This window comes from Delphinus delphis, chromosome 1, assembly GCF_949987515.2.
Source record: "Delphinus delphis chromosome 1, mDelDel1.2, whole genome shotgun sequence".
NCBI lineage: Eukaryota > Metazoa > Chordata > Mammalia > Artiodactyla > Delphinidae > Delphinus > Delphinus delphis.
Window position 1 is genome coordinate 96,591,778 of NC_082683.1, and position 71,744 is coordinate 96,663,521.

At 48.9% G+C, this 71,744-nt stretch overlaps 1 protein-coding gene across 1 annotated transcript; it reads right to left on the reverse strand.

The window, feature by feature from the left end:
* Nucleotides 1-34,457: 34,457 nt before the first annotated feature.
* On the reverse strand, nt 34,458-37,181 carry KCNA2 (potassium voltage-gated channel subfamily A member 2). Its single transcript, XM_060006781.1, has one exon. The coding sequence runs from the start codon at nt 37,179-37,181 to the stop codon at nt 35,682-35,684; it is 1,500 nt and encodes a 499-aa protein (XP_059862764.1). The 3' UTR covers nt 34,458-35,681.
* Between the last annotated feature and the right edge of the window lie 34,563 nt (nt 37,182-71,744).

Consider the following 71,744-nt stretch of genomic DNA (forward strand, 5'->3'; position numbering starts at 1 on the left):
CTCAAAGAAGGTGCACGTCAGCAGAGGTAGAGGAGGGGGAGGAAGCATCAGAACTCATCTCTGATGAGCTCATCTCTGAAGGAGCTGAGAGATGTCCAGATGCAGGGAGGACTAGGCACGGAGAGGTTGGGAGGGGAGGGGTTGGATGGACAGAGCTGGTGGGAGGGCCACTGGAGGGCCCAGCCTGCCACCGGTCCCGGCGGAAAGTGCCTCTCCTGGGCCGATGAGATGAGCCTTGGGGAGCGCTCTTCCTCTGTCCTTCTGCATTATGTTCTTTCAAGGAAATGTGATTTAGCTGCCTCTTTCTTTCCATGCCCTTGACTCCTCTGGAAAGAAATAACCTGAAAGAAACTGCTCTGTTGGCCAGAGCAAATGGTGGTTTTGGTGTTTCTCCTGAAAGCACTGGTCTCAGCTTGACTTTTCCAGAGCTGACCTGTCAGTCTGATTTTCCAACAGCATTGAGACTGCTCAGTTCCTGGGCCTGGGCCCTCAGGGATGGAGGCTATGAGAGGTTGTCCCCTCCCAGCCCAGTCACTGATTTCAGGGCAGCAGATGGGCCACAGGGCGATGTGCGAAGGGGAGTGCTGCCCTGGAAGTCAGGAGGCCTGGGTTTCCATCCAGCTCAGCCCCTGCACCCTGAGCGCTTTTGGGTGTGCTTTGACAAGCCCTCAGTTTCTTTATGTCAGAAATGAGGTGGTTGGGCTTCCCTGGTGGCACAGTGCTTAAGAATCCACCTGCCAAGGCAGGGGACACGGGTTCAAGCCCTGGTCCGGGAGGATCCCACATGCTGTGGAGCAACTAAGCCCGTGTGCCACAACTACTGAGCCTGCACACCAAAACTACTGAAGCCCGTGCACCTAGAGCCTGTGCTCCGCAACAGGAGAGGCCACCGCAATGAGAAGCCCACGCACCACAACAAAGGGTAGCCCCCGCTCGCCACAACTAGAGAAAACCCGCGTGCAGCAATGAAGACCCAATGCAGCCAAAAATAAATAAATAATTTTTTTTTAAAATTGAGGGGGTTGGAGTAGATGACGTTCATGGGCTATGTTGGCTCTGGTGTCCCTTGATTCATTTGGAGATAGTCTAGCTTATAGGACAAGCGTGTGGATTCTGGAGCCAGTGCTAGATCACCTGGGCTTGCGTCCTGCTCCGTCACCAGCTGTCTATCTGCTGACTTGTTTGGAGCAAGCCACTCAACCTCTTCTGCCTCTCTTTCCCCACCTATGCGATGGGGACTGTCCCTACCTCACTACACCTCACTACATTGTTAAGATGATTAAGTGGGTGAATTTGGTGAAACACATGGAACAGTAAGAGCTTTCTAAGAGCTTTCTAAGCTTTCTAAGAGCTTCATATTACTGTGAAGTTTGAGGGAAGAGAGAAGCATGTCCCAGCTCGGCCTCCTCCGTCCGGCAAGGTGCACAGCTCGTGGCACATACGCAGCCCGCATTCACGGTTGTTTCTTCCTGTCTGAGCACAGCTGAGATTCCGTGGAGTGTCGTCGCATCACCCGGGAGCATCAGGATTGATCAGGGGCTCTGCACAGCCAACGCTCTTCCCAGAAAATAATGCCACCAATATCTTGTATCTTTTCAAAAAGCCTGCTTCCTACAGCATTTTGTTGAATACTCTCTCAACCCTGGAAGGCACTTGGCTGTGATCACCCCAAGCTCACGGGTAAGAGCAGAGGCTCACAGGGGTGCATAGCTAGGAATGGCAGTGCCGGGACTCAGCTTGCCCTGTCTGCCTCTGAGACAGATCTGGGGCCGAGGCCTTCTGTCCTCTGGGGGATCCAGGCTTGAGATCAATCACCCTGTGGAGCACAAAAAAGCTGAGGCTGGGAGGGGGACTGACTGTGTGCCCTGCCAGTGGGCTTGGGTGCCCTTAAAAACTGATTCTTACTGATCATATAGAGAAGATATATTGACTTACCATGTTCTTAAAATGCACATCCTTATTGTTGAACATTAAGGTTATTTTCAATTTTAAGATATCGTGATAAACCTATTAACCTAGTAGGAAATAATTATTTCAGAACTTGAGAAGCAGTTTCATGTATTAATGCTGATGGTTCCTTGAATTGGTCTAGCTTTTTTTTTTTTTCTTTTTGTTCAGGTTTTAGAGACAGTCAAACCTAAGTTTCACTATACCACTTACTAGCTGTGTGGGCAACTTATTTAAATCAACATTTTTTCTGACTATACCCATTAAAAAAAATAACACCCAACAAATAAATTTAAAATTACAGAAATATTTAACATGAAAAGTAAAAAGTTCACTACCTAAAATTTCTATCAGCCCAGGATAACCACTGTTGAAGCCTTGATATATATTCTTTCATTATTTTTTAATGAATATTATAATAAAAGTATATATTTTTCAAATCGTTATATACCATCTTTTTTTTTTTTCTTTTGCGGTACGCGGGCCTCTCACTGCTGTGGCCTCTCCCATTGCGGAGCACAGGCTCCGGACATGCAGGCTCAGCAGCCATGGCTCGGGCTCAGCCGCTCCACAGCATGTGGGATCCTCCCGGACCGGGGCATGAACCCGTGTCCCCTGCATCGGCAGGCCGACTCTCAACCACTGCGCCACCAGGGAAGCCCTGGTCCAGTTTTTTAAGAGAACAATCCAGTAATATTTAAGAGCTATAAAATTCTTTCTACCCTTTGACCTGATAATTCCGCTTCTGAGAAAGTACTCCAAGGAAATAGCCTCAAAGAGAAAAAAGAAAGTAATTTGTACTTACTTGCTCTTAGAAATGCTATTTATAAAAATTGGAAGCAACCCAAATGCCTAGCCGTTGGAGTTGGCTTAAAACCCATGGTATATTTACATTCTAGAATATGATAGAGCTATTTAAACTGACAAATATGGGAACTATGTCAAGACCTGGACAAGTATGTACATCCAAAATATTAAGTGGAAAAAGGATAAGTAGTATGTATTTTTTTTATGGCGACTATGCAAAACATAGGCCAATATTTGTTCCATGAATTGACAGAGATTAGATGCAAGTTGGCATAGATTTTAATATTCATCAAATGGTTTAAGCTTACAGTAAAAATAAAATGGGCTCTTCTATACTCATAGATGAATAGGACCAGCTACATAATTTGCAGGGCTCGTTGCTAAATGAAAATGTGGGCGCTTGTTCAAAAATTAAGAATTTCAAAATGGTGACAACAGAGCTTTAAAACACACGGGGTCCTGTGTGACTGCACTGCGTTGGTCCCTAGGTCTTCCTTGCTGCTTTCTTGTGTTTCATTCACTCACCCATCCACTCCTTTATCAAGCACTCATTCCTCAGCCATTGTGTCCTGGGTGTGGTGCTGAGTGATAGAGACACAGAGAGCAAAGACACAGACGCTTAGGTCTTCTCACAAAGACAAAGGAAATATCTGCGGATAGGACACTTTGGTTAAAACTAGGATAGGTTTGGACTAATGGTTTAGACAGCACAGAGGGGCAGGGCAGGCCTGGGGCTCTTCTGGAGGAGCAGAATGACACCTGAGTCTGGAGGAGGGAGTGCCTTGATGAAGAGGATGAAGGGTAACACGGTACCTAGCAAACAGCGTACTCTACAGAACCCAGGTGAGGACGGTGTGTTTGGGAACAGCAGGCGACAGCTTTGGGGAGCAATACCACATGATTTGTTAACATGAAGACAAGTTAACAAAAGCCCCCAAGTCTTTGCCTGAAGAAATGCTACCAAGCTAGCTATTTCCCATTCTGTGTTTCTTGAACCGAGTGTGTTACTTTGCGACTCATTGTCCCAAGCCTACAGAATCTTTCAAGATGGACTCTGACGGCTCTCCTGCCTTCATGCCATCTCAGGCCAGATCGGCCTGCTATCCATTTCCTTATCCCAGTGGTCAGTGGGAATGCTGATCAGGACAGAGCCGGAAACTGGGCCCCGAGCAGCCTCCACGCCCGCCCTCCACTGGAGCCTTCTGTAAGATGTCCATAGGGCATAGTGAGAGGCTCTGCTGAATGTCTACCTGACACCAGGACGTAGTGGTTTTCTGGCCCACCACAAAGGAATCTTGAGAGTTGGGTCGTGTTGTTTTTAGAAATCCCACTTGGTTTCTAGTCCGTTCTGCTTGCTATTCTAAAAGCTCACAGACAGACTAGCTGAGGACACTCATTCCTCAACCCCCAGAAGTTTCTGCTATGACCTATTCATGAGAACTGGAGATTGTCCATAGTGAGCTTAGAAACAGAAAAACACAGCTTCTTTCCTTTCTTCCCCCATCCTCCACCCACATGCTTGCTGGGCATCTAATCCCTAGCTCCAGCTTCAGCACTACCAGAGGCCTGGCCCCTAGGCTGGGGAGCCCAGTGTTTCCCAGGATTCAGTCAGGTCCTTGACCACTGATTTTCGCACAGGGAGCTGCTGCAAATGCCCAGGGAAGCTGGAACCAGACACTGGCCACGGGGCTGTTCAATTCACCTTCTCCTAGAACTTTCAAATACCTAGAACCTTTACTACCCAGCTGAGTTTGTGCTTGCTACTCAGGTTTAAAAATAAATCATCTTTTGTAGTTACATGTAAATAATTGGTAGTAAAAGAAAATATTTGAGTGAGGAAAAAAATTACCCAGTTCATATTACCCCAAAAGAGTCATCATGAACAACTTCTGGTAACCATTTTAGTCATGTCTCTTTGTATGTGTATATCTAGAGGAGTAGATGAAAGGCACTTAGAAATAGGGGAAATAATTTTACCAAGATGGAATCATACTGTTCATTGCATTTTTACTAAAAATGTATTAAAGTTAACTGGAATTTTTTTTTTTTTTTTTTTTTTTTTTTTTTTCAGTACACGGGCCTCTCACTGTTGTGGCCTCTCCCGTTGCGGAGCACAGGCTCCAGACGCGCAGACTCAGCAGCCATGGCTCAGCGGCCATGGCTCACGAGCCCAGCCACTCCGCAGCATGTGGGATCTTCCTGGACTGGGACATGAACCCGTGTCCCCTGCATCAGCAGGCAGACTCTCAACCACTGAGCCACCAGGGAAGCCCTAACTGGAATTTTTAATAGGACAATAAGAAACTCAAGGAATTGACACAGAATTTCTGAATGTCAGACACGTTTTTTTCACCACAAGAAGTATTAGTTTTTAAAATAACCTTCAAAATGAAGAGAAAATATCATAAATGTTAAGAGAGAAGAATAAGTTTTAAGCAAAACTTCAATTTGAGACACTATCTGGTGACTCTGTTATAAAAGATGAAGAAATTAGCACATTACTTTTCTCCTCTCTCCTCTCCCACAGCATGTCATGGTTTAAAAGCATTGCTTTCGTATTGTCTAAAGTAATAACATTTACTTTCTGTTCTATAACTGTAATTTTTACTCAGTCTTAACCTATGAACTGTGGGCTACTATGGAATGCTTGCGGCTAGTTGTTGGGTTTTTATCCACAGATTTTCTCTCTGAATTATTTTGATTCACTATTTGGTTGGCTAAACTTATTGTCAAATGGTTTTTCTGAAGAGAGCTCCTTATATTACATGCATGATGTGTGTCTACTGGTTGTTGTTGGTTTTTTTTGACCCAATGATGAACACCTATTTATTGTATGAAATACAAGCCTGAAATGTTAAGTAGATATTATAGATTCCAAGGAAATTACGTTTTGGATTCCCAAAATGTCCTGCCAGTTGCCTATTGGTTTTATACTTGAAGTTATGCATTTCTTTTCTCAGAATGTTATAGGCGTTATTTCCCTGTCTTTAAGGTTGAGCTTGGCTCAGGAAAATTCTGGGGCAGTTCCTCTTGGAGAGCTAATAGGTTGTACAAAGTTAACATGACCAAAGCTGAACTCCCCCAAACTATTCCTCCACCAGGGTTTCCCAGTATGATCAATAGAACCACTGTTCAGCATCACCCAGTTGCCCTTGGAGTCATCCTTTCTCTTTTTTTTTTTTTTTTTTTTTTTTTTGCGGTACGCGGGCCTCTCACTGTTGTGGCCTCTCCCGTTGCGGAGCACAGGCTCCGGATGCGCAGGCGCAGCAGCCATGGCTCACGGACCTAGCCCCTCCGCAGCATGTGGGATCTTCCCGGACTGGGGCACGAACCCGTGTCCCCTGCATCGGCAGGCGGACTCTCAACCACTGTGCCACCAGGGAAGCCCCATCCGTTCTCTTGTACTTCATTTTAAGTCCTTCAGCAAAAAAGGTGACTGTACCTTCAAAATATATCCATATGCTGACCGCTTATTTCTTCCACTGATTCCATCCCGCTATAAGTCACCACAAATCTCCCTTGATCTATTGCAATTACCTCCTAACTGACTTCTTGCATCTATCCTACCTTGTCCTATCCAATCCCATCCCATCCTGTTCTGTCTTGTCCTGTCCCATCTTATCCTGTCCTACCCTATCTCACATTATCCTATCCTACAGATAATTCACACAGTACCCAGTACCCAGTTATCCTTTTAAAATTAAATCATGTCACCCCTCCCCCCCTTTCTCAGCCCTCTAATGGTCTCCCAACATGTTTAGAATATATCCTATAAGACCTTACAAGATCCTGCCCAGATGGCCTCTCTGATGTCATTCTTACCCGTTACTCATTCATTCACTGTGTTCCAGCCACAATCTTCTTGCTATTCCTTGAATCATCATGTGTATCCCCACACTGGGATCTTTGCACTCGCTATTTTTCCTTTCTGTAATGCTTTACCCTCAGATATCCTTATGGCTTCTTCTTCATTTCCCTTAGATCTTTGTTCAAAAGTATCCGTATTAGAAATAATTCCCCTGATCACCTATATAAAATAAAATCCTTTACCATTCTTTTTTTCCCCACATCCTGCCTTATTATTCTTCATAACACATATCACTAACTGACATTATATGTTTTTATTGACTGACATTGTTTTTATTGTCTCCTCTTGCTAGGATGTAAGCTCCATGAGATCAGGGACTCTGTTTTAGTTATCACTTCATCTCTAGCATCTGTAACAGTGCCTGGAACATTGTAGGTGCTCAATACATGTTGATTAAATTAATGAATTAACAAATCAGTATTGTTCCCATTATAACAAGTAACTTTTTTTCTTCCTGATGTTGCTGTGATTCTCTCTTTATCTTTGAATTTCAATAATTTTAGCAGAATCTTTTGGTATAGACTGTTCCTTATAGATTTTTACTTCTTGGAACACTATGTACCCTTTTTGATATGCAGCCTTCTCAAAAAAGTTTTCTTTTACTGTATCTTTGAATCCTTCACCTATTCAACTAGATCTGTTCCCTTCTCCACAAACAGCAATGTTGTTCACATTGGGTCTTCCTTGTCATTTGTATTTTAATGTTTTGTTCAATAATTTTATATCTTTATTCTTTTTCTCATTTTTTTTTGTAATTTCTTCTATCCTGTCTGCCATGTTGTTGACAGCATTTTAGTTATGTCTTCTAGTTTTGATTCTTCTAATGTGGCTTTTATACCTGTGATATTTTGATTTTTTTCTTTCATTTCTTTCCTGAACTCTGTCAACTTACTTTTTTCTTTTATTACTCATAATCTCTTCTTTGTTTTAAAAAGCATTTTATTAGATTTAGTTTTAAAATATTACATACAGTAAAATTCATTCTTTGTGGTGTATAGTTCTATGGATTTTGGCAAATGCATCGAGTAGTACATCTACCACCATAATCAAGATACAGAATAGTTCCATCACCCCACATAATTCCCTTGTGTTGTCCTTTTGTAGTAACTCCTCCCCCCTTGGAAACCACTGATCTATTCTCTAACCTCATAGTTTTGCCTTTTCCAGAAAAATCATATAAATAAAAGCTTATATTTTATAGCCTTTGGGTCTGGCTTCTTTCATTGAGCAAAATGCTTTTGAGGTCCATCCACGTCATTGTGTGTGTATAGTGCGTTACATTTTATTACTGAATAGTACTCTATTGTTTGGATGTACTGGTTTGTTTATTCCATAACTGGCTGAAGGACATTTGAGTTGTTCCCAAAAATTATGAATAAATCTACTAGAAACATTCACATAGTAGTTCTTATGTGAACATAAGTTTTCATTTCTCGTAGGTACATATCTAGGAGTAGGGTTAGTAGGTTATATATTAAGTATATGTCTGGCTTTATAAGAAACTACTAAACTGATTTCCAAAGAGGCTGTAGCAATTTTCAGCCAGTCATGTATGAGAGTCCAGTTATTCCACATTTTTGCGAGCACTTGCTATTGTTAGGATTTTTTATTTTAGCCATTCTAATAGGTATGTAGTGGTATCTACACGTGGTAAAACCATGCATATTGTGGTTTTAATTTGCATTTCTTTAATGACTAGTGATGTTGAGCATCTTTTCATGTGCTTATTTTCCGTCCACACACCTTTTTTGGTGAAATATCTATTCAAATCTTTTGTGCATTTTGGGAGGGGATTGCGTTTTCTTACTGTTGAGTTTTAAGAGTTCTTTATATATACTGGATGCAAGTTAAAGAACAAAGTCAAATATGTAATTTGCAAATACTTTTTTTATTGGGGTATAGTTGTTTTACAATGTTGTGTTAATATCTACTATATAGAGAAGTGGAGTTTTCTGTGCTATACAGCACGTTCTCGCTGGTTATCTATTTTATACATATTAATGTATATATGTCAATACCAATCTCTCAATTCATCCCACCCCCCCTTTCCCCCCTTGGTGTTCATAGGTTTGTTCTCTACGTCTGTGTCTCTATTTCTGCTTTGCAAGTAAGTTCATCTGTACCATTTTTCTAGATTCCACATATATGTGTTAATATACGATATTCGTTTTTCTCTTTCTGACTTACTTCACTCTGTACTACAGTCTCTAGGTCCATCCATGTCTCTACAAATGACCCAATTTTGTTCCTTTTTATGGCTGAGTGATATTCCATTGTATATATGTACCACATCTTCTTTATCCATTCATCTGTCAATAGGCATTTAGGTTGCTTGCATGACCTGGCTATTGTAAATAGTGCTTCAGTGAACATAGGGGTGCATGTGTCTTTTTGAATTATGGTTTTCTCTAGGTATATACCCAGTCGTGGGATTGCTGGATCATATGGTAGCTCTATTTTCAGTTTTCTAAGGAACCTCCATACTGTTCTCCATAGTGGCTGTATCAATTTACATTCCCACCAACAGTACAAGAGGGTTCTCTTTTCTCCACACCCTCTCCAGAATTTATTGTTTGTAGATTTTTTGATGATGGCCATTCTGACCGGTGTGAGGTGATACCTCATTGTAGTTTTGATTTGCATTTCTCTAATGATTAGTGATGTTGAGCATCTTTTCATGTGCCTCTTGGCCATCTGTATGTCTTCTTTGGAGAAATGTCTATTTAGGTCTTCTGCCCAGCAAATACTTTCTTCACTGTGTGGTTTGTCTTTTCATTCTGTTAATAGTCTGCCTCACAGAGCAAAAGTCTCTTTTGATAAAGTTTAATTTGTCATTTAAAAAATAGATTATGGTTTTGGTACAATCTCTGAGAACTTTTTGCCTAACCCAAGATCATAAAGATTTTTCTTCCCAGCTTTTTCCTAGAAGTTTTATAATTTTATGTTTTACCTTCAGGGCTATGATACATGTTGAATTATTTTTGCATATGGTGTGAGTGTGCATGAGTGTTCTGTGGTCATTTGCCTGGAACTGGGATATCAGGCCCTTTCCAGGGAGATGGGGCTTTTCCTGGGGGTCTGAAGACAGACAGAAAGAAGAAACCAGGTTTTCCATGCCAAGCGTTCTGAGGAGTGAGAGTGACCATAAACCTCTCACTTTTGGGTATGATATTTTGGACTGGGACATTGTCTCCAGAAAGCCTAGGGGAAGAGAGTGCTTAAAATGGGCAGGAGAAGAGGACTCAAGGAGGTGTTCATCTGGGAAAGCTGCTGTGGGTAAGGGATCTGATGGGGAGGAAGACCTGGGCTTTTAGAGGGATAACATTTTAAAAACAATCCCCCAAATTGTAGTGTCTATCTTGTATTGAATAGTTACTCCGTGCCAGGAAATTTATATACAGACTTTCTAATTTTTACAGCCACCTGGCAAGGAGGGAGTTATTCTCATAATACAGATGAGGGAACCAAAGTTCAGAGAAGTTAAGCTGTCTGATCAGGGCCACACAGCTACTGAGTGAGAGGACTGGATTTCAAGTCCACACTGGACACTGAAGCTGTTGCTCTATCTACTCCAAAAAGCTATCTCCTGTGACTCAGGGCTTAGGGCACACTGGAGAGAGGTAGATGAAGGGCAAGGAGGGAGGAAGCCTGAAGGCTGGTCAAGGGTAGATTCCCATGAAGCCAAAGAAAAATTGACTCTTGGACTGTGGTTGAAAGAATCCATGAAGATGTTCTCCCTATGATGTTTTTCTGAAACAGAGTTTATAACTTGTCACCCATGGAGGAAGTGGAGGCTGAGGACTGGACAAAATGACCCTGGTGGTCACTGAGGAAACTCACTGACATGGCCCTGATGGCATCTGTGCCTGCTGTCTTGGATGCTTCCTCCAAGCTTGGCTTGGCATTTTTAGGCCAGTCCCAGCCTGGGAAGCGTCTGGATGACCAGGTGACAAAAAAACAAGTTCCTGCCTGCCAGATGGGTACCTATGCCTCCCCTTGGCATCCTAGGTGGGGCACAGCCAGTAGAGACCGTGACCCATCATTGGCTGTCACTGTGAGGGGCACCTAGGGGGCCTGGCAGGGATCAGGAGGTGTCTACCCTGGGGTAGACAGAGTGGGGCCTAGGGTCTGGGAGAGGTGGTCCTGGAAAAGGACAGCAATTCTCGACCATTCTCTTGTTCTGTGTAAAGGTTTTCTTCCCTCTGCCAAACATGGGGACTTTTTGGCCTAGGTCACTGAGCTATTCCTGGAAGGTGGGCAGTATGCCAGTGTTCCAGGCGGGCCCTGTTCTCACTCTGTAAACAAACACAGTGGAGCCACTGCCCAGCACCCCCAGGGACCAGCAGCCCAGTGTGCTCCCAAGCCATGCTCCCAGAGAGCTGAGGGCCAGAGAGGCAGAGACCTGGAGTCCACCCATAGTCAACTCTTGGTGGCCCCAGCTGGAGGTTCCACCACCCTTGTTAGCCCCTCACTGATGGCAATGGTCAAGGCAACCCCAGATGCAGCCTTGAGACCTGGTCTCTGGCTCTTGAACCTGGACGTGAGGATCTGTGTGAGCTTGGCCAGCCCAGGCCTGACAGGAGGGTCAGGTGGACAGTCCAAGAGGAATTGGAGCCATCTCGAAGAGAGTGGGTCTCTCTTTAGCCCCTAAAGACAAAAGCCAAGAGAGGATGAGAGTTGAGGCAACACATTCTGGAAGAGTCTGAGTAGCATGAACACGACTTTCCCCTCCTAATCTAGAATACCGGGATGAGAAGCAGCCGTGCTGAGGTGAGGGCCAATCCCAGCTCACCCTTACTGGTCAGGCAGTGCTCTGAACCTCAGTTTCCTCAGCTGTAAAGGGTCAAGTTTTTGGGGAGGAGTAATTGACATAGGTGAAGTGCTTAGCATAGCTTCTGGCACATGGTAAGGAGTGCTCATCAATTAGGAGCAATCATCATTCTCTTCTTTTTTATTTCTTTTTTCCTTTTTTTTTTTTTGCTAGTAATTACAATTTTTATTTTGGACATGAATTTGCTTCACCTTTCTGATTATTTTTTTGAATAAAGCCTTTTCTATATTCATTACTACTCATGGGCAGAAACTTGCCAACAGAGGAAACAGTAAAAAGCAGGTATAGAGCATAAAATATATTAAAACCCCAGATACCATTTGCAGCATGAAATCAGTTCCAATGAATGTGCCTGAATGCGCCTAAGGAACTCATTCCTTGGGCGGTGCAGGACATGCATCAGGATGGCTGTCTATCTAGAGGTGTCAGGATGGCAAACTAAACTAGAGGCTGTAGAGCGTAGTGGTTAACAACTTGTCTCGTGGTCAACACCAGTCTTAAGGACTGACTCTCTGGTCCAAATCATTACTAGCTGTGTGACCTTGGGCAAGCCCTGGAAAATCTGTGTGACTCAGTTTTCACATCCGTAAATGGGGAGGACCAATGACCCACCTCATAGTGCTGAATGAATTAAAAGAGTTATGTGTAAAGAAAGCACATAGAGTACCAAGTGGTAAGTGTTGGCTGCCATTTTCCCTTGAATATTTGTCTAGCTCTTTTTTTTTTTTTTTTTTTTTTTTTGCGGTACACGGGCCTCTCACTGCTGTGGCCTCTCCCGCTGCGGAGCACAGGCTCCGGACGCGCAGGCTCAGCAGCCATGGCTCACTGGCCCAGCCGCTCCGCGGCACGTGGGATCTTCCTGGACCAGGGCACGAACCCGTGTCCCCTGCATCGGCAGGCGGACTCTCAACCACTGCGCCACCAGGGAAGCCCCTTGTCTAGCTCATTTTGAGGATGCAGCAGTCCGTAGCTAAAGACCGGATCTCTCATATGCTGGGACTTCTGGCATTGCTGCATCATCCTCTTCTTCATCATTATCATCATCACCATCACCACTATCACCATCATATCATTATCAGATACTCTTATTAGTGCATTTGGAGTCACAGAACTTAAATTTGATACAACCTCCAACATTTGGTTATTATGCGACCTTGATGAAGTTACCAGACCAGGACGAGCCTGTTTCCTAATCTCTAAAATAGTGATAATAATAATAATAATAATACTTTTCAGAAAATTATTGGGGTAACTAAACAACTTAATATAAGAGCATCTGGCACAAGGTAGGCTCCAAAACATTCAATTGGAATGGAGACACCCTCGTAAGGCTTAAGAAGGTCAGTTTTGGACCCTCCCCTCAAAGAAGTACAATTTTCTGTGGCAGGAGTCCCCTCATGGGATTTATTACCTTAGGAGATGATGCAGATTAGTAACTGAGACAGGAGTATTTCAGATGCAAGTGAGGAAATCCAACCCAATCAGCTTAAAAAAACAGGGAAGCCTAGGGGGTTCAGTTGGACTTCAGGCATGGATCCAGGCATTTCAACAATGGCATCAGTATACTGTCTCTCCATCTCGGGCCCTCTTTCCCATTTTGTGACTTTTTTCTCAGGCAGGCTTGCTCCTCCTGGTGGCAAAGCTAGCCACTGTCATCATCCCACAGCTTGCTTCAGAGAAAATAGCAATAATGCCTCTTCCTGAGCAAGTATCACATTCCTCAAAAGGACTGTTTGGGTCACATGACCACCCATGGACCACTGACCAGATTGGGTTTGGGCCACATACCCAGCTCTGTGGCAAGGCCTGAGGGTCCTCTGATTGACAGTCCCCACTGGAATCCATGGAGGTGGGGGGACCGTTCCCATAAAGCAAAGAAGTGTGCAGTTACCAGAAGAAGGGAGAAAGCTCACTGGGCAGGCAGATGCAATCACTGTCGATTAGAGTTAAAAATCTGCTCTAGGTAAATCCCTGGATGACCTAATGCACCATTTTAATGGGCTGTTAAGGAGAGTGGGAATGCTTATAAGATTTCGTCTTATGGGTCCCTTGGTGCCCTGGCAGGGAAGGATTCACGGCTCGATACCTACTGGGCTATTTTGTCCTTGGCACACAGCTGATCCTCAGCTTGCCCCAGACCACACCCACACCCTCACCCCTGCCTTCAAGACAGCCTCGGAGGACAGACTGCTCCCCTGGAGTGGAGGTGGTCCAGGAGGCATGAGGGTCTGCAGGCTGCAAATTCATACTTAGATGGATGCCAGGAGGCGGGTGGAGTGAAATACAGATGGCCCTGAAGAGAACGCTGGACTTGGACTCAAAGCCAAGGTGTGACCTTGGGCACACCGCTGCCTTGGGCATCCTCCTCTCTGCCAAATGAGGGGCTGGGCCAGATGATCTCTGATGTCTCTCCCAGTGCTGACATTCTGGGAGTCTATGAATGTTATTAAATTCATGAATCGGCTTCTTTGCCTGGAAGAAGTCAGCTTAAAATACATGCACATTGCACTAAGTATAGTTGTTCCCGTGCTGAGGAGGAAGCCTGGCATATTTACATAGTTTGAAATTGGCCGCTGCATGCAAGGCAGGGTGGGGAAGGGGGGGTGGGTGGAGGGAGGAGTAACAGGTTCGGAGGCCCCCGGCAGCAGCCACCTCTTAATGTAAGTGGGTTCTGGACAGTTCCCAGCCTGGAGTCCCAGGGCCTGTTGTTAGCAGGGAGGGGGAAGGGAGCTGCTCTGTGCTGGAGTTGGGATGTGCCAGGATCTGTTCTGGATTCTCATTCTCTCTGATCTTATTTAGTCCTGACAGCAGTCCTTGAAAGCAAGTATGACTGTGCCCATTTAACCAATGAGAAAACCAAGGCCTATAGCTTGCCCAAGGTCACACAGCAAGTAAACACTGAGGTTACAACTGAGGTCTGGCTGACACCAGAATCCACGCTCTCCCTACCACACTGGGCCAGCGGAGCCTCCTCTACACACGCCCAACTCAGCCAGACTCACTGCACTTGGGCCAGTGCTGAGAGTCTTCATTCATTCATTCATTCATTCGACCAGCATGGTGAGCATCTGGTGTGGGCCAGGATCCGTTCTAGGGACTCTGCAGTAAACGAGTCAGACATCATCTTGGACCTCCTGAAGCTTACATTCTAGTGGGAGAGTCAGAAAGTAAATAGGGGGATGAATAAATGAAACGAATTGCCAATTGTGAAAAATGCTCAGAAGAAAAGAAACAGAGTGCAGACACCAAGAATACAAGGAGCATAGCTTAGATGGGGGCTGTTTAGAGAAGACCTGCCTGTGACAACACCATCTAAGCAGAGAACCAAAGGATGCCAGTGATGAAGTTTGAGCCGGCAGCTCCGGTCCCAGTCTCAACACTTGTTAGCTGTGTCGCTCTGAGCAAGTCACTTACTCTCTCTGAGCTTCAGTCTCCTCATCTGTGAAAAGGAAGTAATGATATCTCCCTCGAGAAGGTGGCTGTGAGGATCGTAAACAGCGTATGTAAAGCACCCAGTGCAATGCCTGGCATGTAACAGACACCCCACTTTACTTTCTGATCAGGCTGGGGGCCTGCATTACTCTTGGCGAGTAATTCAGCGAGGCTGCTTGACTGAATCCCTCTAACCCCAGAGACCAGCAAGCCTGGTGGGCGGATGTAGGTACTCAGATCAGGGTTCCGGTTCCAATCTTGGCTCTATGATGTGACTCTCGGCGACCTTGGCAGGTCAGGGAACACATGAGGTCTTGGTGAGTCCCCTTCCTGCCTTCAGGATAGGTGTGACACAGCAGGTGTAAAAGTGCTTTGAGTATCTCTGCTTCAGTCCAGCTCTCCATCCAAACAGCTGCATGACCTCTCCAAGTTTCTTTGTCTCCAGGCCCCAGTATTCTCATCTGCCAAAGGGGAATAGCAATACCCACCTGGCCACCAGTGTGAGGCACAGAGAGATGTAGAATGTGAGAGCTCTCCAAGCCCCATGCCCAGGGCTGGGAAAAGAAGGTTGCCGTGCTCGGCCGGGGTCTCACTCGAGCCCACGTCCCTCCAGCCGCAGGGGAAAGATGGACTCGAGACTTTTGAGAGAAGACACGTCATGGACTAAAACAGGGGCTGTTCTTGAGGTGAGGCAGGGACTGAGTCTCAGGAGCTAGCTCTCCAGTGGTGTGTGAGATGGGGCAAGTGACCGGTTGCGGTCAGTGTCCTGTGTCATCCACCCCAACGGAAAACTGGACTTGGGTGTGTGCCTGGCTCTGTACAACTGGAAGGAACGGAGGCCAACTAGCCATCTCAGGGCCCCTGCTGTGCACCAGGGAACCCTCACACCACATGTCATAGAGAAGATAGCTCTGTTTCAGAAAGGTTAAGTAAACTGCCCCGAATCACACAGCTCATAAATGAACTTGAACCTAGTTCTGTCTGATTCCCAAAGGCAGATCCTGTTTTATGGGGCCTGACGCTTATTCAATTTGGGGAGTTGGTGGTAGAGGAGAGACTCCTGAAAATAAACATTTTCTAAAACATCACATTCGGTAGGAAAGTGAATATTTGTCTAGAATGAAAAGAAAAGAAGGGCACTCAAGGGAGGGCCCTTGAAGCTTCTCTGTATTCTCTCCACTGAAAACATCACGACTCTACTGTTTCATATAGAAATCCCTAAGCATCAACGCCCTGGACCTGTAGGAAATCACCTCGTCGAAGCTCTTCATTTTCCTGGAGAAGGAACTGAGGCTTGTCAGGTGGAACTAACTGGCTTTCACACCTGAAACCCCTGCTGCAGAAGTGGAGAAAACACCGCTCACAGAATCAGACAGATCTGGGTCCGAGGGTCCACGCAGCATTCTCTAGCTGGTGAGCTTCTTTGACCCTCAGTTTCTCCAACTGTTAGAAGAGGACAAAAATACCTACCTTGTCGGTATTGGACTTCAGTTTCAAATGAAATGCTGCATTTGAAAGAGTAGTATAAAGAGGTAAAGGATACAAGGGCACATTATAACTGCATCTTAAGGGTGTCCTGGAGACAGGAGCACCATGACCACTGTCTGGTGAGATTGGCTCACCACTGCCCCGCTCGTTCCACCGTCAAGCTGAGTGGAGACCCTGGGCAAGGCGGGGCGGGGAGGGGAGAAGAAAGGAATGTTGGAGGGAATTGCTGGAGGAGAAGCACTTCACTCTGGGAAGTTCCTCAGCTCCATGAGGTCTTGGATCTGGGGAGAGGCCTAGGTTGGGGGGAGGAAGGTCACATGGCTCTGTTGGTAAATGATGGATCGTGGAGCCAGCACTGGACTGGAGTCAGGCGCCCTGGGCTCTTGGTTTCATCAGCCACTTACTATGAGTCCTGTCCCATTTCTGGGCCTTAGTCTTCCATCCGAATAATGAATGAGATGACCTCTAAGGTCTTTCCCTGCCCCTGATGTTCTATTTCTTCATAGCTGAGCCAGCACACCTAACCCCCAAGAGTAGTTTTACAACTGGGCAGAAACAAGAGATGTGTTATTCTTGGGATGGGGGGGATCCCAGAGGGAGGCAGCTGTGGGCCTGATGTGAAGGCTTTGGCTGGAAATTCTCAATGTATATCTATCCCTGGGAGAGCCCTATGGACTCTGTGTGGCCTTATTTTAGAGACGTGGAAATACACCTCTGTCCCTATAAGCCCATTTGGAGAATAGCGGAGGAGGATCTCAGGGAGAAACTGAAGGCAGGTACCTCATCATATAGACTGGAGCTGTCGGTCCCTTCCGGATTCTTGCAGGAAGAGCTGGGCAGTTGTGACCCTACTCGTGCCCCTGAGCAGTGAGTTCCAGGTATCCTGGGGCTGAGCCTAGGAGCCCAGGAATGCAGCCTTCTACCCATAGTGTTTCCCAGGTAAGGGGCACCTGCTTGAGTTTCTAGATCAGCACTCAGGGCTCCCACCCTGCAGCTGGGTCAGCTCCCAAGGAGTCAGCTCCACAACTCATGGTCCTTCTCCTTTTCCAGGAGCCCTAGCTGTTCAAGTTCTAGCAGTGTCTGTGCCCTAAATCCCATGGCCTAGGGCTGGCCTTGACCAGACTCTTCTCAGACTTCAGGTGGCCAGTGGCAGGGCCAGCCAGGCCTGCTGGATGGGACCCAGGGCGTGGTGTATGAGGCTAATGCCCTCTGACAAGCCCAGGAGCTGTCCCCCAGGGGCACTCCTGCTGGCAAGGCTGGTTGGATTGATCTCATAATTAAATCAGGGCCAAGCTTGGCTGACCATCTGGGCTCTGACCCCACTTGGGCTCCGGCCCTTGGCTCCCAGGACGGGCCAGGGTTTGCCTCTGAGAAGGCAGAAGGTTTATGGTTGGGGTGAGGGTGGGACAGTGTGGGCTCTCACGAGAGGGATTATCTTGATTCTGTCTGTGGCTAAGAAAGGTCCCCTCAACAGTGCTCACTGGCCAACAGTTAGGACTGTGGGGAGGCTTGAAGGTGAGACTCCTTAGATGAACACCTTGGGTAAGTGAACTTTTGATCAGCTCATACAGATTTCTTCATCACCAGAAATGGCAGCTGCATTATACCAGATGCTCAGGCCAAAAGCTTGGAGTCATCCTAGACACCTTTGTTTTCTTACACTGCACATTCCGTCCAGCAGCAAATCCTACTGGCTCCATCCTCATACAGAGGATATATAGGCTGGATACCTAGCTGGGCTCCAGAATCCAACTACTTCTTACCAACTCCTCTGCTGCCACCGCCATCCACGCTGCCATGCTCTCTTGCCTGCATTATTGCAATAGCCTTCTAACTGGTTCCCCTGTCTCCATCCTGGCCTGCTACAGTCTATTCTAAACACAGCAGCTGGTGTGATTCCAGAAAAAATGTCCAGTCAGTTCTCTCCTCCACTGAAAGCCTCCCATGGCTTCTCACCTTACCCACGGTAGAATCCAGAGTCCTTTCCATCCCTGCAAGGCCCTACATGATCCACAAGCCCCTCACTCCTGTCCATTCCCAACCTTCCTGCCTTCATTTGCTACTGCCTTCCCCTTTGCCCATTCTGCTCCAACAACTCTGGCCTCAAAGGCACACCCTCTCCTGTTGGGAACACCCAGGACTTGCTGCTCCCTGAGCCTGGAATGCTTTGCCCACATCAATCTGCATGGCTACCTCTCTGGCTTCCTCAAGGTCTCTACTTAGATCCCACCTTAACCAAGAGATCCTCCCTGCCCACTCTGTATAAAAGAGCCCCCCTACTGTCACTCTTTATCTCTTCAACCCCCATGAGGGCAGGAGCTCTGACTGTTTGGCTTACTGATGTACATTCCCTGACTAGCAAGGAAGGGGGCACAATCTCTGCATTCCTCATAAAATCAAGTGAGGTGCTGGAACAGGATAGGGGCTTAATTCATGCTGCCTGAATCTGTATGCCTCTCACTTACCCAATGCTATGGCTCTTGACTTCTTTCAAAGAAGAATGTGGCGCAGTTGGCTTGACTGACAGTTGGCATTCCAGTTACCAATTTGCTGTGTATCCTTTAGCAAGATGCTGTCTCTCTCTGGGCCTCAATCTTCTCATTGATAAAATGAAGCAATTGATCTAGTTGACCCCTGAGACTCTTTCCAAATCTGACAATCCAGGATTCTGTTGTTCTCAACCTCCCACCTCTCACCTCACTCTTGGGAGGTAGTTGTGACAGATGATGTAAGCTCTTTTTTTGTTTCCAGGTGAGCAAATTACCAACATTTGAGTGCCTTGGTTTCCTCCTCCGTAAACTTGGGATAATCGAGCCTGCCCAGCTGGCTAGCACACAGATGTACTGTGAGGCTTAAAGGATGAGAAATTGCTTTGGAGTCTGGGTCATAAATAAGAGGAAGACTTAGCAGCGTGGATTTTGGAGCCAGATGGTTTGTCTTCCAATCCTGGTGCTGCAAGTTATGTAAGCCTCCCTATGCCTCAGTTCCCTTGTGTGTAAAACGGGATAATTAGTGTCTACCACATACAGTAGTCGTAAGGATTAAATTAGTGAGTATATGTAAAGTGCTTAGAACAGAGCCTGGCACAGAGCAGTGCCATATAAGCATTTGCTTTTATTTTTTTTAATTAATTAATTTATTTTTGCTGTACGCGGGCCTCCCACTGTTGTGGCCTCTCCCGTTGCGGAGCACAGGCTCTGGACGCGCAGGCTCAGCGGCCGTAGCTCACGGGCCCAGCCGTTCCGCAGCATGTGGGATCTTCCCGGACCGGGGCACGAACCCGCGTCCCCTGCATCGGCAGGTGGACTCTCAACCACTGAGCCACCGGGGAAGCCCCATTTGCTTTTATTATTCACTCATGGAATCATTCATTCATTCTGCGATCATTTATCAAGAGCCTATTCATGTGCTATCAGTGGTTCAGGGTTCATGTCCTCCCCTTCCCTGACTTTTTCCTCCATCTTTTCCTTCTGAAGGGAGAAGCGGTCTTACCACGTGAGATTTTTGACATGAGGATGACATCTTATTTACCTCTGGTCCTCAGAACCTAGCACAGTGCCAGGCTCACACAGGTGCTCTGCAAATGATTACCGAGTGAATCAATGAGCTGCAGGAAAGCCCAGCACTCGGCAGCATTCGTTAAATGCTGATTACCTGTCAGGGCCCCGAAAGGTGCTTTTTATATAAGGCCCTTATCCCCACAACAACTCCACAAGGTGGGCAGTTTCACCCCACTTTATAGATGAGGAAGTTGGGATTCAGCGAGCTCAAGAACCAGAGCTGGGATTCCAGCGCAGACCTGCCGGCCCAGAGCTGGGGCTCCTGGCCTCATGGGGCACTTCCTGCCCCAGAACGGAAGTGCCAGGCAAATTCCAATACACACTTCATCCTCCTGGCTGCCCCAGGAAGAGCATTTACCCCCGACCCCACCTGGCTTTATAAATGAGGAGACTAGGTCAGGACACCAGAGGGAGGAAGACTAGCGGTGAAGGTAATCTCTTCACCCACTTCTTGGATCCTGAAAACGCAAATTGAAGAGTGAGGGTGCAGAGAGAGTGCAGAACTCCCCCAGGCTTCCTCCCTTTCTCTCTCGCAGGAGCTGGAGCCCAAAGGAAGCAAGCTTTTTCAGGAAATTTTAATATAGCGATTGCTCATTCACACCGTGCAGCCACGTGAATCCCATTGACAAAAATACCCAAGGAGGGTGATCCAATTCCATTGCACCTCGTAATCCCCAGACTTCCTCATTTTTCCCCAAGATGCCTCATCCCTACATTTTCCTGGAGGCTCTCAGAGATCAAGAGGGCTCAAGGACAGAGTTGGGGTCCTTGGTGATTTTTGCTGCAATGTCGTTGTGAGACCCAGCTGAAGTTGACCTCACCTGGGTGCCTGTGGTATCTTGTCAAGGGCACTAGACTTGACTTTGATGCTTCCAGCTGTCTTGGATCTGAGTCCTAGAGTTGCCTCTCATTAGCTGTGTGGGTTTGGGCAGTTACTTTGCCTCTCTGAGCCTCATTTGAAAATTGAGATAGTGACAATGATCTCACAGAGTTGACGCCAGGACTAAATAAGTTGAGACAGGCAAACTGCCCGGCACAATGCCTGCATGTGCTCACATCTTGGTTGATTTGAATCATTTATTCAGTCAGCCTAATTACCCACTTTGCATGAGGAGCCCTTCTTTCATATGATTCAATAGCTTTAGATAATATAGGCTACAAAGGTTAAGGCCTGAAGGAGGGAAGGCTAAGAACGATACAGCAGGTCCTTGGACTTTGTGGTGGTTTGCCTGACCATGCGTGTGTAAGTGCATGTGCATCCTCACATGTCCATTTCCCCCCAGGTGGTTCTGTCCCCATGTCACCCTTTGAGAGTTCCTCCATTCAGGCACAGCCACCATCTCAAGCATCTTGGCCAGGAAGGAGAACTAGGAAGAGATAGAGAAGGGGTGGCGGGGGGGATGGCAGAGTGTGGCTAAGGGGTCTGGCCCCAGCTCGAGTGAGGGTGCTGGGCATACCAAGGCCTGGATGATGGTGCCTGTTGCCTGCTGCCTTGGCTACTTAGATAATCTGGGGCTGAAATGGGGAGTGAGACTGTTATTCCTGGGGTTGGTGCCTTTCCCCATCCCACAGACCCCTGATGCCATGTCTCAGGGCTCAGTTGGACAGGGCTTAGAGAGAAGATTGAGGCCATTCCCATCCTTGCTCACCCAGGCTGGGTGGGCTATTTTGATTGTATCAAGGCTCCTTAAGGCAGATGAGGTTTTTTGTTTGGCTTCTTGTAAGACTCATCTATGTGCCCACATGAGGAAGAAGGTGGTGGTGGTGGAAGGGCTAACATCTATCGTTAGTCATATGCCTTACGCGTATGGGCTTTGCATTCACACAGGCTCTGCCGCTTATCAGCTGTGTGACCTTGGGCTAGTTATATAACCTCTCTGAGGTTTGGTTTCCTAATCTGTAAAATATAGATAATTACTCACCTAACAGGACTGTCGTGAGAACTAAGTGACATAATGCATGTGAAGCATTTAGCAGAGTATCTGGCACAAAGTAAGCCCTTGACACATACAGCATAATTTATATATAAAATATATATATATATATATATATATATATATATATACACACACACACATAAACTTTTTTGAAAAAAAATTCATGACAACTCTGTGAGGTATGCATTTTAACCTCAACCTGAGACAGAAAAAAAGTTTAGAAATGTAACCTCCCTTGTCAAGGTCACATAGATAATATAGTCTACTATGCACTACAGACACGAATGGAGCCCAACCCTGACGCCAACGCCCAGCATTTCCCAAAACACCAAGATCTTCTCAGCCTCAGAATTTGGGAAGCCTATAGGAACCCTTTAGACGCTAGTCCCTCGGGATATGGGAAGTGTTTGGCCCTGGGGCTGGTATGGGTTTGGGCAGGCTTTGTTTGGAGGGCTTCCTCTCTGGGACCTGTGGGAGTGTGTGCTGGGGACAGGGCATTAGGAGATGTGTGGCATCTTCACTGTGGACCATTTGAGTCAGGTGACTCAGACGACCTAAAGGCCAGTCTGACCCAGAAGTAGGATTAGAGGTCCCTTATAAGCCCAGAGAGATACAGGAGAAAGGGGGTCCTAGGATATAGCCATATCTTTGCTGTCCCAATGGTCCGGATATCTCGGCCACCATGGTGACTATGTGATATAGATATTCATTCCTTCAATATTCATTGTGCCTGGCACTATGTCACATGCTGGGGATTCAGAGATTGCAAGATACTTGAAGATGCCTGCTTTAGACGTAGAGAATGGACTTGAGGACATGGGGAGGAGGAAGGGTAAGCTGGGATGAAGTGAGAGAGTGGCATGGACTTATATATACTACCAAACATATAATAGATAGCTAGTGGGAAGCAGCTGCATAGCACAGGGAGATCAGCTTGGTGCTTTGTGACCACCTAGAGGGGTGGGATAGGGAGGGTGGGAGGGAGACGCAAGAGGGAGGAGATATGGGGATATATGTATATGTATAGCTGATTCACTTTGTTATACAGCAGAAACTAACACACCATTGTAAAGCAATTGCGCTCCAATAAAGATGTTAAAAAAAAGATGCCTGCTGTAGGCTGGGAGAGAGAAGGCACCACACGCCACTGAAACAGAGTGGCTGTGGTTTTACTTCTCACACGGTTGTTGGTGGCTCCCCAGATGAGAGTGAAAAGAGTGTAACTCTTACATCAGATCAGACCTCAGGAAGGGCAGATTTTCCTGGGTACAGGAATCCCTGCAGATGGGAGATTTTCCTCCTAAGTTCACGATAAACCATTAAGCGTGGAGCCCTGGAAGAGATGTTCAGGTTGGAAGAGCCTGCATTTCTCTGGGTAAGCCAATGATTTGTGGGTGTATTTACTGCCCTGAGTGAGGGGTGGGTCTAAGTGAAAAGAAGGGGGAGGATAATCAGAGCTGAGAAGTCAGATTCAAAAATGCCCCAGTCCTTGGATCAAAGAGATACAGGCTAGCCTTGTTTACATATCATTTCAATAGCTCTAATTTCACATCAAAATATGTGGTCCTTTCCTTACTGCTGTGCTAAACCCTCCTGGGGAAACTTCAGGTCTGGATCCCGAGGCCTGAGGCCCAGGCACAGCTGCTGCACAGGGGACAGACTAATGGAAAGAGATGTCCCAGGAGGCGGGCTGGCTCTGAGTCAGCCACTAACTCACTGCAGGTGAATTTCTGTCTTGCCCTAGAAGACCCACAAGGGCAGAGGATCCTAAGCACCAAGTGAAAATATATTTTTTAAATAAATGAATTTTTTGAATAAGTGAAAATGACTCTGGGAAAATCACTTTTCCTTCCTGGACATTGGGGAGAAGGTGAGGGGTCTAAGTTTGACTTATCGTTCTAAGTTTGGGGGCCTTGGACAGCTGGGGCACTCTCCATGGAAAGATGACCACACCACAGTGCAGTTTGCAGTTTCAGTATGCAGTTTCAGGAGTTTTCTAGAGCCTTTGACGTCAATTTTTTTTTTTTTTTTTTTTCTGTACGCGGGCCTCTCACTGCCGTGGCCTCTCCCGTTGCGGAGCACAGGCTCCGGACGCGCAGGCTCAGCGGCCATGGCTCACGGGCCCAGCCACTCCGCGGCATGTGGGATCCTCCCGGACCGGGGCACGAACCCGTGTCCCCTGCATCGGCAAGCGGACTCTCAACCACTGCGCCACCAGGGGAGCCCCTGACGTCAATTCTTGTATCTCTTAGCCCAGGTGAGGAACCCCTGGACCCGAAGAGGTTGAAACTCCTTTAATTTTTACATCTTAGTTTTCTTAGAATCCTGGCCCATCTGGAGTTTTCCAGAGGGGGAATCCAAGAGAGAGGAGGCATTTGCTATTGTTTTTGGGCTCCCAATAAGTGCCAGGCACACTCGTTTAATCTTCAGAAGATAAGGTAGGCATCAGGATTCCTTTATAGAGGTGAGGAACTGAGGCTCGGGAAGTGACGTAGTATGCTTGGGTCTCAGAGCTGGTGAGCGATAGAGCTGGGATTCAAACCCAAGCCTTTGGCTCTAGAGCCCCTCTCTCTGGGCCTAATTTAACTTCTAGTTGTTCTAACGCTGCTTTGCTCCTCCAGTCCACCACACTGGCCCCAGGACTACGCGGGCTGTACCCCCTCACACCCCCGCCCTGCCGAGAACCTCTCTTCATTGGGAGGAACCAGCTGGGCAAAGTCCGGGGTCCCAGGCTTTGTGGTGGGGAGTACACAGGGCAGGTGCCGCAGGCCTGGCAGGGAAGGGCCCAGTGTGCTCAAGAGGCAGGGGTGGTCTACACTTGAACTAAATGAGCCCCCCGTCCCAAGGCAGAGAGAAGAATGGGAACCTGGATGTTGTAGCTTCCACACATCCCCGCTCCCCTTCACTTTCCCCTTGATGTATTTACCTAACAACATCTAAACACTCGGGGATGGACAAAACCCTCCCCAGCTGCCAGCTCTCAGCTCCTTGGAGGCGGGAACTCCCCGTCCAGCAGGAGGGACTGACCCCGCGTCCCATTTCCTTGGGGCAAGGAGCCCCGCCCCCCCACCTCTAGTCTGCTTGGGGCTGGTCTGCAGACATCTAGAGCTCTTTGGGGCACTTCACACTCCCACTCCATGCTGGACGAAATGCCCCCTGGGCAAGGGTGCCAGCAGCAGCCGTTGTCCCAAATGGTTCTCCTTCCTTCATCACCACCTCCCTTGTCACCTCAGTACCTGCTACGCTGAACAAAGCTTTCTGAAGCTGAGATCGGGAGGGAGCTGGAGGGCCAGCTGCTTCAGCTGGCTGGTTTCCCAGGGGCAGAGTGTGGCAGACTGGAAGGGGTGTAACTGGAGATCATTAATGAGAGACTTGGTGGGGGGGTGCAATGTGCTTGCTGGTGGCTGCTGAGGGCAAGGACTTGTCCCACCCACACCGTGGCCACTTTTGAGCCATCTGAATGCTGGGGAGTCCAGCTATGGACCAGGATAGCCCTCAGAGGAAATGCCTCAGCAGTGTGTGGGTGTGTGGATATCAGAATCTTCTCCAAGGAGGTGCCACTGCATGGCTGGAGAACCAGGCCCCTCCTCCTTGGGAGGCACTGGCTCGAATGGGCAGAAATCGGGGTGGGTTTGAGGAAAGGGCCTGCAAAGGGGGCGGGTGTGGCTGGAGTTCAGTGACTCCCAGGGGTCTGACCGCCTTTGGTTTTCAAACAGGGTCCCCCTGCCCCACACATCCCCTGCTCCACAAAAGGCACAAGAAGCACACGTACAATGGGGGAGGAATCTCAAACCCGCCCCTACCCTCCCATCCACATCCTCTGCTTCATGTGCGCTGAGCTCTCAGGATGAGCAGGTGGGCACACGGCCTGGGTGGTCCCTGATGCAACCAGGAGAGCCCTCTCCTGTTCTGCTCCGGTCTCCGGGTGGGCCCTCATGGCTGCAGAGCCTGGACTGAGAGTGAGGCAAGTGCACGCGCATGTTGGAGAGACGGTAATCTAGTCGGGCAAGAAGGAAGGTGGAAACGATCAGGGTCTGTCAAAAATTTTATTTGCGTTTTCATTTCACACAGAATGATGTTAAAATAAATCCTCAGTAATATATATTTATATACTTATTTACTTGTGTTGATATTTACAAAAGACTGTGGAGCTCCATGAAGTCTATGTACACCTATGATCAGGTGGACAGGCAATGTTCATTGAGGCACATATGTACACATATATGTATAACCTATGTACAAATATCAGACCCTACTGACACAGGAACTCTCAGCTGCAGAAGTCCTGGGCGGGGCAGTGTTGGTGGGGCTGAAAGCTTCCAGAATATGTCAGCAAGAATGATAATACCTATACATCCTGTGCAATGTGGTTATAGCTGGTGTCTAAATTTTCACGAAGCAAACAAATAGTTAAATGACTCCCAACTCCCATTAGTCTTCCCCACAGGCCCTGCTCCGCCTCCAGCTCTCACTGGTCCCCAGCCTCTTATCACCATGGAGACCCCGGTTCCCTTTTGGCATCATCCTTACGGAGCATTACCATCAGCCTTGGAGTTCCTTCTCCTATTGATCCCAGAGAGGCTTATTTATCTGCCTCTCTTTTTTGAGTTTTCAGAAATTATTAGAGCTAGGACACGGAGGGCAGCTGTGGAGCCATGCCTGAGCAGCGAGGAAGCCAGTGCAAACCCTAATTAGAATCTGTGCTGTGTGAGGCTAAGTGAGCGGCCATTTCCACATTTTCTATCTATGTGCGCGTACTATATAAATCTCCAGAGACAGCCTATATAAGCACATACGCACACAGGTCTAGAAAAGGAAAAAGCATCGTGCACTTATGAGCTTTAGAGCTGTGTCCCTGATGAAAACTAGAGAATCCTCCTTGATTGCCGGCACCATTAATCCTGGCTGTTCCAAGATTACCCTTAGTGGAGCAAGGGGTGTGGGGATGCAGAAACCCAGTCAGAGGCCAATTTGGCCCGGGCACTGCTTGCTCAGCAGGCTGGAGCTCGATCATGGGACTTTCCAGCTTCCTGGGGCCCTTCAAATGAAGGAATCATCCAAGCACGACAACAAAGGGAAACTGGGTCGCTGGATCCCACGTGAAGGCAGAACTGGGGCAAGCACGGAGCGTGTTCAGACCCTCTGGAGTTGACACTCACCCTCGCCAAAGCCAGCCAGGCTACTCTCCGTGCTTTTCTCTCTCACTTCTTAGCCTGTGGCAGCTTGCTCCATTCCAGCCCTACCTGGCAGGGCACAGTCCTCACTCTGTACTTCACAAGCTAAAAAGGCAGGTGTGTCAGCAGCTGACATGGAAATTGGTAGCAAAGTGAGCCCCTGAATATCCTCTTCCTCCCAGCTCCTTCTCTTTCTCTCTCTAGCAGCCCAGAGTGTTTATGTGCTCATACAAAGTGAGTGTCTGGGGAATCATTTTCAAGGAGAAGCAGGGCTTACAGCCCTCTCATGAAGACAGAGAACAGACCCAGGACTGAGTCCTCTGAGTAGCTACCAAAGGTCCTAGCACGCTGCCGCATTTACACCGCCCTCAGTTACCTAGATGTTGCAGCAGCTGTCCACATTATTATGTAATTACACCTGCCCTGTGCATCTGTCCGTGAAATGATGCAGGCAGTTCTCAACTGCAAACTCATCTGGAACATATCTGACTATTTTAGGAGTGCAGGGGAGCACAGAAAGTTATATTCGTTTCCTTGCTGAGGTTCAGGAGGTGTAAGAAGTGGCCATCAGGACAGGCTGCCTCAGTTGCTTCAGTTTACCAGCTGGCCATGCTAAGTCTGGTTTATGGGCTTCTATTATCTGATTGCTGCCAACTTGGCCAGACCGGAGGGCTGCTGGGAATGTTGGGAAAGGGCAAGCACCCCTGCACCACCTCACTTGCGTCAGATACGAGGAGCCCCTCTCAGCCCTGTCTAGGTAGAGCGCACACAGTCAAGTGCAGGAGGTGAGGCTGGAAGTATCTCCCATGGGTCTAACACACTGCCAGGGAGATGGAGAATGACAGCACGGTTCAGCTCAGACCGAGCTGTTTCTCCAAAGAGGCAGCTGAATTATGGGTGCTCTACTGCCTACACCGCAACCTAGATTTGGCCAGAATCAACAAAAGGATGGGTTCGTTAGTCCATTGGTTGCTACACATCTCACCTTCCATGGGGCAGAGATGTTCTTTAGCTCCTCATTAAAAATGTTACTTTCAGACCTCATGAAATTCAAGCCTAGGTTACCACCAATGACAAAGAGAGAGGGAAACAGATCCATACTTTGCCAGGTCTTCGAGCTTTCCCCTCCCACAGAGCTACAAAGTTTGGAATAACTTTTCTGGTCCTCAGTGATGAGGTTACAGCCAATCAGGGCAGACAGAACAAAGAATAAAGCACCTGGCCTTTAGATCAGACTTCTCTTTTATCCCTGAGTCAGGCAGCCACATAGGAGGGAAGGGAAAGATGCTAGAGCCTGATCTTTTGTTATGAAAGAACTACCTTCTAGAGAGGTCCCTACGCAGGAGAAAAGGAGCTGAACTGGAGATACGGTGAGAATGCAAAGGAAGGTCATTTTAAAAATTCAAATAAATGCAGTTTATTTCTTGGGTTGCCAAATGTATTCCACATTAGTGAAGCTAAGGGGATCGGTCAGTGTATTAACTGTATAACTTTTGAAACAATGGTATACATATATACATATACTATACATATATATACACAGATATATGTATATATGGAAAACCTGTGATAACTCAGGACCAATTAACCAAAACCTCGACTAATGAGAATTATGTTTTCTTACTATAATTTCAGTAGAAAGAGGCAAATGATAGTAAGGGCATTATCTGATGAGCCCAAATAGCCAACTTCCAGGGATGTCTTGCAGCCCGCAGACATTCAGCCTATTTCTTTGGTCTTCTCCACCCACACTCTGTACAAGGAGCACTGAGGTTGAGAATGTTGACCCTGAGCAATGCAAGGTCTTCTGTCATCTTCAAACATTTTACTTACTAAGGCAGGGAAGTTTATACTAACCTACTTAGGAAAGGTTTTTTTTTGTTTTTTTTTTTCATAACAAAGGTTGAACCAAAACACGTTTTCCCATTCCCACCCAAAAAACCATAATTGTAAAGCCATCCGGACGGCTCCCTTCCCTGAGCATTTCCCCATCAGTTAACTGAGGTTTTGCTGTATACGCACGTATAGAGCAAGGTAGATTGAAAAGGAATGGGATGGGACCCTGGCGTTGCCAGTCTTCCCCGATTGTCCAGTCTGAAAATTCAACCGCACAGATTTTTTTCAGGAAAGGAGACTCTTCTAAAGTCCCCAGTTACGTGTGCAGATATTTGTGCAACAGTACACTATCTTGGGTGGTGGGGTCTTCGTTTCACTACTGTCATGCCCTAACCACCCACAAACACTATCCCTGTAGACCTCTGCCCACAAACACTTGCTTCTCTCCACAGCTCTCATGGCATCCCTTTGGTTAAGCAAGTCAGCTTGTTTTGAAGGACAGCCAGAGGGCAATTCCCCAAATCTGCCCAGTCTACCCATCCCAGGTGCAAACCTCCAGGCCACATTCCTCCAGCATCCATCTCCCAGGGGAGGGGAGGGAGGAAAACAGAGGGATCAAGTGATGGCTTTAAGTGCATGGAAATGATCTTCTGTAATGGCTCAGGATGCTTTATTCTTATCTATTGGTAAGCGCTTTCCTGCAGGCTTCCATTACACCCTGCCAGTCTGACCGTAAGTCCACGAGATGACCTGGTGTGAGGTCACTCAAACTCAAGGTTTCAGTGCCTGGAGGTTGTGAGTGCCATGTGAGAGCAGGCAGAAGGGGCAGGTGGCAGGGAGAGAGGGACGGAGATGCACACGGAGACAGAGAGAGGTGCACACGGGGAAGAGTCAGAGAGATAAAGCAAGCCTTCTCCCGACCTTCCTGGTGCAGATGTTGAACCGGTGTATGTTTACATTCCAAAGGAGGGTCAGAGCCTCAGAGGGCAGGAGTCATATGACCACGTGGGAAGAAGAGGGAACTACAGAGACGGTGAACTAATGCCCAGAAGCCAAGGGCGTTATCTGAGCATCCGGGTACTATCGCTTTTCAGTCCTGAGAACAAGATTTTGAGATAACTATTGCTAAAGAAAACAGTCACTATTTAGTTTATTGCGCGTTTCCTCTTTAAAAAATAAACTATGAGAGATGGAGCTGAACTTTGGTGGGAAAGGAAGCAGAAAGAAGGGAAAAGTGAACTAGGTTTGTTTGAGGAAGAGACCCATCCCAGCTTGTCAGGGATCCCTTACATCCACCTGTCCCTGCTTGCTGCTTTGATGAGAGAACAGGGCTGGTCTCAACAAGGGCCAAGTCTTAGGATCAAGATAATGGTCACATTAGCCGTTTGGACACCTCCCAGCATCCAGCGCTCTGCTAGTTGGCTCTGCAGGTGGCTAATGATGTTAATGAGTTTGAGGTCATGGGTTCATACCTGGCAATGGACACTTTGCCAAGGCTGGGCAAGCCTCCATTGTGTAACCAAGGAGCACCCCGGAAATTACACCCTATGTAGACCAGCCCTCGCAGACCAGGCAGCCATCACCCAGATGGAGGCTGTTATGACAACGGGCCCCAGGAGAGCCAGAGCTGGAGCAGGGTTCACCATCCCCACCCCTGGGTAAACAGTTCAAAGCAGTGTACTCCTCCCACCTGCCATGGCGGCGGTGGGGGGGTCTGGTGCTACCCTCATATGCAATTTGCAAACTGTCCTATAGTTTCCTTTGGGGAAAGTCAGCCTCCACCTCTCTTCTCTGCTACTGTTGGCAGCACTGAACCCCCAGCCCGCCCTCTCTCAGCTGGGCGTGGCACTGATACTTTATGGTTGACCATGATTAAGGAAGTTCACTACAAAGACCTCACTACAATGGAGTGAGAGATCCAGGGAGAGCAGACAGGACAAGCTAATTCTGCAGCCCTCTCCACACGGGGTGGCCACATGAGCCCCCAGGCTGGAGACTCAACAAAGCTTTCCTGGGAGCCCTTTCCACACCAGACCAATGGAGTCTGGGGGCACACTCACTTGGGGCCCCCTTTCAGGGCTAACCTCCTGGTTTCATGCCTACTCCATCCTCGGAGGCCCAGCTGAGAGGAGCAGAGGGAAGCAGAGAGGAAGGAAGAGTGTGTCAAACACCACAGAAGCTTCAGGAAGCACAGTGCCTTCATTATGACCTTCGGTACATTTCAGCTCCTGAAAAGTTAATTCTGAAATATGACTAGCTCAGGTACTCTTTCTTCCTGACAACCTCTCCACCTCTCCTGGACTTCCTTCTCTGTGGACTCCTGAGAACTCCAACGTCCTTGAAAGTTTGAGCCCATGGAAGCACCTGCTGAAGCTAAAGGGAAAATTGGTATCCTGACTTGAAAACACTTGAAAGGCCCAGCATGTTGCGCGGAATGTGCAGATTTGGACCCACACGCTCATTCCCTGTGGCTGTTGCTTCCTCCATGGAGACTGGGAGCTTGACCATCTTTAGGAGGGAAGCGTGAGGCACATCCTGGATGGCCGCAGGAGTAGAGACCTGATCTGATGCCTGACTTCAACCCCCCAACTTCCATCTGAGGTGAAGCCTCTGCTAAAACGCACCCAGCTCTCAGCTAGTCCTACTAGTAGGAAGAGCCAGCTCTGTGTGTAACCCAAAACAGTGGGTAATTTTACAAAGCATTTCAATCTGGCCTTAGAATATAGGATACAAATCAGGCCTCCTGAAAAAAAGATGCTGTTTGCTTGTGTAACATCAGGTTTAAGTCCTTAATCAGGTTTCACTTAAGCTGAATTGGTGTGTGTTTCCTCAAGGTACAGCCACTGGGTGGGAGGCAAGGCAACCAGGTGGAGCCGGGGCAGGGGAAGAAGCCTGCCTGGCATTGCACACCCATAGAGGGGACTCAGGAGTTGACTCCATGGGGCTTATGCCCAAGAGCAAGTGAGATGCCACAAGCAAGTAAAGGTGACTCATTTTAAGAGACAAGTCTACACATGGCCTTGACTTTCTGACTGAGCCCCCTGACAAAGCCACTGGGGATGGAGGGGCGATAAGGTCTGTGGGCTGAGGGAACGTTGGGAGCATCCTCACTCTGGTTCTGGGCCTGCGACCCTGCAATTTCTTGAGCCACCACTGCTTTCAAGAGGACGGGGTTGAATCCAGAGATCCCAGGGGTTGGGAGCAGGGGAGACTGGGCTATTGGGTTGTCTGTGTGGACTTGTTTTGAAAGAAAGGACGGGGCCAGGAGGTGTATATTAATGGACCGTCAGCTGTCCCAGGTCCTTCCATGCATGGCACCAGGGTTTCTGGTAAGAGGAAGGTGAACAGGTAGAAACCCTATGAGATTCCCAGTCTTAATCACAGATCTGCTTGACAATGGTGGTCCATATTTTGCCTTAAACCTTGGGGTTATTTTTCTGAAATCTAGGAGTGAGGCGGGGGAAAAGACTAGAAGAAGAGATTTCCTGAAGGATATTGAGGGGGAGAGATGCAGGTTAGGGAAAGATGATTAAATCTGATCTTTTGTTTATGCCTATTAATTTATAGCTATGGGGGCAGAACAATGGATCTGAGTATATGTACACATTTCATGTGTGGTGTGTGTGTGTGTTCTTGGGTGTGTGTGCTGTATTTTGTGTGTGTAATATGAATAAATGTATTGTGTGTATAAACCGAGTTTGTATTTTGTGTGCAGAAATAATAGTAAAGTATCTTTTGTGTATTCTGTATGTGTACCCATGTGTCCATGTAGTTTCTGTGTGTTTTGCATCTGAGTTGCAGGTTTGTACGTGGTGTATGTAGGTATTTGTATATGTTCTGTATCGGTAAGTACATTCCGTGTCTGTGCTGAGTGTGCGTATTCTGGATATAGGTATAACCGTGTATCTTTTGAGTGCCCTTTTCATTAATTTGGTCTCTGTGTATTCTGCGTGTGTGGTGCATGTTTTGTATTTGTGTATGGCAACAATGTAGATCTCTTTTGTGATGGGTGTGCATGTCTGTGTACCGGTGTGGGTGAACATTTTATAGTCCCAGGTCAAGGACACTGGGATAAAACATCTACCCCACAACCTCGCCCTTAGGTATGGGTTGTCTTACCATCTATTTTCCCAAGGTCTGCGTCCCTCCACCCTATGTCTTGGAAATGCAGCACCATCTCCCATATAGGAGAGGAAGAGAAGCACAGAGGCTTCGCGCTGGGCCTGGGATGCCCTGCAGATCCCTGGGGCTGTGGGTGACCAGGAACTAGTGAGCACCCTGGGCTGGTGCCCCACCCCCCCAGGGTAACTGGAGGTGCTGAAGAGCCAACAGTGAGGCCGGGGCTGGAGTCATGGCTGGGCAGCCTGACCACACAACTCGCTGTGTTTGGGCAATTTAATCTATTATGTTGAAAGGCAAAGAAGCCCAGTTTGTGAGGCAAAAGCTTCCCCACCTCCATCTATTCCAGGGCCAGCTGAACTCTACCTTTAGGCTATGCAGTGCTTCTTCACTCGCAGCCTGTTCTGGCGGCGGGGAATGATTCTGTATCCAGCCTTTGGTTTCTTAAGCAGCCCTGGTTGCCAGTTTAATGCGGAGAGAGCTTGAGAGAACATGATGCCTGTGGATCAACTAGGGTTTCCATCCCTTGGTCCTGAACTTCAGAAATTTCCACATAGAGGAGGTTTCCTTTCAGCCCAGACCTGTGGAATTGGGTCCCCAGGAGCCCTCCTCCTTAGTGTCCTTGGTTTCAAAGCAGGTGATCCATTCTGGCTCTTTGGGGAAAGATTCAAGAAAGTGACTGATGCAGAGGCAAATGACCATGTTGTTTTTGTGTATTTTGCATCAGAGTTGCAGGTTGTGTCTTCGTTCATGGTATATGTAGGGCTCTTGTGTATGTTCTATATTGGTAAATACATTCTACGTCTTAAATAAAAACCGGACAGGGTGGGGAAAGACGAGAATGGAGATGATGAAGATGATGGGCTGTAGAGAGGAGGCCTGGGTTGGGTCTGGCCCAGGACAGCTGGAGCTGTGAGGGCCCTAGGGCCCTTGTGCACTCAGTAAGACAAGCTTCAGCCATGAGAAACTGAAGCTGCAGCACATGGAGGGCAGAAAGACAATTCGAACATCTAAGAATCCAGGAAGACTGGAGTGTCTGAGGCAATGGCAGCAAACCTAGGCCCAGTGGGATGATCAGTGAGACAAATTAACCCATTAGGCCTCTGAGACAACCAACCCACCAAGCAGTGGATTTGCTCCTGAACCTGAACTCCAGAGAATGACTATATATGTATGTGTGCATATATACATATACACACGTATGTATGTATATATATGTATATATGTATATATATGTGTGTGTGTATATATATATATATACACACACTCTAGTGCACATAGTCAAACACATGCATATATTGCCCTGTGTCAAAAATATTGCATAAGCTTATACAAGGTTCAAATGCAATTTTTCCTATAGCTAGCTAGGTAGAGGAATTCGTGAAAGAGATTCTCGATACATATTTATATACACTGGATCCACAGATCCGCATTTCCTCAGGACGAGATGCCCCAGTCAGCTATACAGTCATGCCCATGACTAGGTTAATTCCTAAGATGCAGTCACGTGAGGTGTTTAGACACTGCTTTCCCTGCTCGCTCTCCTGGCTTTGCAGAGCTGTGTGCCCCCATTTGGAAGAACAGGGATGGGGTGGGCTGGAGGGCCAGAAGTTTTGGTTCCCCACTCCAGTCTATTATTTTTCTCCTGATTGAGGGCTTTTGTATTCTGATGGGAAAAAAAAGACAACCCTCGTTCAATGCCACTCCTAGGCTATTAATACTCTAAATATGAATACTGTGTAGGCTACTAAGAAAATAGGTTATCTCCTGTGTTTTAAATATTGAGATTCATGCAACAAACACCCATGCAGCTCTATCGCATCACTGGTAAATTTCACTGCAGTGTCAGTGTAGCTGGGCCCCGGCACTAGGAAAGCAGATGCCTGCAACCTCCAGTGTAGCGAAGAAATCAGACATGTTTTTGTGACCCCGAAGCCTGCAAAAATGGTGAAATCTGAAGCTGAGAGGTCCCTTGGTTTGTCAGCTTCTCCCGGTAGGGCTAAGGGAGCAAATGTGAAACCTGACAACTCACATTCGGTCATCCTAACCGTCCCTCCCCTGGGCTTCCCTCACATCGACACTGCAGAGAAAAAACCAAATGCAGTATTTTCCGTTATGAAACACAAGCCTCCGGAGCGTCTGCTTGGCAACTGCATTTCACAACCCCCCAGCCTGTGACACAGAAAGTAATTCCAACACACAGCACTGTGTGTTCTTTTCAATGCAAAAATGGGAAAGACCTTTCGAATAATTACCAGAACTTTAAAGCTAAGCTACCGTGGTTTTCCTCTGTGAAGGGGGAGGTAGGCTCAAGTGGGGTGTGGGGGGGAATTGCATCTCCGAGATGCCGTGTGCATTTCATTAGGAAGAAAAGGTGACACTGATGTGGTAGGTTCTGTATTTGCTATGAGGTGGCCTCAATGTGTCCTTCTGAAATCCTGGCTTCCATAGGTGACTCCCATCTTTGGAAACCCCTAAGCCGGTGATGAAGATTTGCATGAAAGCCATGGATACATATTCTGTGTTCTAAATCAAAAATCAAAAGATCAAAAGTCACTTGCACGACTATTGCTTTCCATGCAGAACCAGATACACACTGTAGAACACACTGACTACAATGCAGGCTATTATGCAATATCTGCATTAGTTCCATTGAGCTGTGAGTATGTGAATAGGGTTCAATCAGACATCAGTTAACATTTTGGTAATATTCACATAGTTTGTATTAGCCAAAGTGCAGTTGGCTGTTTTCAAGTTTTCCTCTCTAAAGTCCTCGTTACTGTTGTTTACCCCCTCCTGGATCTCCATGTAGTCAGACTTACTAATGGTAGAGGCACTTCTACTTTTCTTTAGGTCAGGGGAGGATGGGATCTTTGGACAGCTCGTCACTTGCAAGTACTGGGCCTGTTCCTCTCCCTCTGTCTCCCGGTGGTAGAAGTAGTTGAAATTGGACACTATGACGGGGACAGGTAAGGCAATGGTTAACACACCTGCAATTGCACATAGGGAACCCACGATCTTTCCCCCAATAGTAGTTGGAACCATGTCTCCATAGCCTACAGTTGTCATGGAGACGACTGCCCACCAGAAGGCATCCGGGATGCTCGGGAATTGGGACTCTCGCTCATCGGCCTCTGCGAAATAGACAGCACTAGAGAAGAGGATGACCCCGATGAAGAGGAAGAATATCAGGAGGCCTAATTCTCTCATGCTGGCTTTGAGGGTCTGACCTAGAATCTGAAGACCTTTGGAGTGTCTGGACAACTTGAAAATCCTAAAGACTCTTACCAACCGGATGACTCGAAGGATGGCCAGTGACATGGCTTGCTGGCCCTGCTGAGCATCTTCTGGCTTCTCAGCCAGCTCTGTTCCCAGGGTGATGAAGTAGGGGATGATGGCTACAATGTCAATGATGTTCATGATGTTGGTGAAGAAGCCGGCTTTGCTGGGACAGGCAAAGAACCTCACCAAGAACTCAAAGGAGAACCAGATGATGCAGAGGGTCTCTACAATGAAGAAAGGGTCGGTGAAGGAAGTGGACTGCTGGTACCCGATGGTGCTATTGGAATAGGTATGGAAGGTCACTCCACTGCCATGCATGTCTTCATTCTCATCCCGGAATATGGGCAACGTCTCCAGGCAGAAGCTGACGATTGAGATCAAGATCACCATGACAGATACAATAGCTATAATCCTGGCAGGCCCTGAGCTCTCTGGGTATTCAAAGAGAAGCCACACCTGTCTCTGAAATTCATTTTCGGGTAGAGGACGCTCTTCCTCTTTGATGTAGCCTTCATCTTCCCGAAACATCTCCATTGCTTCTTCTCCTAGCTCATAAAACCGAATTTCTTCGGAGAATATATCTAGGGGCACGTTCACGGGTCGCCTCAACCGGCCCCCAGACTGGTAGTAGTACAAAATGGCGTCAAAGCTTGGGCGGTTCCGATCGAAAAAGTACTCATTCCGGAGAGGGTCAAAGTATCTCATCCGCTTCTTTGGGTCCCCTAAGAGGGTCTCTGGAAACTGGGCTAAGGTCTTTAGCTGGGTCTCAAACCGCAGCCCTGAGATGTTGATCACCACCCTCTCACAGCATTCGTGGTCTGCTTCTGGGTCATAGGTGTCCTGCGGGTGCCCAGGGAGGGCAGCGGCCTCATCCACTGGGTCTCCGGTGGCCACTGTCATAATTGGAACCAAGAGAAGCGCCTCTCGCTATGCCTTCTAGCTGCCTGGCGGCAGGGAGCTCAGGGCGCTGCTTACGGCCCCAGGAAACACAGCAGCATCGGCCTGCACTCCTGCAGGGGAGCCCCCAGGTCTCTCTGAGAGCCAGAGAGATAGCCCCGCTTGGCTGAAAGACAGAGGTGGTTAAGGACATAAGACCACTCAGCATTGGCAACTTGACCTGGGTTGCTGCTTTTTCTCTCTCATCTCTCAGCCAAGAAGCTCAAAAATATGACCACCACCACAAAAAAGTAAGATTTATGTTCACCTCGTAGCCTGGCTGGGGATGAGAGGGGAGCAGGTGGCGGTCTCTCAAGAAAGCTCTGGATTGCCCTGCACTGGGGGCAGGTGGCTGGTACAGGTCCCTCTGCACTGCACAGGCTTCATGGAGCACAGCCCCATATCAGAGGCTGGAAGGGAACCTTCTCCCAGGCAGTGAACTAACGTCTTGCAGATACCTGCACCCTGGGAGGTATTTGCAGCGGTGGACCTTGGGCCTGGGCCTCTCTCATTGCCCACACCCCAATGACTCTACACATGGCTATTGGTTATTAAATAATAGATTGATTTACCTGACAAGGCAGGAATCTGCAGCTCTCTTCCTTGCAGAACTGATCTGATGCTGCAGGAATCCTAGATACACAAACAGGCAGTCTGATTCCCCATCACGTCTTCTCACTTGAGCTAGAAATAATGGTGAGTCATTCTGGGCAGGAGGGTAGGCTCCAGGTCCTGGAGGTGAGCTCCAGGGCTGGGCTGGGCTGGAGGGGCAGTGGGATGCCTGGTCAAGGGCACGCAGGACTCGAGGACAGCCGAGATTGGGTCTGGAGCCTTTGAAAGGAAGGAGGCAAGATGCAATGCTCAGCAAAAGCCAGAGTCCTCCTGGCTGTCCTCAGGAGGTGTGACGTTGCCTGGAAAAAACAAGGTGGAATCAGGGCTTTTGGGCAGCTGGTGCCAAGATTTAGGAGGGCGCTGGCAGCTTCTCTTCCATGCCCACCTTGCATTCTGGTGTCACACCTGAGAACTATCCCTCAGCCTCCCAGCCTCCTCTGGGCAGGCTTACATCAGTTGGAAGTATGCTCTCCCAGGGAACAAGCCTTTAGACTTGGCTGGGCCTGTCTCCTCCAGGGGCCTCCCCGGGCTGAGCCAGATGCCCCATTGGTCCTCTGCAGCCATCAGGAGGGACTCTGGGCAAAGCCTCCCACCCCCAGGTCAGGACACAGCATCTCCCAAGGGGAGGGCTTCCTACGCCGCAGCCTGACTTCCAGCTCTGTCCTCTGCAGAGTCCTGGAAGAAGAACGGCTCCTCCCCACTCTGGCCCCCCAACACACACACTCCTTCAGAGCTCATTTAGGGAGACGCCTCACACAGAAAGGTCGATCTCCAAAAGCTGGCTGGCTTGGTCCCAGGACTTACTCTCCCTCAGGGATCCCTAAACTGCAGGCCTCCCTCCGGGCGCGGTGGCATTTGAACTGGGCAGGCGCTCGACCACCGATTTCTCCTCAAGACAAAATCCCTCACGTCGTCTCCTCGGCAGTGAGCACAGAACCAAGGCTCAGTCAGCCTGGCTTCGAGGCGGCTTGGCAGCAGCCAGAGGGGGGAGCCTGGAGGAAGCCGGCTTCCGGGCTGGCCCCCTGCCGGCCCAATCCTGCCGGCCCCAGGGCGGGGAGGGGTCCGGGGCCTCTCCCCATCGCCCCGGGCTCCGGCCGGGACTCCGCCGGGCGCGCTCCGCGCTCGGCTCGGAGCGAGTGGATCAGACCCACCAGCTGGCCGCGGCAGCCAGCGCCACCTTAACCCCCTCCTGCCCGATCCGGAGGGGGCTCTAGCGGCGGGCCTGAGCGCAGCCCAGCTGTTTTGCCCCTAGGATCCGAGGGAGCTCCTAGGCTCCATCTCCTTCGGAAAACACTGGAACCTAAACACTGGGGGTGGGGAGTAGGCTGCTGCCCCAGATCTTGGCTTCCTCCCTCCTAAGAGCGGGGTCACCCCGGCAGCCCACGGCCCCAGGGAGGCGGAAAAGCCCTTCTCTGCCGAAAAGCCGTTTTCATTCCGAGCCGGAGGGGGGAACGCTGCCCAGCCGTCGCAAGTGATATGGGTCCTACCAACCGGCTCTATTTACCAGACATGGTTATGCTGTCACTGCACTTCCCATCACCCACCAGCTCCTCTCTGCGCCCCCCGCCCCGCGCCCCGCATTGCCCGGAGGGTCCCCGAGCCCGTTCCGTGTTCTCTCCTTCCGCTGGACGCCAGCCCCCCTCGCCCGCCCCGGCCCGGGCCGGCAGCCATGGTCGGCACAGACTCGCCCGCCCCGGACTCAGCCCGAGCCCGCCGCGCTGCCGGCTGCGCCGCCCGGTGCCCCGCAGCCCCTGTGGGCGCCGCAGCCCAGGCAGGGGGAGGCAGCACGCGCAGCCGAGCTCCCCGACACCCATTTACCCTTCCCGATGGGCACCCGGAGCCTCCATGTTTCTGGGTGACCGCAAGCGCCGGCGGAACCGCAGCGGCAGCGGGCGGCGGCAGCGGGCGGCAGCGGGCGGCAGCGGGCGGCGGCGGCGGCGGCGGCGGCGGCGGCGGGGTGCGGGCGGCCAGCCGGGAGCCGGCTCTGCAGTCCCGCCGGCGGCGCGTAAGGAGAGCCCGGCCGCCGCCCGCAGCCGCACCGCGCCACGCAGCGCCGCACCTGGCCGCCAGCGAACTCGAATTAAAGGGGCCGGCGGGGGCTGGAGCCGACGAGGCGCGCCGCCCGCCGCCGCCGCCGCCGCCACCGCCACCGGGCTGTCCTCTCAGTGGGGCCCCAGGGCCTCGGCCCCCTCCCCGCAAGGAAAGCACCCCATCCCTTGGCAGAGCTCAGCTTACTGACCAGAACCTCGTGGAGGGCTGAGCTGGGTGCTACCAGGGCCGGGGAACCGGGGGCAGAAGTTGAGGAGCGGTCATGAGAGACTCCTGCCAACAGTAAGAAGTAGCCAAGGAGGAAACATCAGTAGCAGCTCTCCCAGGCCCGAGAAGGGATCCAGCCCCGTGGGAAATGTGTTGCTATTCTTATGATGCTGCCAGACAGAATCTGCAGACCCCCTCCTTGCCCTCTAGCGCCGCCTCACCCCCTCCTCCTGCTCTGCCTCCCACCCGCCTCTTACCCAGCCAAAGCTTTGGCTTCTCAGAGGGGAATGCAGCAGGTGCGGGCCGCAGTGTGGCAGAAACTCGCTGCTGTGTTCGCCCCCACCGGGACGAGCCGCAGGAACCCGCAGAACTGCAGCGCTGGCTCTCTGGACTCCCTCCCGCAGAGCCGGGGCAGGGAAGGCTGGGGGACGTGCAGCTGCCCCAGGGAAGCGCCAGCTCCTCACAAAATGGGCCCCTGACAGACCTCACAAAACCAGCTGGCCCACGGGGCTCTGGAATTGGAAATGCAACTCACGGCGCACCGGGGTGGGTGATGGAAGATGCCCTTTGCTTTTGGAAGAATGTGTGGGAAGCCCAGTCTGCCCTCTGCTCAGATGGTGGATCTGAGAGGGCCCAGGGTGCTCTTGGGAGCCCCGTGACAGCCCCAAGCCCTTGCCAGTTCTGGTGTCCTGTCTGAATTGCTGTTCCAAACAGCGGTTCCTTGAGCCCAAACTGCAGCAGACACGGAGCCCTGTGTGCAGAGGACCTCTAGTCCCAGGGAGGCTGCTGCTGGGCCCTCCTTGATCAGATAACCCTCCTCTTTAGGCCTGTAGTTCCTGATGGAAGCTCTGAGAACCCACAGGGTCTGGGTCTGTGGAATTCAAGTGTTTCATCAAGGTAGTATTCAAGGCATTGTTTAAGACTGGGGGCCTAACCAGAGCTGCAGGCGGACAGTGACCTCAGTGAGCTCTGGGAATGACAGATGACTACCAGGCAGGACTGGTTTGGTTTAGGGCCTCATAGAAGCTGGACTGGCAGTGTCCCAACCTGAGTGTGACCTGAGTATTTTGGAACCAGCCAGGCTGGGACTTAAATCCCTGCCAGGTCCTAGGCAAGTTCATTCATGTCTCTGAACCTCAGTTTCCTCATCTGCAAAATGAGGATACTTCACAGGCTGTTGTGAGGGTTAAATTGTTTATGCAAAGAGTTTAGCCCCCAGCAGACACTCCACAAATGTTGGTTTCTCCACTCTGCTTCCCTAGGAAACTCCCCTCCCAGCTCCCAGCTTCCTGCTTAGCTTTGGGCTCTTTCTCTAGGTGCCCAGTCACCAGGTTCTCTCTGCTTCTCAGTCTGCCCACCCCTCGCTCTCCTTGAGGTCTCAGCCATTCCCACCTCCTTCACCAAACTATCCTCCAGAACTCTGCTTCACTCCTTCTAGAGGCTTCCCCCGACCAGCCCCCAGGGCTCTCGTCCTCCTTCTTGCCACATAGGGTCTTTCTGTCAATTAAAACACAACAGTCTTAGCCATTTCATCATGTCTATATATTTTCTTGGCCCTCCTCTGTTGAAATGAAAGCCGTGGACAGAGAAAAGTTCTCAAGGGAGAATTAATAATTGTGCTCGTTGGTGACATATGCTTAACATGTGTCAGACACTGTGCCAAGCACCTCTAGCCCAGTGGGACGTGTGATCCTCACAGCTCGAGGAGGTGATTTCTACATCAGCACCATCGCAGAGAAAAGGAAGCTGAGGCAGAGAGAGATGAAGCAACCTGCCCAAGGCCACCGAGTGGTGGCTCTGGGACTTGAATGACGTCTTGACACACCCGTAACCCTCACAGTCCCTGCTCAGGTAGAATGGGCAGCCCTTAAATTTCCTTTCCTTCTCTGGGATTTTCCTCTGACCCTCCTTCCATCTGGTTGGCCTCAGGCCTATGTCATCCTACCTCTCCCCTTTAAAGCCTGATCTAAGGGTGAAAGACAGCCAAAAAGAAATTAACCAGAGAAGGAAAGAAATTAACCAAAGAAGGAAATTAAAAAGAGAAGCATAGGGGCTTCCCTGGTGGTGCAGTGGTTGAGAGTCCAGCCTGCCCGATGTGGGGGACACGGGTTCGTGTCCCGGTCCGGGGAGATCCCACATGCTGCGGAGTGGCTGGGCCCATGAGCCATGGCCGCTGAGCCTGCGTGTCTGGAGCCTGTGCTCTGCAACGGGAGAGGCCACAACAGTGAGAGGCCCACGTACCACTAAAAAAAAAAAAAAAAGCGTAACAGTTGTTCAGGGCTCTACCTCTGTGGCTCCCGCTCTGAAAGGTGTCACTTGGTTTGGTAATGCTGGGTGAGAGAAAGAACGGGGCCCAATTCTTACCCCTGACACTTGCTAGCTGTGTGAACTTGAGCAAGTTATTTCAACTCTGAGCCTTAGTTTCCGATCTGTCTACAGGACAGCAAAATGACTTTGCGGGGGTGAGGGGTAAGGATTAAATGAGGTATGGATTGGACAGCCAGCTAGCTTAACCTAGATGTTTAAGGTCACCATTTCCCATTTTGGCCACGAAAGATCAGCTGGAGTGCCCCTAGATGCCCTCCCTGGGGCAGGTCAAACCCCAAAGACCACTCCCTGCCCCTTCAGTCCAGTTTTCTGCTTGGGAGCTAGGTCCTGCTTTCAGCAGAGGGAAAGACTGGTGACCGTCACAGCGAGTGACCGGCCCCCACCCAGCACAGGGAAGGTGTCAGTTCCTGCGCTCCAGGACTACAGCCATTGAAGGGAGGAGTTTATGACGGTGTGTCCATGCCCACACCGACCCTCATCCCCACCCAAGCACCACAGGGACGGGAGGGAGGGGCTTCGTTTTTTCCACCACAATTCATGAACATAGGGGCCTCTAGTGGGGTCATTCCCGGAGGACCAGCTCTCCCTCCTTGCATGACGGCCACATCTGATGATGCTTGCTGTAAAATGGGGATACTTCACAGGCTGTTGGGAGGGTTAGCCCACGAACCCACCCACCCACTGTGGCAGCACAGCCCCCGCTAGCCCACCAGAAGCAGGGCAGGGAAGCATGGAATGTGAGGCCAGGCACTGGGCTGACAGCTCTCCATAGACCATTTGATTTAATCCTTGCCACCAGCCAGTGGGAAAGGTGCCATTAGCTCCATTTTACAAATGCAGATACTGGAGCTCAGAGAAGGCAAGTCGCTGTCCAGGGTAATTTAGCCGGTAAGTGACGAGACTAGGATGGAACTGGCCTGTCCGGTTCCACAAATCACCGTTCCATCCTGCTGCTTGCTTCCACTGTTAGCAGAGTGGCAGGCCTCTGGGCTCGCTTCCTGGTCTCAGGAACGTGGATTCAATCCAGCAGAACTTGCAGAGCCTCAGGTCATATCAGCATGTCCTGTGGAGGTTGCCCAGCCCAACAGGAGGTCTGTTTTAGAGGCGGGTTGGTGCTGACGGTGATGAACTCTTCACACCAAGGGAGTCGGGGCTGTGGCGCATATGATTCAGGACCTGAAGGCTCTGCCCTGTGCCCTTTGCTGGAGCAGCTCTAGTGATTCTTCTCTCATCTGCAAGACCCAGGGCTCAGCATCCCTCACCTTGGCCAAGGAATATACAGCACAGAGCATCGGACCAGGGCTGTAGTCTTAGCAGGCAGAGCTGTGTGACCCAAGGCTACTCACTTGACCTTTCGGTGCCACAGTTGACTTGTAAAATAGGAAGGATGACATTTCCTGCCCCACCCACTTTGTTTCATAGGGTTTAAAGAGAAAGAGGGAGGAAGGAAGGAAGGAAACTAACATTCACTGTTAGTGTGTGTTACAATTTCATTTGTTAGGATCAAAGAGAAGAATACGTGTGGACACACTTGGAGAAGCCAAAAGCCTGATCCGTGTGGAAGAGTCCACTGTTCTTGCGATTGTCTTCACTGCTGTTGTGACTGTGCCCTGCCAGTGTGCGTCATGCCTGACGTCTGAGGACTTCCCCCGGAAGTACAGTGAGCATCATTGCAGCCCCCTACTTATCTGAGAACTGCCTCCTACACGTCTCCTAAGGTGGTCAAGGGCTGCCTCCTACAGGAAGCCTTCTGAGATTAACTCCTGCTGCCTCCAAGGAACTCCTGTATGGAGGCCTGGGCCTTGGTTCCTGTCCTGAATTAGCTGCTATGCACTCATCCCACTGTCCTGCAAATCTTGGCCAAATAGAAGTATACATTAAGGAATGGTTGAAGGGGGTGGGCCTTCCCTCACCTTTTGGAGCCACGCCCCTGTGTCAGGCGCTATGCTGGTTGTCTCACAATCAGGCCCCTGCTGTTAACACCCAAAGGCGGAATAGCATAGTGGTTGAGGCACAGCTGTCGGTGCTGGCAGGTCCAGGGCCCGATCCCAGGCCTGGCACCTTTTGGCTCTGTGACTTGGGTCCTCCCCTCATATTTCTATTGAGTGATTGGAATGTAAAGCACTTAGAACAGTGCCTGTGCCCTAGCAAACACTAAGCGTTAGCCGCCAGCAGACCATCCTCTCAGCATGGTCACCATGGTCTTCTCTATTAGAAAGGGAAGTGGGAGAAGTTTATGACGAGTTGTGAGAGCAGACGCCTTTTGTGTTCTAGGCCACATCCCCTGGACCACCTATGACTTTAGCTGCCCGTGGAGGAAGTTTGGCTTCTGGGAGTGCTGGCAGTGTCCCCCGTCAACCACAACGTCTCTGGGCTCTTCTGATGCAGGACTCTTTCTGTGGCCAGGGCGGCTCACTCAGGCTGCCCAGTGTGGCCTGGATGTCGGAAGAGGCAACTGAATGCCCTGACAGCCTGTCTGTAAGAGGGACAATTCACGTTCTCCAGCCAGCACCACATATGGCTGCCATCTGTACCGAGTCCCGGTGGCTCACAGAGGAAAGCAGCTCAATCTCGTGAGCCAGCTGGCCCGGGTCAGATCAAGGTCCGGAGCAAGGTTGCTCCCTGGCGCTGCTCATGGCTGGCTCCCTGGGGGCTCTGTCCTAAGCCCAGGACTGTCTCCACAGCTGCAGGCTCCTCAGCCCCGCTTCACAGGCCTGCTTCTCCCTCTCATTCTCCTTGTTGGGAGTGGACACCTTTTACCCTGTTGCCCAAGCTAGAAACCTGGGAGTCTTTATCAGCTCTCTGCTTCCCCCACCCTGACATCACCCACAGGCAATTAATCACTTGGCCTTGGCGTCTGTTCACTGCTCTCTAACTCCCTCTCCCTCTCCTGCTACCCTGGTTTAAGCCACCTGCAGGCATGGTCTGGGCCACTGCAGCCTCTCCTGGTCCCCTGCCTTTAGACTAGCTCCCCCCTCTCCTCTCCCCCCACGGTTGTCATGGTTATCCTCCTAAAGCGCAAACCCAATCGCGTCACTTACTTCTGAACTCCTGCTTTGGCTCCCTAAACTGCGTGACCTAAAAGGCAAGCAAAGCCCTTCAGGATCTGATGTTCCCCTGCCCTCCCTTTGTCCCCCATCCCGGAAGTCTATATTGGCATCAAATTAAATTATCTTGAAGGCTCAAACTGGCTCAAAACACACAGATTAACCAAAGACCTAAAGTCAGATAGGCCTGGGATTGAGTCCTGGCTCTGCTGTTTGCCACTCATGTGACCTCAGGTGGGGTATTTTTCCTCTCTGAGTTCCAGTCTGTAAAATGGGAATAATAATGCCTAATTTTCGCTCCAAGGATCAAATGAGAGAATGTGCACAGGGTGTTTATCTCAGTACCTCACCTGCAGGAAGGGCTAAAAGAAATATGAGCTTCCAGATGGTTCCAGGCTCCCAACACAGAACACCTGCCCCCACATCAACCCAATGACTACTTTTCTGCATTCAACTCATGTCACATCCTCCACGAAGCCTTTCTGGACCTTCTCCCTGGTCCCCACCCTCTAAGGCAATGCCTGAACGCTTTCTGGGACACAGGTTATCACATTGAGTTCCTGGGTTCTGTCTCTGTCCCTGTGTTGTCTTCCACTGGGCAGGGGGCATCTTGAAGGCAGGGGTGCGTGTCTTCTGCCTGCATCCCTGTGTTTGGTCCAGGCCGAGCACAGAGCATCTGGCCCAGCCGTGAGTGTGAACTAGTGAACACTGGCACGTGCATGGACTCCGTGACACCCCACAGCTTAACCATCTCCCCCTGCCTTTCAGCCCCCAGACTTGGCATCTCTGGAAGACCCCTGCTTCTGAAGAACCCTGAGTCACCACAGGACCAGGCAGGGGCTGTTCCTGACTCTTGCCTTAGGCCTAGAAGGGTCAAGAAGGAGGGCCGGCCTTACACCAGCCACTGCCAGGGGGCAGAGCATCGCCCAGAGGATGGCAGAGTGGGAGGATGACTGCCTGGAGGGTTGTGGCTCCCTATTTCACAGAGAGGGTTAGGCAACTTGCTCAAGGTCAGACTGCTGGTCCAGGCAAGAGCCAGGATTTGAATTCAGGCCCCAGAATTCATGGTCTTAACTGTTCTGCTGTGCTGTTTTCATAGCTCGAGTATCCAGGCATCCTACAGGCTGGACTTGATCTTGTCCACCTGTCACTCTGCGCTTTAAGCTTTTCAAGGATTCCTAAGGACTCTTTAACTCACTTTCCTCCCGCTTCTGCATGCATGCTTTCAGGGACGGTGCTCACTCCCTCTCACCGTGGGCCATTCCAGTTTTGGACAGAGCTGACTTTTTGATTGCCTTTTGTTGACCTGGAATCTTCCTTCCTGAAGCCTTCACTCAGGGTTCTTCATTCCACTCGTGGCCATAAAGTACAGTTCTGTACCCCCCTCCCCAGCAAACATCTGCACTTCACAAAGTTGAAGAGAGTGACCAGGAGCCCCAAGGCCTCTGTTCTTTGAGGTCATCCTCCCTGGGCCCTCACCTCTTCCTAAAATGCCATGGCTGAAGGCTTTGCATCACCCTGCCATTCTCTGAAAATGACTCATTAAGTATGCCTCATGAGAGGTCCCCACTGGAGAGAGCTTTGGCCCAGGTGTGGCCCAAACGGCCCAGAGGTGGGGGAACAGTCACTGCTCTTGCCCCACGAATGCAGCCTAGCACACACTGTCTCCTTAGTGTCCACAGCCCGGGGCCTGATGGTTACTATAACCCCTACATCCTTCTTCTCTCCTCTTTACTGCCTTTAGTCCATAGAGAAGGGGACTAAGGCAGACAAACCAGAAGCAACTTGATATCATGGAAAGACAGTCGGCTTGGCAGTTCCAGCCGCAGCTCTGCCACCTTGGGGCATGTGACCTTGAGGAAGTCATTTCCCCTCGCTGGGCCTCAGCTGCTCCTCTGTAAAATGGGAAAGCTGGACTACGTGATGTACATGGCCTCTTCTTGTTCTATGACTTGTTCTTTGACTTTGTCCCAGCTAAGGCATGGGAGCCCCATACAGACAAATAGACGTGTCTCATTTATGCTCCACTAGTCTTCTGAGTGAGCTGATTATAACTATTCTACTGAGAGAACATAGAGGCTCAGAGAGGTTGTGTGGACCTGCTCAAGGTCACATGGCTCTAGTAAGTAGCAGAGCTGGGATTTGGGCCCAGGCCTCAAGGATCCCCAAGTCAGCAGTTCCCCCATCACATCTCACTGCCTGTTTAAAAAGGGAGGAAGGAATTTGGGAGCTGCCAAATCACTTTGAAACGAATCCTGAAGTAATTCAAAACAGTGCAAACCTGATGCTCAGAGCATCTTAATAATGTTCTCTGAGTCCAAGATGGGTCATTACAAAGGGAACTCAGGGGAGTCTTCAATTCTGAGCCCCTAGGGAGAAAAAGTGGGTTTAAACTGCAGTGAGAGGGTTCAGTTAGATATGGGGGCAAATGATGGACTCTGTGGGGCATTTGACTGACTAAGGGACCCAAAGGAGACCTTTAAGAACAGGGTAGGGGCCTGATTGCCTGCTACACACCACTTAGGAATGGCCTTCCCCAGAATGCTGAGGAAGTAGAATTGGGTAGGTGAAAGATTGGATAGGAAAATACCGGCGAGCAAATCCGTGTTTGTTGAATGGAATGAGTTCTGGTCTGGAGAGGCAGCAGGGCCTTGTCCAGGGAACTCAGATCTGGGGTTCTAGATGATTCCTACTTTCTGACCTGTCTTTGAAGAAGGGGAGAGAAAGGGAAGATAGAGGATTGAGCCATCTTGGCAACTTTCCTGTTGTTGCAGAGACAAGATGCACCTGGGAAAGTGAACGGAAGGCAACCTCTGAATGAACAAGGGCCTAGGGGCGCAAGGAATAACTAGATGAGGGGACAGGGCGTCAGAACCCTGTCCTTCTACCCGTCCACACTCCCAGCCCAATCTTGGCTTGCCTGCTTTTCTCCTGAAATTCCAGGATCATCCAACAGTGCCACCCAGTGGCCATATGGGTGAGGTGCGGAGAGGTGCCCAGGGAAGCCAAAACCGGATGGGGGAAGAGGGAGAGGACCCAGCCACGCAGAAAGAGAAAACTCTGAGCTGCTTCCTGCCTTAAGGGTGTGGTGCTGGGCTGTCCACGGGTCTCTGGGTCCAGGCAGAGTTGTCCTATAAGATTCCTGCACACCCCAAAGGACTTGCTTTCTTCTCTGATCTCTGGCCCTTAGAATCTGCTGCGTTAAGCCGTAGATCCCCAAGCCAGCTTGGCCGTGCACTTGAAGAGGCAGGGGTGTCTGCAGCCCCTCCCCCGGGCCTCCCTTTCTGGGGTGAAGAGGGGCTGTGGAGGCAGCTGCCAGCTGGCCCTCCCCCTGCATTCATCTGGTCACAGCCAAGGTCATGGTTGTTGCCAGGTCAGCACAGTGGGGATTCTGGGACAGCAGTGGAGGGGCTGGAAGTCACTTCACAATGGACTACATACCTTTCCCTTCTCTTCCAGCTGCACCCTGTCTGAGGCCCATGAACTTCCGGTAACTAAGCAGAAGTTCTTCCTCTAAGAAAAGTGGGACCTCAGAGTTAAATGGTAAAGAAGGTGGCATGGTGCCTAAGAAAAATACAATAGAACCTGGGCATGAGGGTTCAATGGAAACTCTTCTCTCCAGGCTTCTGTGATACAGATAAGACCTAATAGGGATGGGTACTATTTTCATTCCTGTTCTACAAATACAGAGACTGAAGCTTAGTGAGGTTGAGTGACTCGCCAATGGCCATGTAGCCAGTGACCAGGTGCAAGAGTCAGGAGCTGAACTGCGGTCTGTCTGACTCACCAGCCCAGCCCTTGGCACGAGCCAAGCACCATGTGGGCACCTGGAGCTTGGCACTTAAGAGCCACTCAACAAATATTAGTTGAATAAATAGATCCTTCTCTAGAGCTAGAGAGGGCAGCAGAGTGGTCAGCAATTGACTCTAACCCAAGGCAGAATGAACTAGCTTAAATTCAGGAATAAAGTACAAAAGGGCATAAGAAAAGGAAAGCCTTCATAAAATATGGGGGATTTGAGAGGTGTCTTTAAGGAGAATGTCCAAAAGCCTGAAAGAGGTGTTGAGGCAAGCGTTGGGGCTTTCTGCCTGGGAAATCTGTGTACCTCACCCCCTACTTCATACATCCGTCCACTCGCTGCAGAAAGGCTCTCCAGGACAGCCCATCTCAAACAGCAACCTCCACCGCTTTGCACCTAATTATGCTGTATTTCTCTTCATAGCATTTATCTCAACCTGTCAATTTGCTATGTACTTCTTTGTTCATTGTCTTATTCCCCTACTACTAGAACGTAAAGTCCATGAGGAGGGATTTTGAGGATTTTTCTATATTTCCTTATTCCCAGTGCCTGGAACACTGTGGGTGTTCAATACATAATTGTGAAATAAGTGCCTAAGTGAATGAGTTAATTCCAGGGTCAGGGGACAACAGGGACAGAGCACAGAAGAAATCTCACCTGTCCCAGGAATTCCAGATCAGGCAGCATGGAAAGACATGGCAGGACAGGAAGGATCATTGAGAAAGACTGGGAAAGGCCTAGAATGTCATTCTGAGGAGTTGATTTATTTTGTCCTGTAGACAAAAGGGAACCCCTGAGGGTTTTGTGTCGGTGTGTGACAGGAGCTAACCTAGGTTTTAGGAAGCTAACTTAGGAATGTAATGTACTTTGTAGTGAAAACATGGAATGGATGATCTGAGAACAGAGGCAGGAAAGCAGAAAGGAGAAGGTTGCATCTCCAGGTGAGAGATGACAAGGGATGAAGGGATGAAGCAGTGAGGATGCCAGCAAAGAGGAAACACCAACAGGGAGCCATCGCAGGGAGCCAATAGGATTCAGTGGGATGGGAGAGGGAGGGGAAGTGTGCTGGTGCCTTGGGCCGAGCAGGGGACTCGGAGGGTGCTGTGTGCATGGCGCCTGTGCGTGTGAGCTAACCTATGTGCTGGGGGACGGAGCTCCCAGGGTGGGCCGTTCTGGCAGATGTGGAAGTTTGTGCGGCTGCTGTGACGCGCCTGTCCGTTGTCAGCTAGGCAGATGGCAATGATGGCCTGATGCTCAGGAGAGGGGCCGGGGACTGGGGATGGAGGGTCATCACCGTGGAGGGGTATTTGAATCCATAGGGAAGAATGTGATCCTCCTGGATGGCAGCATAGATGGAATGAAAAGAGAAGTCTCTAGAACACCCACACTATGGGGAAAGGAAGGGAAAGGAGGGGAAGGAGTCAGCAGAGCTGTGGTCAGAGGGTCAGGAGAGGGTCCAAGTGCCGTGGCCCACAGAGCTACCTCTGGGCCAGGGCCGCACAAACACACTTACAATGTCCTCCGTTGACAGGACTCCACACCCCATCTGGGTCCCATGGCCTCATCCTTGCCACACAAGCACAGGACATGGCAGAGTCTGATAGCACTAGGCCTCCATTCAGGGTCAATATTTGTACCACATCAGGGTCACAACTTCTATTTCAGGCAAGAAGAAATAATTTATTAGTGGTAGAGCTAAAAATGTTACTTAAAAAAAAGTCTGGTAAAGTCTCACTAGAGTTTTATTCAAAGTAGCCTTATCTTTCTTCCCATTCATCTGTTTGGAAGTGTGGATTGTAATATAGAGATGGGACCAGTATCCAGATGGGGAGAGTTCTGAGCAGGGTTTTCAAGGAGGAAAGACCTGGGCTGGCAGAGGATAGGGGAGGCAGTACGGCGGTGGGGGGAGAAGTGGTGGCCCCCCGCTCTTGGTGCTCACTGACCACAGGGGGGCCACAGACTTGCAGAAGGCGGGTGATGGGTGCGAAGATGCCATGGGAGCCCAGTTCCCCGCGCTGGGTGGCTGTAGGAAAGGAGGCACAGGGAGGACTCAGGACTCCACCCTGGGAGGCAGGGTCCTGCCGCTCCCTGCTGGGATCACAGGATCCCACACTCCACAGTAGGATGGGTCCAGCCACATGGAGAGCAACCTGTCAGCTTGTGATGAAAAGTTTTTTCTCCTCTTCTAACCCTCCTTTGGAGAGTCCGAGGAACCCAGAATCCCAACCTCCTCCCTGGCTTTGCCATTCAATTGAGGCTCCACCCTGGAAGATCACTAACACCCTCTGTTCTTTCTGTTTGGAATTATTGCCCTGGGAGGGATTTCCTTTTGGGAAGTAAGAGGGAGGAGGCATGGCCCTCTGATGAGAAAGAGACCCAGGAGGGTTACGAAAGAAACAAGGAGAGAAGGAAAAGGATGCTCAGGCGTACCTTACATCATTACTTAGACTTCTAATAGGCAGCGCCAACTTGGCACTTCCAATGCAATTCTCCTTTTTGTCACCTAACTCCCAAGCCTGACCCCCCCCCATGTCTTTAGGTAGCACCACTCCTCACCCAATTGCTCAGGCCCCAGTCCCTGGAGACAGCCTTTGACTAACCCATGAGCAACTCCTATTTATTGTCTCTGTCTTCAGTGTATTCTGAATCTTTTGTCTTGTCTCCTCCAAGAACAATCCAGGTGCCAGACTCTTATCTCTCACCTGGGCTCGCAACAGTTCTCCGGGCTCTTACCCTCGCCTCATGCAGAAGCCAGAGTGATGTTTTAGAAACAGAAATCAGGTTGCGTCATGCCTTTGTTCAAAATCCAATGGTGTTCACCACCCTTCGAACTAAACCCACAGCCTTTCTGTGGCCTGGAAAGCTCTGAACCATCTGTGACCTGGATACCTTTCTGACCTCATTTCCAACCACCCTCCTATGTTCATTTGGCTGGACCAGCTGCCTCCTTGCCCATCCTCAAACCCAGCAAGTACATCCCCGCAGCAGGGCTTGGAAGACTTGTCTCCCAAACATACTCATGACTTGCTCTTTTTATGGCATCTCTGCTCACACATGACTTCCTAGGAGATGCCTGACGCATATTGGGGGAATAAGTGAATGAATAAACGAATGAATGATAATACCTGTATTTACCCTGTGCGTGGGTCTAGGAAGCACGTAGTAACAGCCTGACTTAAGCTCTCTTGTCTTGGTTTTGAAATCTGCTCCCATTCCCAGGGGTCCCTCTGGACCTGCACAGAGAAGGTGGAAATCACTTTTGTGGAAAGAACCAGATGCATACACAGCTCGTGGCCACCAGAGGGCGCCACACAAGGCAGCATCTGCGCACTGCGGCACGGGCTGCGGCTACAGCGACCCTCCCCTCACCAGCTCCGGAGAGACGTAGAGATGGGAACTGGATATCCACAGGCTAGGGTTTCTGAAACAGCCCCTGGCTCCCTGCATATTCGCTAACCCAGGTCCTGAGAGCTTTTTTAAAAAGGGCAGGTGAGATTTTGAGACTTAAAAATGGGGTTTTCCCCCCACTATTTGTCAAGCTCCAAACCCCAGCACCTCCAAGTCACCTGAGATCAGGTTGCTGACAACAGTCCCTTCCTCCCCCCACCCCCACCAAATACAGACCCCAGAAACTGGAGGTTTAATTAAGTAATACAAACCCCTCTACCTGATAAACCCCTTTAATCATCCACCCCCTCCAGGAACAGTGTTCCCAGCCTGTCCAGGATGACTTGGGTGTATCCCCTTCTAGAAGGCCACTGCTCCATGTAACATCTCCCATAGCAAACACTGCTGTGAACTGCGATTATGAGAGCCTCCTGAAAGCAGAATCTGGTTTAATGAGGGTGGGGGTGTGGAGATAGAAAGAGATTAGGCACCAACAAAGGGAGTACCCAGGGCCAGGAGTCTCCTTTCTGATTTCTCAGCCCCCGTACTAAGTCTGAAATCTCTAGCATCCAGACTCAATCCTTGTACTCACACACCTTTCTCCAGACCCTCCCTCTTTCCCCCTGGGTGAATCCTGCGTGGGCAGGTCAGCCCTGCAGGCTGCATGCTGGACAGCGTCTTGGAGGTCACCTCACGGTTTCCAGGGCACATCCAGCACGCTGAGAACCCACTGCTCATTCCCGCCTCCACCCCATCCCAGGTCCTCATGTTGTGGTTTGGCCCACTGGGCTTGGTGGAGCGTCTTCCTGATGGTACGCCCCCTCTGTTTCCCAGGCACGGCTGCCCATGGCCTCGCCTGTCTTTCCCGTGCCCCTTCTCAGGGGCTGAATGCTGTGCTGTTCAGAACGGGGCCCTCACTTAGCAGAGAGCCAGAAGGTGGGACTGGGCAGGGCAGGGAGTGAGGCGGTGACTTGCTGCTCTAGCCAACAGATGTCCTGAGGTGGGGATGTGGCAGGGAGGTGAGTTCAAGGATTTAGGGCAGGGCAGCATCTGAAGTGGATGTAGTCAGACTCCCAGGTCCTCCTGTCTTCCACAGGGCTCCTGCTTTTTGGCCATTCCCACTGAAAGCTCCTTTTAAAATCTCCTCACTCACCCCCAGGTGCCCCACGTGTGGGATCGCTTTGCCTGCAAAACAAACTGCTTTCATTATGTAAAGATGAGTGTGTCTATTCACTGTTAACAATGTGAACATTTATAACGGCCAACATAGCTTCTGGCCAACATGAGAGACTGTGGACCGCCTCGCTGAAGTGTGAGAATTCAGCCCAAAGTAAAGCCACTTGACATTTTCTTTTGCCTGGGAAGCCTTGTTACAAGTAAAGGTGTGACTTTTCCTAGGGCTTTTTGAAATCCTAAAATAACTAGAGTGCCTCAGTGTTACCCCCACAGACATCAGTCTCTGGAGATTCCTGAGTGTCAACACTGGCTTTGGCATCTGACTTGTTCTGTCCTGCAAAGTCCCACTCCTTAGATTGCTGTTTTTTGCTGGGTGAATAAAGGTTCATCTGCCAATTTTTCACAAGTTTCTGTAAAAAATGGATTAGTGGACTAATTTTAACCATAGCCCTTTCAGGTAACATAACTCTTTAGCCCAACAAAACACAGCTATCTCTGGAACATAAAATTGTATGCACAGCATGGCTGTAACTCCATTAAAAGCAACAACAACTGGTAGGATTTCCAGCCATGGCAGAGTGAAGAGGTTGGCAAATCCTCGCATCCAAAAATAATGTTAAACTGGACAAAATTGTCAAAAATAATCATTTCAGGGCTGGCTCTGAAAATTGATCAAATACAAATGACACATTAAGAAATATTTATTCATAAAAAAACTGTTGAACTTCTGTTAAGAACAACGGGAGTCTGGGATGTTCTTGCTCCAGGCTGCCCCGCTCCTTCTGAGCTCGGGAGAGTAGAGCTGGCAGAGTGTGGCTGGATGTGAAATCCAGCAGCTTTACTGCTGGAGGAGGCTGTTGATTCAGAGAAGAGGGTGAAAGTCCCATGTTCAGCAGTTTTCAGTGAAAGTAGCAAACTTGGTATAAAACAAATGGGAAAGCCCACCGCCCTGCTTGCTTGAAGTTTCATGCTGCTCGAATTAAAAAAAGAAAAATGTAGGAGGCTTTCCTGGTGGTGCAGTGGTTGAGAGTCTGCCTGCCGATGCAGGGGACGTGGGTTCGTGCCCGGTCCGGGAAGATCCCACATGCCGCGGAGCGGCTGGGCCCGTGAGCCATGGCCGCTGAGCCTGCGCGTCCGGAGCCAGTGCTCTGCAACGGGAGAGGCCACAACAGTGAGAGGCCCGCGTACCGCAAAAAAAAAAGAAAGAAAAATCTAATGCCTCAAAATTATTGGAATGCCATTAAAGCAGTACTTAGGAGAAATTTATAGCATTGTATGCCAATATTACAAAGGAAGATCTCAAATCAATAACTCCAGTTTCTACCTTAAGAAACTAGAAAAAGGAGAGCAAATGAAACCCAAAGTAAGCAAAAGGAAGGAAATAAAGATCAGAATGGAAATCAATAAAATAGAAAACAGAAAACAATAGACAAAAATCAATGAAGCCAAAACCAATTTTTGGAGAAAATCAATAAAATTGATGTAGTCAGTTTAACTAGATAAAAGAGAAAAAAATAAAACCGTAAATGAAAGAGGTGATATTACTACTGATTCTGAAGACATGAAATGAATAATAAGGGAAAAAATCTAGTGAACACCTTTATGCCAATAAATTCAACAACTTAGCAAAATGGAGAAATTTCCTAAGAGACACTACGAAAGCTCACACAGAAGAAATAGACAGCCAAACACCTCAATGCTTATTAAAAACATAAATTTGTAGTTGAAAACCTGCCACCAAAGAAAATTTCAGGCTCAGATGAATGCTACCAAATATTTAAGGAAGAAATAATTCTACACACACACTCTCAGAAAATCAAAGAAAATACTTCTATCGTTACCCTAATACTAAAACCAGACAAAGACATCACAAGAAAAGAAAACTACAGAGCAATATGCTTCATGAACATAAATGGAAAACTTGAACAAAAATTTATCAAATCAAATCCAAAATAATAAAAAAAGGATAATACATCATGACCAAGTGGGGTGTATCCTAGGAATACAAGTTTGGTTTAACCTTCAAAAATCAACGTAATTCAACATACTAAAGAAATAAAAGAGAAAAACCATATGATTATCTTAACAGACACATTTGACAAAACCCAATATTCACTCCTGATAGAATCTCAGCAAACTAGGAATAGAAGGGAGTTTTTTCAACCTGGTAAAATGCATCTATTAAAAAACCTTTAGCTAGCACCATACTTAATGGTGAACAACAGAATGCTTTCCCCCTAACATCAGGAAAACAAGTATGTCCACTCTAACCGTTTCTATTCAAGAGCCTACTGGAGATTGTAGCCAGTGCAATAAGATAAAAAAGAAAAAAAAGACATTCAGATTGGAAAGGAAGAAGTAAAATTATCTTTATTCACAGATGACATGATTATCTATGTAGAAATCCAATAGAATCTATTAAAAAAAAGCTACTAGAATTTATAGATGAGTTCATCCACGTGTCAGGTTACAAGATCAAAGTACAAAAATCAACCATATTAGTTCTAAATACTAGCAACAATTAGAAATTGAAGTTAGAAACATCATTTACCATAGCATTAAAATATGAAATACATAGGGACAAATCTGATACAAGATGTGAAAAACTTTTACACTGAAAACTGCAAAACATTGCTGACATAAATGAAAGACCTAAGTAAACAGAGGGATATATTACATTCCAAAGTTGGAAGACGCAATATTAAGATGTCAGTTCTTCCCCAAATAATCAATATGTTCAATGCAATCCTAATTAAAATCCCAGCATAATTTTTAATAGAAATTGACAAATGGGATGCAAAGGACCTTAGAGTAACGAAAATAAATTTCAGAAGGAACAAAATTAGAGGGCTAACACTATGTGATTTCAAGATTTATTGTAAAGCTACAGTAATAAAGAGTGTGTGATATTGATGTCAAGATAGACAATTAGATTCACTGAGCAGAAAAGAAAGCCCAGAAATTGACTTACACACGTATGGACATTTCTGATAAAGCTGCAAAGGCAATTCAGTGTGGAAAGGATAGTCTTTTTAACAAGTGAGGCTGGAATAATTGAATAGCTGAATGCAAACACATGAACGTAGGCCCTTCCCAATACCATAAACAGAAATCAACTTCAAAACAGATCATAGACCTAAGTGAAAGAGCTAAAACTAAACGACGGCTAGAAGACATGTAGAAAATTTTTGTGACCTTGTGTTATTGGGAGATTTATTAGATGTGACTAAGAAAGCATGACCTATAAAAGAAAAAACTGATAGTCTAATTTTCTTCACCAAAATTAAAAGCATTTGCTCTTTGAAAGCAACACTAAGAAAATGAAAAGAGAGAGACCCAGGCTGGGAGGTAATATTTGCAAATCCTATATCTGATAAAGGACTCACATCCAGAATGTAGAAAGAGTTTCTATAAGTCAATAAAGAGGAGAAAAACAACTCAAAAAATAGGTAAGAGATTTGAAGGAACATTTCACCAAAGAATAAATACAAAGGGCTAATAAGCACATGAAAAGATGCTTGACATCCTTAGTCATCAGGAAATGCAAATTAAAATCACATTGAGAAGCCACTACACACTATAACTATAATAAAAAAGACTGACCATACCAATTTTTGATGATGGTGTGGAGAAATTGAAATCACATACATTGTTGGTGGGAGTGACAAATGGTAAATCCACTTTGGTAAATAGTTTGCGGAGCCTGTGCTCCGCTACGGGAGAGGCGACAACAGTGAGAGGCCCGCGTACCGCAAAAAAAAAAAAAAAAAAAACCAACAAAATATCCATGACCCGCTTCCTGCTTCCCCTGTGAAGCTTTAATGATAAGAATGTAACAAGGATGCTGCTGCTGCTGCTGATGATGAGGAAGACGGCCATTGTTTACTGGGTATCTACTGCAGTCCGTGTTTTATTGCATCTCATTTAGTCTTCCCACCAACCCTATGAAAGAGGAATTGCTGTCCCTGTTTCACGCACAGGAAACTGACTCCACAGGTGGCGTGGCTCTTGACCCAAACCTTGATGTCTGGGGTCACAGAGGCTTGGGCTAGACTCCCAACTCAGCTCCTTCCTGGCTCTGTGACTTTGGAAAGTTACATCATCTACAGAAGCTATAATTTAATTATCAGTAAAACATGAATAATAAAAACACCTACTTCAAGGAGCTGTTAAGGATTAAATGAGACACTGAAAGAAAACACTCAGCACACTGCTTGGCACATAGTAAGTGCTAAGTTAATGGCCACTCAAAAAGACTTGGTAGTTCCAGATTCTATCCACTGCCCCCTGTTGAAGTCTCCCTCCCTTGAAATGTGAAGTCCTAAACACTAAGCCTCTTGTTTATACCAACAAGACCATGCCAGCTAATGCCATGTTATCTTGATCTACCTCTGCTTCTCCTTCTCTCATCAGTTAGATCATAAGCACTTCAGGACCAGGACTAACTCCTGGGTTTCTCTATACTCCATGATTGAAACTGGCACTTAGTAGATGCTCAGTAAATGTTTAATGATTGATTAAGTCTGAAGAAAGAGAGCAGGGAGGGAAAGGAAAACCTGTGAGAGAAGAACACTAAAATAAAACTGGAGACATCTAAATAGTAATCTATTATAGAAAATGTTAGTGCCAGACTTGGGCTGGGGAGGAAGTGAGAGAGGCAGAAATTCCTGTGAGGTGGACAGGAAGTGAATAGCAAGGCCAGGAATGGGAAAAGAGGGTATTGAAAGTAGTGCAGTGCCTTGAGGCAAACATTTATATTTAGAGGGACCGCTCTTGGGCAATGTTGAGTTTCCCCTTTTCTTGAATTCAGTACCACATGGATGATTGAAATGAGGTGAAAAAGCCACTGTTGGCACAGTGGTCAAGAATCCGCCCGCCAATGCAGGGGACACGGGCTTGTGCCCTGGTCCGGGAAGATCCCACATGCCGTGGAGCAAATAAGCCCGTGTGCCTCAACTACTGAGCCTGTGCTCTAGAGCCCACGAGCCACAACTACTGAAGCCCGCGCGCCTAGAGCCCGTGCTCCGCAACAAGAGAAGCCACTGCAATGAGAAACTCACGCACCAACGAGGCCTTATTGTTTGGAGATGATGGTGCTGGTTGAAGAGGCTTTTCACTGATCACAGTCTGCACATGTGACCTGATGAGGGGAAAAGCAGTGTGCGGCCAGAAGCGTTAGTGGGCACGGGTCCAGCAAAGGTCAAGAAGCAATTCCCAGCTCTGTCCTGCACACTGGGCATGTCCTGATTGGGAGTTGGCTTCTCAGTTTTGATCCATGGGTTTTAAAGAAGAGAGAGAAATGGGAAAGAATCTAGCAAAATAGATGAGGAGTGAAATGCTTTCCCCTTCTTCCATGCTCACCCTCTGGAATCTCACCCATCTATTAAGGTTTGCTTTAAAGAGTCCCCTCCCCCACCATGTCAGGGCTGACCTGACCATCCTCCATATTCCTACAGCACTGGTTTCTACTTGGGGACAGGATTCACCCCAAGCTGTTTTGTATGAGAAAAATGAGAGAGGAAGACTTCGTTCCCCGTAGTCTGTGAACTCATTGAGAGTAGGTCTCTATCTCGTTCATCTCTGTACTGCCTTAGGGGGCTTCGCCCAGTGCCTGGCATATAATGGGTGTCCCATAAATTTTTGTTGGTTGAGTTCTCTTTGTGAAGGACTGCACAAGAGGAGAGGACTTGAAAGGATACAGGAGGCCAGATACAGTGCCCTTGTGGTACCCTGGATTTCCCACGTCTTATTGCCAATCACACAGGATTCTCTTGAACATTTTAGATCCATCTTCCCCAACCAGATCCTCGAGAGCAGAGATGGGCTGACTTGTGCTCAGTGGAGGACAAGTGAGTGCTAGATGACTGCTGGGTGAGTGCACACAACTTCACACACTGTTGATTGACTTAGGGCTCAGCAGGGTCCATTCCTTGAGGGTCATGGTCTTGTCCTTCAGACTCAGGAGCAAGTCCCTGGTTGCAAGGTCTCCCATGTTCTCCTCAAACTTGCATGTGATTCCATTCATCTCCCAGGACAGATCCTTGAGGATCTTCAAGAGTGGCTCTCAAACTTGGCCTCCTGGGAGAACTTTTAAAATTCCTGGTATCCAGACCACATGTCAGATGATTAAATCTGAGCGTCTGGGATGAGAACCTGAGATGAGATTTTATTTATTATTTTTTTTGCAGTACGCGGGCCTCTCACTGTTGTGGCCTCTCCCGTTGCGGAGCACAGGCTCCGGATGCGCAGGCTCAGTGGCCACGGCTCACAGGCCCAGCTGCTCCGCGGCATGTGGGATCTTCCCGGACCAGGGCACAAACCCGTGTCCCCTGCATCGGCAGGCGGACTCTCAACCACTGTGCCACCAGGGAAGCCCCCTGACATGAGATTTTTAAAAGAGCCCCAGGTGATTCTAAGGGCTGATAAGTTTTAGAAACACCTGTTTGGGAAATTGAGTAAGTCTCAATAAACCAGAAAATTAAATAAACCAGGACACCGATGCCTCTGACACAACATAAATAGAGGTACCAGTGTAGGACATTTATTAAAGAACCAAGGATCTGGTGTGATGGCCATAATTTGTCCAGATGCTGCCAACGTTTGCAGATCACCCTGAGAAGTAGGCACTGTTGGGTACCTTCTTCTTAGCACACGTGTTCTCTCTTCCCCTGTGTGTTTATTCAGCATTTGAATATTTTTTGCCATGTTTCTCCCCTCACTAGACCATGAGGAACCTGAGAGCAGGAACTGTGTCTTCATAAACACACTGTCTGACCTGTGGTAGATGAGTGACATATATTTGTGACATAAATGTGTCCATGAATTCATTCATTCATTGATTTACTCATTCAATTATGCAAGCATGTATTCACCAAACGATAATAATGACAGAGAGAAAGGTATTGCATTGGCAGAGAAGGGGAATTAATCAGGAAGGGAGGAAAGAGAATAGATCCCACGAAGAGATAGAATCGAAAGTAGGGAAGTCAAAGCTGAAGAAGAAAAGAAAAGAAAAAAGAATATTCATCTGTGTAATGCGGTGGTAGGTAAGTCAGGCTTGGAGAAGCCAATGTTTTTTAATCAAATGGACTCAAAATTAATTAATAACATCTGTAAGTACTCTGTACTTTTCTTCCTTTTTAGAAAATCCATTAATTACTATGGAGTTATTTGCATCACCTCTCTCTTCTCCTCCAGGGGAGTAGCTCTAGAAGAGCTCCCACCCTTGGCATTTCCCTCCCTGTCCCCAGTGTCTAGCACAGTATGACACATAGTGAAAGCTCAGGAAATACTCACCAAATGACTCAATGAATTGCTCAGTTTCAGTTCCCTCTTCCATTAAAAAAAAAATCATACTATCCTCACCTCAGGGTTGTTATGGGAAATAACTTAGATAGTATACATAAGCACCGGCTGCATGCTAGGCATCCAACAATTGTTAGTTCATTATTAGTGTTAAGAAAAACAATAAATACTAAGTGCCGACTCTGTGCCAGGCCCTGTGCTAAGTGGTGGCCAACAAGAGATGACCAAAAGTGCAAAGAAACTGCCGCTTTTAGAAAAAGTAAGGATTTGAGGACTCCAGTGTCACCACTTCTCCCTTCAGCCACCAAAGAGCCTCAGCAAACTCCCACATGCACCCACAACGCCCTCCCTGGCCACGCCCTCACTGCAAGTCCTGGAACCTCACGAACTGGCCTTTCACTCCACCACCACCAGATGGCAGCACAAAGCCCATGGACTGCTCGGCCTGTGGCAGGCCAGGCACAGTCAAAGCCCTGTGCAGGGTGTCTGAGAAGGAGGGGACCCAGCCCCTGCTCATCTGGCCTTGATGTGCTGGTTGGGACTTATAGTTAATGCTTTGGGATTGGCCCTTTCCTTTCCATTTCCAACGCCCAGATTCTAGCCCCTCATCCTGGGGTCACCACCCACCTGCAGGGTCCTTGCTCAGAATCCTTCCCAGAGCACCTTCCTTTCACCTCCGTTTGCTTACAGATCCCCTGCTTTTGTGAAGACTCAGAATCCCCTGTACGGCTCTTAAGGGACACCCCCATCAAAGCTCACCTTCTCAAGCCTTGTTACACCTCAACATGACCTGCGATTCATCTCCCGTCCTCTCTGCCTTTACTCACATCACTCCTTGTCTGATAATATCCATGCTCATATATAGGGCCCCTCTTTTTCTCCCACCCCCTCGGAAACCCAGCTGAATGCTCACTTTTAGGAAATCTTCCAGATTGACACCGGATGATGGCTTACTCTTCTGTGTGCTCCATCAGCACTTCCTTTCTTGGTAACTGCTCTCTGGGCTTCAGGTTTGGGTTGACCTGTTTGCATAATGCTTTATCAGAAATCTTCAGGTGTTTCCTGTCACCCCAGCAAGGGAGGGCAAGAATGGGTCTTTCTCTTAAAAGAAAAACAAGGCCTTTCTCAGTGCCCTAGTCTGTACACTTAATAGTCCTTAATAGCCCTTAACAGTCACTGATGGACTGAAGGGAGAAAGAAGGTCTGTGAGTGATGAAGTGCACAGGAGCCTGGACGTCAGGGTGATGCCTGGACGCGAGGGGAGGACTGCGGGGCAGGTGCCAAGGCTTGCACTGACTGGGGAGGGACAGATTGTTGACAGACGGCCAAAAAGGTAGGGAATCTGGTGCTGTACTGGGTCCAGGAGCCTCCTAAGAGCAGGGTTGTTACAGGAGGGCCGGGAGCCGTGACTCTGGGGATAGGGTCGTGGGGAACAATGGCCTTCACCATTTGAAAGAGCAGCAGCTAAGTGCCTGCAGAGGAGACAGGTTTCCTTAGGGTGAGGAGTACAGGAGCATCATCAGGCAGGTGAGGGTCCAGGTGCAGGGGGAACATATGGGAGAGAGGAGAGCCGAGGTAGGGATGCCCTGAGCCGCATGGAGTCAGAGGAGGATGAGCAGAGCCTGGTTGCAGGCGGAGGCCCTGGGGTGCTGCTTTCCTTCCCAGGGCTCTGCCCCCTCCTTCATCCTCTCCTCTACTTCCTCTTTGTTCTCCACTCCCCACAGCCAGAGCAAAGCACCAGTCTGTGGCATTCGAGCGGTGCCCTGATGACAACCGTGGTGGCTAAGAACTAAAGGAGAAATGCTGAGCCCTCGAGGGCGGGGGTGGCCCGGACACGGCGCCTGCCAACTGGGCGCACCCTCTCATCTGGGTCCCTGTTCTCCACTCACCCAAGGCTCTGTTCTGCTGAGGACTTGCCATTTTCTAGATGCTGAAGTTTGAGCAGGAGAGGCCTCAAGAAGACACTGGACCTAGCCCCAGCCTTAAGCCAGCTGAGATGGGTGGCTGGTCTGAGCACAGGCAGCTGCAAGGTGGCAGAGACAAAATTAAAATTAACCTAATGTGTGGACTCACCTCCTCTTCCTACCTGCGTGAGCTGCCCGTTCGTACGGTTGTTTTGCTTTACTGAAAGCTCGGTTCACAAGCCCCTTTATTCTGCTGAACCTGTAGTGTGTATTCACCACGTGACCTTGGGAAATGCACAACATGTACTCTGGCCCTCAGTTTCCCCCTCTGTACAATGAGGTACTGAACCAGAGTGGTGAGTTTTCAACCATGTCAGGTGGAGCCCAGCACTCAGCAGAAGAGGCTAAGGGACCCCTGGGGGCGGATGCTGAGGAGAGTCTGAGCGGGGATGTTTCCCGGTTCCATCTGGGTTTCCACCTGAGCAGCTGCTCTTGGACCTGCCTGAATGCTGTGGTTCTGCGTGAGACTGTGTTTGGAATGAGAATTCAGCTACTAAAACAATGTTAGAATTTGTGGTCTTGCCTAACCCTGACCCTGCATGAGCCTGTTGCAGTTGTACTGTGAGGCGTGTCCTTGGGGGTGTGTCCCCATCTGCAGGCCCCTGTCAGTGTGAATGCCTAACCACTTGGGGGTCACACAGGCAGCTTCAGGACCTCTCTGCTCAGTGAAAAGCTGATGCTCTTTGGTGGTGGTTGTGATGTTCTCTCAGAAACCTGCTTTTACTAAAGTTGTTTGATGGGCCCAGGGTTTGGGTCCTCCATAGTAACCTTGCTGATAAATTACATCCCAAGTCTAGCGAGCAGGGCAGACAGGTCCTGTAGCCAAGGGACAAGGCCCGGACATGTTCTTTGTCACCTGGCACCAGCTGGAATCCCTCATCGCCGGGCTAGCAGCTGTGAGGGATCACTTGGCCACCAGGAGAACTCCCCAGCTGGGACCTTTCTAAGAATCTGTGACAGAGATGCGACATCTGTGAGTCTGCTCAGGGGAAAATCCAGCTGCTTGGCTCAGTCCCTGGCCCCAGTGGCCACGGGGAAGAGCTGAGAGGCAAAGAGAGAGCAGAAGATGGGCTGCTTTGCTTTTCTCAGTTTCCACAGCAGCTCACGAGATCTGCATTTCCCTGTTTCATAAGGGAAGTTGGCAGGCGGGACTGGAACCAAAAGAGGCCACACCTTGTGGCAGATGGTGAAGCCCACAGCTGCTGAGTATGGAGGGTTTCTTTCCCCTGACCATCTGGGTTCTCACTTTTGACTCATCCCTTTTGCTTCTGACCCACAGCGGCTCCAGCCAGGCTTTTAGTCTGCACGTGGTATGTCTGGACAGTGAGTATCAGGCAATGGGGTGAATCTTCGAGGTGATGAATCACAGAAAAACCCCCCAAATGTTGAGACAGAGGCACCAGGAAGGAGGATGGGGCTTGTTTCACAACTCAGTGAAATGGATTCTTGGTGCCAAAGGCTGTCTTTTCTGAAGGGAATGTTAGCCAAGTGTGGGCCTGACAGCCATGGGTGTTTAGAGGGCTAACCCTGGAGCAGTCCCTGGAAGGACTGGGGTGATGGTTCAGGACCAAGGTGGGGAAGGGCTGGTGGCTGGGGGTGTCACTCCCCACAACAGTGACAATCAACACTGAGGAGCGGGACCAGAATCCCTTCACTAACCTGAGGCAAATCCTCAGCTTCCGAGGAAGCCAAGTGACTTTGGGTTCCATTCTTGGACAAGTCTCGGTGGGGCACAGAGCCGGCCTTGCTCTGCATGGCAGAGACCAGACAGAGAGGGCAAGGCTCAGCTCCAAGCAGTGGATTTTGGGAGTCACGAGAGAGGGCAGGAGTGTGTCTGGGGCCAGCACGGCAAAGGTCCTGCCAACCAAGAAGGGTTGCTTGAAAGGGTTGGGGTATTTAGTCCAGAGAAGAGGAAGGGAGAAGAGTGGTTTGGAACCCCCGTTGCTCCCAATGGCAGAACTGAGGCCATAGATGGAATAACAGGAAGAAAAATTCCAATTCACCAGAGCCAGACCTATCTGATCATTTGAAGACAGCAAATGTCAGTGGCTAAGACCCTGGGCTCTAGAGTAGTGTTACCATGAGCACCCTCAGGAACTGCTCTCGCACGTGGTTATGAGACCCACTCAGTGTTGGCCTGCATCGTGAGTTTTGAAAAACTGTATCAACAACCGAAACAAATTGGGAGAGTATGCTTACAAATCTATAGTTATAACCTCTTTTGAAAAACCTGAAGGTCTGATCACCTAGGTTCATATTCTCTCATGGAACAAGAAATGGAACCTAGGTGGCCGCTGCCTCCTCTGAATAAGGTAATTACACCCTAGATCGTCATAGGTGCCACCTCCCTCCACCTTTCTTAGACCTGCATGGTTTCACTGATCCCCAGGTAGGGATGGTAGTTCACAACCTTGTTCTAGTTAAGAGCTCAAAGTCTGCATCTTGGTTTGGCCACTTTTAAGCTATTGTGATTTTAGACAAGGGGGTCAACTTCCATAAGCCACAGCTTCTTTACCTGAAACTGGGAATCATAACAGTATTTACCTGGGAGAGTGTGAGAACTCCTGGAAAGCAGCTGGCCCAGAGCATGGCACACGATGAGAGCTCACCAACTCTTAGCTACTGGGGAACTGTCCAGCAGTGGAGGGGGAAGTCTCACAAAACTTTGGGAGCTCCATCGCCAACATTGGGCCTGCAGAAGCCAGGGACTGCTGAGGATGGAGAGCCCCCAGGAATCTCTGAAATGAACGGGCTATGCATCAGTTCTCCTTGCACCTTTCCCAATGACCAAGTCAAAGGTGTTGGTTTAGGGCTGCCCTTGATGCTTTTTGAAATCACTTAGAGTAACTTGCACCCACTTGGGAGGCTGCTGTGTGCTCAGTGAGGTGAGGGCTCCAGCCCCAGCTGACTGGGAGGTGGCAGTGGCCCCCTGCCACTTCCTTTTCTGCTTCTGGGTTACTCTGTGCACCCTGGCAGCACTTCCTGCCTTGGTAGCCAGCATGGGCTCCTCAGTCAGCTCTGCAGGCAGCCGAACCCATCCCCATTCCTTGGCTCCACGATAGAGCATTAGTACATTAGGACCCGCCTGGGCCCTGGCTCTCCCCCTGGATGGGGCCTTGGTGGTGTGGGTGTCCTGCAGGAGGTCTGGACCCAGTCTGATGAGAGACACTTTGGGAGCTGGCTCCCCCCAGGCTCTGAGAAGTCCCCTGCTGGCGCATCACGGAGTGTCTGAGGGATTCAGTTCTGCATCCTAAACCTCCATGTACTTCCTGGCTCTGGGAGCCGAGTCTGCTCTATGGACTTGGAATGCTGAGCCAGGAGCGGACACCTCCTTCTCAGGGAGGTATCAGAGGGGAGGAAACTGGATCTAGAGGCTGTGAGCATAGCAGTATAAGGGAAGAAGGTCCCTGGGCAGAAGCGTGGGAGAGAGCGAGGAATCATCTGAAGGCCACGGGAGGGCAGCCTGTTGGGATCAGAGGACAGTGGCTAAGATGACATGGGTGCCAAGAACTAGCAGGGCCAGTGGAGTGAATTGAATGAGCTGGGGAATTCACGCTCTGAAGCTGCTTCCCTCGCTGTGTCTCCATACCTCCATCCTCCGTTCCCTCTCCTCTTCGCCATTCACTGTGGTCCTGACACCTAAACACTGTTACAGCCAGAGAGCAACTCTCAGTAACCGGCCCGCTCGCCTCAGCCCTAGGTGGTGCTTCCCGTGCTTGTATCTCCCTTCTGGTTGGCCTGGGGAGAGCAGAGCAGTAGGAGGCTGATACTGATGCTGGTCCAGAGCCCAGCCTCCTGCAGAATCATTAGACCAAACCCCGACTTGGCGGGCTGACTTATCCCGATGTCAGGGCTCAGGCTCTTTGCTTCCTGTACTTGAGCTAATTGGTCTCCTTGGAGAAGCTTTTCAGCCTCTGCCCTCTGGGCACCTGTCCCCGGGGAGTGGCCCCTCCTTGGCCTTTGCATTGGGCCTTTATGGCTGCTGAATATCATCCCAAGCCATGTCTGAGGGCCTCTGGCTTGCATTTGGGAAGCTGGCAAGTCATTCAGACAGTAAGTCTGAATCAGATATTAGGGCTAAGAGAGTTTCACATACTTCATAGCATGACCTTGTTGGGATATTTACTTGCTGTTCTCCTGGTTCTCCCAAATTAGTAATTGATTAACTCTTGTTTTGACATTCAGAGCTGATTTGCTTACATTCTATTGAACTGCACCTGCTCTGCGAGTGGGTGTGTGTCAGGAGGCTGGGAGAAGTCGGGGCAAACAACAGAAGCTTTCCAGGAGATGCGTGGCTCGGGAACTGGTTTTGTACATCAAAATACAATTCAGCCCTAAAATTGTGGGTCACCTACCATATGAAAAGCCCTAGATTAGAATCCAGTGGCAGAATAAAATCATGGCAGGTACTGCCTTCTCTCTGGAGACTTGTGTTGGGGGAACAAGAGCAGATATACAAACACCAGCTAGATTGCATAATGCAACCCCACCCCCATTTCCACTGTTCCTACACTCACAATCACAGTCGAATACACATCTGCGCGTGTCGTGTCATACATGTGTAGATCAGCCCAGGCTGTGGGTTTTGAGATTTTGGCCATCAAAAGCTACAAGTAAAATCTCCCCTTTTTGAATCTGCATGTCATTACAGCACCGTGGTCAGAGGATGGGCTCTGAAGCCGGAGGGTCTGGGTGAGAATCCAGCTGCCTCCATTCTAGCTAACTGAGCTTAGACATGCCACTGAACATCTCTGTGCTTCAGTTTCCTCATCTGTAAAACAGGGTTTACAGTGCCAACTTTGCAGGGCTGCTGAGCGGTTTAAAGAAGTTAAACAGGTACGTGGCAGTGCTCAGTAGCTATGACCATCATTCCTAAGATCTCACTGCTTGCAGAGGCTAATGGTTAACACAGAGGCCTGTTTTTAAGATAGGAACGTGGGGCAAATAAGAGAATATTTGCCTGGTTTTAGGAGAAGCCTGGGCCCTGGAAACTTGGTGCTTCCCACACAGCTGCTGAGTCCCACCTCAAATTCATTTAGTAAACATATAATGAAGATCTGCCCTTTACAAGTTAGGTAAGGATTGTTGGAAAACAGATACTTGAGGCATGGAGCCTATAGGCTACTTCAGGAGGTGACACAAACAGATCAAAACAGAGAGTACAACAAAAACTTAGGAAGCCTCATTAAGTGGTGGGTAAGAAGGTCAGGAAAGACTTCATGTGTGTTGGAAGAGGAGTTCAGGTATCAGGAACAGCACGAGGCAGAACAGGGAGGCAGGAAGGCTCGGCATGTGCTTGAGAACAGGGCAGTGGCTAGTTTGGTGGGAGCACACTTTGGTAAGCAGTGTTGGTTTGGGCTACCAATGGAGAGATGAAATGCAAAGACAGGGTGAGCACTGGCTCTTCATCAACAGGCAGTGCAAGACCACTGAAGGTTTTTGAACAGGGTGCTAATAAGAAATATGTAGTGAGAATCTTTTACTATTTTAAAACTAATAGAATACAATGAGTGAAGAAGATGGAGGTAGCTAAGATTACAACACATTTTTCTACCTGGGTGACTGAAGGTGGTATTTACTAGCAATAGGGAAGACAGAAGGGGCTGGTTCAGTGAGAAACAGTGAATGCTTTGCTTGGACTGTTGACATCAGAAGTGCCAATGAGTCATCCCAGCGATCATGCCTGGACTGCAGAGTTAGTCCCAAAGAGAATGAAACCATGGAATGAATTTGATGGCCCAGGAGGGGATTGGAGGAGAAGAAAAGAGGACTGAGGGCTGAACCTTGGAGACAGAACGTTGAGGGGAAAGGCAGAGGAAGAGGACCCATGAGGAAGGTGAAAGAGGAAGAATTAGTATCAAGGGAAGCAAGGCAGTACAGTGTTGTGGAAACCAAAAGATGGAGATGTCAGGAGAGTAAGACCCGAGAAAAAGCTACTTGGGGGCTGTGGTGACCCCGGAGAGCCATCTGCGTAGGGTTCTAGGATAGTGCCCTATTGGAAAGGGTCTAAATAGTTGTTGGTTATTGAAAAAAAAAGAGGTACTGAAGAATAAGGGGAAGTAAGGAGAGTGAGACAGTATGGTAGTATGGAGAAGAGGTGGGTCAAAGGATTAGGGGAAAACTAGAGAGGTTTTGTAGAACTAAAGGAAGAGGTCAGCTACTTGGCTCATTCAGTCCTGCCTACCTTCCCAATGTGTGAAATTAAGATCGGAGAAGAGAACCAGAGCAAGAGGCCAGGTGGTTGCCGGATACCAGAATATTAAGAAATTCATGTTGGTGGCAGAAATGGGGAGTGTGAGAAGGCATATGTTACCCATCACAGAGAAAACAAAGAAGATTATCTACAAAACAGAATAGGCTGATTATGAACTGAATGTTGAATCCGTTAAAATATTTTAATATGAAACATTTATTCTTGAGGCAGGCAAGAATTCTACCACTGAACCACCCAGGCACCGACACACTTATTTTTGAGGAAAACAACTTAGACAGCATCAGATATATTTTCAATATTGGGTAGGTAAAGGGGAAGCAGTTCATGTTTCCCTCACCCCGCCATTTACCAGCACTGTGAATTTCTGTGAGTTACCCACCCCTCTTTGCCTCAGGGTCTCATCTCTATAATAGGGACAGTAACACTTCCCAAGGTGGTTGCATAAGTAAGGACTGAAGGAGATATTCAGGAATCTGAATGCATGAGAGTTATTATCCCAGTGCCTAGCACATGGTAAGTAGGTGCTCAGTAAATATTAGTTATCATTACTGTAAGCTTTTCTTGGCTGTCTGTTAGTCAATGCAGTCTTGGAGGGAGCAGCTTGGCAATTGCAGCCCTGGGATTTAGCTGGACAGATGCTCAAACACTTGTCCTGATTTGATAAATCCAGCTGATGTAGAAGTGAAAGACTGTGTGTGACTAAACAAAGATAAAAGGGAATAGAAAAGCGAGGTTTGGGAAATAACAGAAGTACATTGTGTGAGTTTCTGCGTGTGTGTGTGTGAGTTTGTGTGTGTGTAGGGAGAGAAGATGATAAGACTAGGGAGAATTTTAGGCAGCATTTTATGACTGGTAGAAATGGATCATTTCAACCATTTCATGGTTGACTTAAGTACAGGAAACCCACAGGTTGTGGCTTCATAACTTGCATCTGTGAATACTGGTGCCCTTCATCCACTCCTCCAGCCAAACCTGCAAGGATATAGTCCAAAGCCACAGATTCCTCTCATTTTTACTTTGTAGCCATGTCTTCCTAATTAATGAGTATCTATCCTCTCCCCACCCCAGCTGCAACCTCCACCTCAGGAACTGTGAGAAATACTGAGAGTATCAAACGCAAGATTTGGTGCATGGTTCAAATTCATGGTCTACCTTCTCTGAGTCTCAGTTTTCTCCTCTCGACAATGACCTGATATGTACCATTTTGAACGTCTGTGAACTTACTAAACTTACTTCCCCAAGTGTTCAGCTCTTCAGGAAGAGCATTCTGGGACATGATGATCAAGTGTGCCTTTATCTCACCCAGAACTTTCCCTCTCATTAATCATGTTTTTCCAGTCTAAGGAGGCCCTTACTCTGCTCGGTGAGGCAGCTTTTCTCTGGCAATGCTCCTCCCTTCAGCCACGATGTCAGCTTTCTTGAGCCCTGCCCAAGGCTTATGCGGCTTGTGCCTGAGATCTGACCTGTGGGGAGGCCCAGGAGTGGATGCTGTGCTCCAGATGTATGTGTCATGGCTCACTTTTCTTCAAGGTGATCAGTGCATTATCTGGGGCCAATTTTCAATCCCTGCCTGCTTCCTCCCTAACCGCACCCCGCTTGCTATTTCTTGCAGAGTGCATGGGGGAAAATGCAGTCACACTTAAAAATGATCTCAAACAGGGCTTCCCTGGTGGCGCAGTGGTTGCGAGTCCGCCTGCCGGTGCAGGGGACATGGGTTCGTGCCCCGGTCCGGGAAGATCCCACATGCTGCGGAACGGCTGGGCCCGTGAGCCATGGCTGCTGAGCCTGCGCGTCTGGAGCCTGTGCTCCGCAACGGGAGAGGCCACAACAGTGAGAGGCCCGCATACCGCAAAAAAAAAAAAAAAAATTATATCAAACATCTACTAGTAGCCTCCACTACAATATATGTCATGCATTACAAAGTCCTAAAATGATTTTTGGACGATCTTTTATCTCCAGCGTTACTCCCCTCCGTTAGCAGAAATGATGTAGATCTGCTTGTGTGTTATCTACATGTACATGTCTCTCTCCCTCTCTCCACACACACACACACACACACACACACGAATCTCAAAAAACTGAAGTGTTAATTAATGGGAATAGTGCATTGTTCAAGCTGTCATAATGTGTGATGAAGACTGGCAATGCTGTAAAGCATCAGCATTAGTTCCATTCTCCAGGAGGGTTGGAAAATTCTTGCACGTAAGGGAGCTTAATTACTTTATTTCAGTCTGAGTTGCACACCAGGTTTTGTGGGCTGCTGCAGGGCTGAGTAGTCCCAGGTTGCTGAGACTGCTCCCAGGCATCAAATGAGATAATGTGTAAGTACTTGGTATCCTGTAAAGTGCTGAAGAAAGGTTATCCTTTCACCCTAGTTTCCCTTAGAAATGTATTTTGAATTTGTTATATGTGAATTCATCTAATGTATTATGAGTGGGT

Excerpts from the sequence above, each read along its gene's own strand:
- KCNA2 (XM_060006781.1), bottom strand. The coding sequence starts at position 37,181 with ATGACAGTGGCCACCGGAGACCCAGTGGATGAGGCCGCTGCCCTCCCT.